Here is a 72,089-nt window from a genome sequence, read left to right on the forward strand (position 1 = left end):
TCAACCTTGCATTCAAAGCCCTTCCTATAGTGGAATCTCTATCTACAGGTCTCCTTTTATTTCATTATAATCACCTGTACAGTTTTCATTACAATGGCATTAGGTTGCTTGCACTTTCTGCTAGGTTACATTCCATTTTCTATTTCTATGTCTTTGCACAACAAGTCTCCAATTTTTGGAATGCATTCTTTCTTCAAAGCAAATGTCTTAAAAACAAAATGCATGAGCCACCTCCTATCAGAGGCTTTTAAAGATTACAAGCAATATCTTTGAATTGATTTTTATATTATTTTGTGAAAACATTTTTTCTTTACTTACCTAAATATCTTAAAGTCCTCTCCTCCATTAGAAAGTTCAAAAAATAGGTATGGAAGGGAGGTATGATAGTAGCCTTCAAGTATTCAAATGAATTTCACCATAGAAGGCAGAATTGGGGGTAACACATAGAATTTGCAAAAAGGCAGATGAAAACCCAATTTAAAGAATTAAAATTCAATTACAATTTAAAGAATTAAATTACAAATAGAGTTATCTAACAATGAAATATTTTATAATAGATTTCTCCTCACTATGTCTTCCATCAAATTTTAGATGACCACTTCTTGAGAATGGTGTAGTGATAATTCTTAATCATAGAAAATGGACTGTTTTGTCTATTTCAACTTTTGAGATTGTATAATTTTATGAACACTTCTTGACATCTTCTCATTTTGTGTAATTCTAGCTAATATCCAACCATAAATCTTTCAAAAACAATCTTCTCCAAGGTCCTAACAGTTTTTACCCATTATATAAAGCTGTGATAACATGACTGATGCATATACTTTGCTGATTTTATATTTCTTTGATCCTTCTGTGTCTCACTTATTGTCAAGGCATCTTAGTGAAACTTGCAAACTACTGACATGTACCATGTGTGTCTACTTTGTCTTATGGGAATTCATTGTAGCCTATTTGTTTCAATTCACTTTAATTCAATTAATCTTTCTTCTATGCTATATGAAAGGAATTGTTCTTGATTCTGGAGATAAATACAGAAAAACATAATTGCTCTTCCCTTCAAGGAGCTGAAATTCTATTGAGGAGTGACAAAATGTAAATAGGTGAAGATACTTCAAACAAGTCCCAAAGAAAACTTCCTAGAAAAAGAAAGAAACTTTAAATTGTTAGAGAATTTATCTACTTTATTATCTACTTTAAAGTTTATCTACTTTAATTACCTAATCACACACCACCTATTTTATAGCTGTCTTGACTTATCTTTCTTGAGAATATAGGCTTTATGGGGTGGAGAAATTAATGAGGTAAATAGAATATTAGAAAAATTAGGTGTGATAGATCTTTGGAGAAAACTGAATGGTGATAGAAAAGAGTATACTTTCTTCTCAGCATTTCATGGAACCTATACAAAAACTGACCATATATTAGGATATAAAGATCTCAAAATTAAATGCAGGAAGGCAGAAATAGTAAATACTTTCTTTTCAGATCACGATGCAATAAAAACTACATTAAACAAAAAAGTTAGGGGTAAATAGACCAAAAAGTAATTGAAAACTAAATAATCTCATCTTAAAGAATGATTGAGTGAAACAGAAAATTATAGAAACAATTAACAATTTCCCTCAAGATAATAACAACAATGAGACATCATAACAAAATCTGTGGGATGCAGCTAAAGTGGTAATAAGAGGACCTTTTATATCTTTAGAGGCTTACTTGAATAAAATAAAGAGAAGATCAATGAATTGGGCTGGCAACTTAAAAATCTAGAAAAAGACCAAATTAAAAACCCCCATTCAAATACTAAACTTCTAAAATTAAAAGCAAAAATCAATAATATTGAAAGTAAAAAAAAAACAACTATTGAATTAATAAATAAAACAAAGAGTTGGTTTTATGAAAAAAGAACAATAAATAGATAAACTTTTGGTAAATCTGATCAGAAAAAGGAAAGAGTAAAAACAAATTGTTAGTCTTAAAAATTAAAAGTTAATTAAAAGTTGGTTCTATGAAAAAAAACATCAAAATAGACAAACCCTTAGTAAATCTGATTAAAAAAAGGAAAGAAAAAACCACATTGTTAGTCTTAAAAATGAAAAGGGAGAATTTTCCATCAATTAAGAGGAAATTAGAGATTAGAAATTAGAAATTAGAACAATAATAAAGAGTTACTTTGCCCAACTTTATGCCAATAAATTTGATAACCTAAGGGAATTGGATGACTACCTCCAAAAATATAGGCTTCCCAGATTAACAGAGGAGGAAGTAAATTGCTTAAATAGTCCCATTTCAGAAAAAGAAATACAACAAGCTATTAATCAACTCATTAAGAAAAAAATCTCCATGGCTAGATGGATTTACATTTGAATTCTACCAAAAATTTTAAGAACAATTAGCCCCAATACTATGTAACCTAATTGAAAAAATAGGGAATGAAGGAGTCCTACCAAATTCCTTTTATGACACAGACATGGTACTGATAACTAAACCAGGTAGGTTGAAAACAAGAGAAAGAAAATTAGCTGTACCTGATCTAAATCTGTATTAAAAAGCAGCAATCACCAAAACCATTTGGTACTGGCTAAGAAATAGACTAGTTGATCAGTGGAATAGGTTAGGTTCATAGGAAAATATAGAGAATAAAAATAGCAATCTAGTGTTTGACAAATCCAAAGATCCCAACTTTTGGGATAAGAATTCATTATTTGACAAAAACTGCTGGGAAAACTGGAAATTAGTATAGCAGAAACTAGGCATGGACCCACATTTAACACCATATACTAAGAAAAGATCAAAATGGTTCCATGATTTAGGCATAAAAAACGAGACCATAAATAAATTAGAGGAACATAGGATAGTTTATCTTTCAGATTTGTGGAGGAGGAAGGAATTTGTGACCAAAGGAGAACTAGAGATAATTATTGATCACAAAATAGAAATTTTTGATTACATCACATTAAAAGGCTTTTGTACAAATAAAACTAATGCAAACAAGATTAGAAGGGAAATTATAAATTGGGAAAACATTTTTACAGTTAAAAGTTCTGATAAAGGTCTCATCCCAAAAGTGTACAGAGAATTGACTCTAATTTATAAGAAATCAAGCCATCCTACAATTGAAAAATGGTCAAAGGACATGGACAGACAATTTTCAGATGATGAAATTGAAACTATTTCCACTCATATGAAAGTGTTCCAAATTACTATTGATCAAAGAAATGCAAATTAAGACAACTATGAGATACCACTACACATCTGTCAGATTGGCTAAGATGACAGGAAAAAATAATAATGAATGTTGGAGGGGCTGTGGGAAAACTGGGACACTGATGCATTTTTGGTGGAGTTGTGAAAGAATCCAACCATTCTGGAGAGCAATCTGGAATTATGCCCAAAAAGTTATCAAACTGTGCATACCCTTTGACCCAGCATTGCTGTTATTGGGATTATATCCCAAAGAAATATTGAGGAGGGGAAAGGGACCTGTATATGCCAAAATGTTTGTGGCAGCTCTTTTTGTAGTGGCTAGAAACTGGAAGATGAATGGATTTCCATCAATTGGAAAATGGTTGGGTAAATTATGATATATGAATGTTATGGAATATTATTGTTCTGTAAGAAATGACTGGCAGGATGAATACAGAGAGGCTTGGAGAGACTTACATGAACTGATGTTGAGTGAAATGAATTGAGTGAGTGAGAACCAGGCTATCATTGTACACTTCAACAATAATACTGTATGAAGATGTATTCTGATGGAAGTGGATATCTTCAACATAGAGGAGCTCTAGTTAACTTCCAGTTAATCAATGATGAACAGAATCAGCTACACGCAGAGAAGGAATACTGGGAAATGAGTGTAAACTGTTTGCACTTTTGTCTTTCTTCCCTGGTTATTTTTACCTTCTGAATCCAATTCTTCCTGTGCAACAAGAAATTCGGTTCTGCACACATATAGCGTATCTAGGATATACTATAACACATTTAACATGTATGGGATTACCTGTGATCTAGGGAACGGGATGCAGGGAAGGAGGGAAAAATTCAGAACAGAAGTGAGTACAAGGGATAATGTAAAAAAGTACCTATGCTTATGTACTGTAAAAAATATAATTATAATAATTTTAAAAAGAGAGAATATAGGCTTTATACTAGTTTCCCATAAGTACTCAGGACTGTTTAAAATCTCTGGTCAAAATCTCTGGTCTGTGCTCAGATTGGTCAGGTTTTTCTTTCACTATTTGTGTTCATTAAAGACACTAAAAGGAAAGATAACTGTTTTTAAAGGAATGAAGTATTATATTCATTTTTGAAGCATAAGAATTTCCCAATTTATTTTATTTATTTATTTTTATTTTTTGCCTCTAGATGAGGAATCCATGAACTATTATTCCATTTTGTATCACTTTTGCCTTTGCTCATTATTTTTTAAGGTCATAGTAATTTTTAAGACATATTTGAGTTCATAAGCAATCTAGTTCAACTTTTCATTTTACAAATGTTCAGAGTTTAAATGACCTTTCTCAAGGTCAAGCATCATTAGGAGATCCAGGACTTTATTTCAAATTTGTTCTTTATTACAAATATAATGCTTCCTAGTGATCAACATTGCTTCTAATATTGTGACTTAGTTCTTTTAGCATAATAATAATGTTGATCATTGACTAAGCGTTTCATATTTAGCATATTGAAATGTTTTAAGATCTATAATTTAATTTTGATTATATATATCAGCTTTTCTCTTACATGCATAACTATTCTATAGATGATAGTATGAGTTGATGGAGATGAAAAATTTATCACTCTTTGGACAACTTGACTATGAGTTATTCTGAACTAAACTAAATTAGGCTTCTGATTTTAGACACTTGGCTAAGTATTAGTCTGGTAATTAAATCCTCATCAAATTTGCTATTGTTTATGATTTTCTGTGTAGCTGTGATGAATTTAGGGTTATAAGCACAACATGGATAATTCATCAGATAGGACTTTAATTGATGAGCATTTGGCAATAGTTAAACTCTAACTATTTATAGAAGATATAAAAAATTATTTCATAGCACCCTTTGCTCTCTTCATTATGATCCATTGCAAAAATAGAAAAGATTACATAAGAATGAGGACCATTCCTATTCCCCTCCCTCAATGGATTACCATAATCAAAGAAATTAACAATTTGACCCTGAATTTTGTTTTGTTTTGTTTTGCTTTTTCACTTGGCTATAGTGGTTTTAGTCCACATTCTATATTAGAGAATGCCATTATTACACCTGGTTAGCACATTATTTAAATAGCATGATTCTGATGTGCCAATATGGACTCCTATTTTGTTCAATATATTTCTTCTTCCATTAATTGTCCTTTCAAATGAAGGAAAAAACATTAGAGAGGAATGAAAAGGAAGAGACTAAAGAAAAAAGAAGAAAAGAGAAGGGAAGGGAAGAGGGGAAGGAAAGAAAGAAGGGAAAACAGAAGGAAGAAAAGAAAGAGAAAAGGAAAGAAAGATGAAAGTGATGAAGGAAGGAAGGACTGAAACAAACTAAGAACTGTTTATTAAACTAGCATTATGTGCCAAACATCGTTCTAAATATTAGGAATATAAATATGTACAAAAAGGCAAACCAACAACAACAACAACAAAAGCACAGCAACAACAAAAAGACAGTCATTTCCCTCAAATAGCTTGTAATCTAATACTTAAAAATATTTTATAAAAACACAAAATGAAGCTGAAAAGTATTGTGTGTGTGTGTGTGTGTGTGTGTGTGTGTGTGTGTGTGTGTGTGTGTTTGTGTATGTATTTGGTTTGAAGATATCATTTTGGAATCTAGAAGAAGTCAAGAACCACACGAGGAGAATAAAGGCAAGGTGGTCTTACTTCTTTCACAAAATGGAGACTGTAGGGAAAAAAAAATTATCGGTAGAAGACACAACAGACTTTGAAATGTAATATTCCTTGGTGAATGGTTCATAGGATTTTTCTGATGCAAGGAAAAAGTTGGATGTATTTGCCTTTGGGAAAAAAAATATACATATATATATTTTTTCTTTTTTTTCAACATAGTTCAATTTATCCAATTTATCCCTTGTTGATTAAAAAAATCATCTATGTCATAGTCATAACAGCTATGTAGGGCTACTGGACAGAAACATGAGTGTGAATTTTTATAATATGATCAGTAAATTTCTGATATGGAGATTTAGTAAACACAGCTTATTCCCAAAGATCTGAGGTTTACTAGAGGCATGTTTTGAAGATGATATCAAAAATAGATTTAGCATGGTTGCACAAAGATCATAATAGCCTTTTGCTGAGATGAAGAAGTCATCAATTCCAGCCATCACAATGATCTTCTTGGGAATAATAATTGAGACAATGCCAGTACTGCCAAGGGCAGGGATAAAGACACCACAATTGATCCACAATGCCCAGTGATATTGCAGAGGACTATGTGAGGCTTGCTAATCTCCTTCCCCCACAAGCTGCATCTCACAGGCATGATAGATAGTATGGCCAGAATGATGGTACCATGAAAGCTGTAGTCACTTCCTTGGAGCACTTTATGCACAGGGCAACGTGGCCAATGTAGTCACCAATAGCCACAATACCCTTGAATTTGGTATGTTCATTATCCAGCTCTAATTTGGTTCTGCACAAGAATGATCTTCAGAATCTCATTTTTCAATGAAGATCCCAAGACAAAATCTATGATCTCAGAATTCTTGACAGGAAGGGGAAAAAGTCTTTCAAAGACTTTACCTGCATGTACTTGAAGAGCTGGCCCAGCTTAGTGACGGGAGCTACTTCTTGTCTTCAGCTTTTTCTCCCAGAGACACCCTGGACAAGATCCTGACCTTGACCAAAGTCCACATAGCTGAAGCCATCATGGAAGCCATTCTGGCCTCTGACTAATGTAGCCTTGCTCCTCCTTCAATATTATCACCTGCCATTTGGTTTCATTAGAAATAGAAGTAAATAAAGTTCTTTTAATGACTCCAAATTTCTGTCTAAATCCAAGGCTTATTTTTAATATTTTAATATTTTCTATACTTATTGTATGCCTATAAATCATGGGCCACTAATGATCTCTGAAAAACTGAAAGTGTTGATCACCCAGAAGGAAATTGAAAAGCACACAATTAGACTGCATGAATCTTTAATCACATAACAATAATTGATCATGCAATTCCTGTCAAATAATTCTCATGAAAATTGTTACAACAAAATCATAAAAAGTTGATATATAATGTAGAATGTCAATCCTTTTAAATTTTGTCTTAGTTTATTTTTGCCTATTGCATATACTGTATGTAATCATTTACTTTAAAAGTACAGTTAAAGATAAACTATCAGAAAAAATGAGGTCTCAAAAGACATTTTATTATCTCCCATATTAAACTGCTTGAGGTTGCTAATAAAATACAGATTTAGTTACCATGTGCAGTATAGTATGATAACTGTGCTCCTCTTGCCAGGTAGTTTTACAGTACTATATAACAGGGAATGCAGGCTTTTTAGGTATTCCCAAGCATGATTCCAGTACCAATAATTTCACTCTCAATGAAAGTCTTTATTAAAGGCAATGAAAAAATGGCATCAAATAGCATATAGATTGCCCAGTTTGCAAATATGTGTTAATAACAGTCACATATCTATGAGAAATCTGGCTATCCTTCCAATAGCCAGACTACTTGACATAGCAAGTTATTTATTACATTAGGTTTTTTTTTTCTGTTATCTTTCATGGCTGAGGGCAGATAATAAGTATATTCTTACATTTATATTAAGAAGATCATTCAAGTGAATAAAAGCTGATGACATAAAATTAATCCGATTTTACAGTTCTTAATATCACAAACATGGAAGTTCTCATTTTAACTGAGCAAAAACACACACAGAGACACAAAAAGATTCAAAACCAGGGACATAAACATTTTAAAAAATATTAGAGGCTGATTTAACTAATTGGTAATGAAGGAAGAAGGGAGTTCACAAAATCACATGTATCTTCTCCATCTTGGTTCCGCCCTTTAAAAATATTAGAAGCAAAATCAAAAATTGTTGACATTTTAATAAACAATGAACATAAAAACATTGTTAAATGTGAAAGTAGGAACTTGATTTGTATAGTTTATTTTTTCAAGCATATGTTAAATTAAAGAGAATAGCAACACAAGTCTCTTGCTTAACTATTGCTCTTTCTGTATACTTATATTTTCTTATACACTTAAGTGTACTTTTTTATTTTACTAATACTTTTTTATTCTTTTTCCTCTTTTTTTTTTGGTATTGCTATCACTGTCCACCCCTCCCTTTCCACTTCATTTTATTACAAGCCAATAAGTCAGTGCTTATTAAAAAAAACTAATAACAACACATTCACTATCTTTGCCAGTTTATTTATGTTTTTTGCCCTTCTATCACTCCCTGCAAAGAGGAAAATAAATGAGGGAATGTAAAGATTTAAGTTTTGGGATAAGAATAGATTATTTGGTAAAAAATTGTTGTGAAGACATGAAACTATGTTGGCAGAAAATAAATTCAAAGAAATAATTTACACTATGAATTAAATAAATTCAAAATGGACATCTGACTTAATGATAAAGATTTTTTTAAAGTAATTATACCATTTTACTCAGCAATACCATTATTAGATCTGTTTCCCAAGGTAATTAAGGAAAAAGGGGAAAATTATATGTATGAAAATATTTATATCAGATCTCTTTGTGATGGTAAAGAACTGGAAATTGAGGGAATGTGCATCAATTGTGGAATGGCTAAGCAAGTTGTGATATATGATTTTGATTGAATATTACTATGTTATAAAACATATATATGTAAGCACATTTAAATGTTCTGGTTGGTTTTAGGGGAAAAAAACAGATAGACTTGCATGAAAAAATGAATAGTGACATGAGTAGAAGCAAGTAAATATTGTTTACAATAACAATGATATTTGAATGATAACTGTGAGCAACTAAGTTTTAAACATTATACTCAAATCAATAACAAAAGAACTATAAAATAAGATTCTATCCTCCTTCAGAGAAAGAACTAATAAAGACAATTATGCATAATATAATTTTATTTATGTATGTGTGTATATTAATAATAATATAATTTAGAAGGTAACACAGAAAATCAGGGTAGCTTTGAAAACTATATCTGTTGTGCAGTTGTCTTTTAAATAAACTGTTTGAAATGAAGTTTCATAATTTCTATGAAATCCACTCTTTGTTTTTGTGTACGTAAAATTATTTTTATTTTTTATCTTTTTTGTATTTAAGTTTAAAATGAATTAAAAAATTAAGATGAGTTAAAATGAAAAAAATTAACAAATAAAAAATTTAAAAATGAATTAAAATGAATAAAAAAGACAGACACAAAAGGACAATAAAAATAGGAATAATTCAAAAGAATAATAAAAATTAATAGCTTGATAAATCAATCAAAAAGTAATTCATTTAAAAAAAAACTCTAAAAACTAGGATTAACCCAATGGAAATGGAGATACAAAAAGTTCACTGAAGGAAATAATTCCTTAAAAATAGAATTAGTCAAGTGAAAGCTAATAATTCCATAAGACATAAAAAACAATGAAAAAAAAATCAGAAATTAGAATTTGTGAAAATTAATAAGACTTATTGGACAATCTGAAAGACTTAATTAAAAAAAATCTGGATATCATATTTCAGGAAATTATCATAGAAAATTGCCTTAATACCCTAGAGCAAGAAGATAAAATAGGAAATGAAAGAATCTACCAATCACCTCTTTAAGGAGATCCAAAAATGAATATTCCCAAGAATATTATAGCCAGAGTTCCCAATCAAGAACATACTACAATGAAATAGAAGACTTTCTGACATTTTTGTTGAAAATGTCATCAGAAATTTTGACTTTCATATACTTTCAAAAGAAGCAAAAACAAATATATAAATATAAAAACAAACAACCAATCTTGCTGTTTGACAAAAACTGCTAGTAAAATGATTTGTGAAAACTAAGAAGAGAGCAACATCTCACATTGAATACCAAAATAAGTTCAAAATAGACACACAATTTAGACATAAAGGCGAATAAATAGATACATTCTAGGAGTTTGAGTTTATCTGATATATCTATGGAAAATGGAAAATTCATGAACAAACAAAAGATAGAAAGTATTATAATATATAAAATGGATGAATTTAAATATATTATTTTTTTCTAAAAAAAATTACACAAACAAAATCAATGTAGCAAAATCAGAAGAAAAGCTGAGAGCTGGGGATTTTTTTTTTTTTTTGTCTCTGATAGCCTAATTTTTGAATATATAGAGAATCATGTCAAATTTATAAAAATACAAATCATTCAGTAATTGATCAATGATGAAAAGATAAAAACAAGCATTTTCAGATTAAATCATAATTATAATCTCTCACATACATACAGAAAGAAAGAGAGAGAGAGAGAGACTTTTATCAGAGAAATTGGTTGCAAAGATATTTTCCCCTAGATAGCTATTTCCCATTGAATTTAATTTAATTGAATTTTTGATCAAAAATCATGAATGACTTTCTTTATTTTGGTTTTCCTGTTTAATATTTCTTACTTTCTGATAGATTATTATAAATTGTTTTTACACAATGAGATGCATAGTGGCAGTTAAACAAAAATTAATGTTGTCAAATATAAAATTATTTTCTTAAAACATTTCTAATATCTTCTTTTTGCAATATATTATAAAGTCCAGAATTATATTTGAAAACAATTAATTTATTCTTCTTGACCTCCTACTTAGGATCTCTCTCTCTCTCTCTCTCTCTCTCTGTATATATATATATATATATATATATATATATACACACACACACATGCATACATATATATGTATGCATGTGTGTATATGTACAGACATACATACACATATGTACACATGTACACATGTATGTGTATGTATATATACATACACATACACATATGTACATATATGTGTATATATATATATATACATGCACACATACATATATATTTATATATATTTGTAATATGTTGAGCAAGGATGAGAACTCAGATCCTCTAATTCCTTGTGGCTACTAATAGACTGGAATACAGATCATAAGAACGGTGAGCAAACCTCTCTCTAGATTATAGGGTTTAGGAAGAATAAAAATTCTCCACATTAGCTCTAAAAATTATAGCACAAAAACCATGAAGTTGGAATCATGCTTCCTTCACCCAAGCAGCAGAACCCAACTTCTACATAAAATTCAAGGTCACAAAATAAACTGGAAAAATAAGAGGGGAAAAAAAAGAACTTACCATAAAAATGTTCAATGATGACAGTTAATGTTGCAATTCTCTGATATTTTCTGCAACATTTATCATTTTCCTTTTTTGTCATATTAGTCAATCTGATAGGTATGAAGTGGTACCTCAGAGTTGTTTTGATTTGCATTTATCTTATCAACAATACTTTAGAGCATTTTTATATGACTATAGACGGTTTTAATTTCTTCATCTGAAAATTATCTATTCATATCCTTTGACCACATATAAATTATTAAATGATTTGTATTTTTATAAATTTGGCACAGTTGTATGCATATTTTAGAAATGAAGCCTTTATCAGTAATACTGGGTATAAAAAGTTTTTCTCAACTTTCTGGTTCCCTTAAAATTTTGGTTGTGTTGGTTTTGTATGTACAAAACTTTTTTAATTTAATGTAATCAATGTTGTCCATTTTGCATTTCATAAGGTTCTCTAGTTTTACTTTGGGCATAAAATCTTTGCTTCTCCCTAAATCTGATAGATAAATTATCCCTTGCTCTTCTAATTTGCTTATAATAGCACCCTTTTGACCTAAATCATGTACCCATTCTGACCCTATTTTAATATGATGTATAAGATGTAGGTCTATGCTGTGTCTCTGACATGTTATTTTCCATTTTTAAAACAGTTTTTGTGAAATAGTTTTTATCCCAGAAGCTGGAGTTTTGAAGTTTATCAAACCCTAGAATACTATAATCACTGATTATTGCATCCTGTATATCTAGCATATCCCACTGACCTACCAATCTATTTCTTAACCAGTACCTTATGATTTTTGATAATTCTTGCTTTATAATATAGTTTTAGTCTGGTACTGATAGGCTATTATCCTTTGTATTTTTTATTAATTCCTTTGATATTCTTGACTTTTAGTTTTTGTTCAGATGAATTTTGTTATTATTTTTGAGCTGTATGAAATTATTTTTGGCAGTTTGATTAGTATGACACAAATTAGTAGACCAATTTAGGCAGAATAATCACTTTATTATATTAGTTCTGCCCAGCCATGAACCCATGAACAATTGATATTTTTTCTAATTGTGTAGATCTAATTTTATGTATATATATATGTATATACATATATATATATATATATACACATATATGTGTGTGTGTGTATGTGTATGCACATATATACACATGCATATATATACACACACGCATGCATATATATATATATATATATATATATATATATATATATATATATATATATATATATATATATATATATATATATATATATACATATATATGAAATACTTAGAGGATCTGAGTTCTCATCTTTGCTCAACATATTACAATGTTTGTAATACAATACAATTTTGTTTTGTAATTGTGTAAACAAAGTTCTTGGGTTTGTCTTGGCAGGTAGATCCCCCAGTATTCTATTTTATGTTCAGATATTTTAAATAAAATTTATCTTTCTATCCCTTACTGCGGGGCTTTTTAGTAATAAATAAGTGCTGATTGTTTCTCTGGGTTCATTTTATATCCTGAAACTTTGCTAAAGCTGTTTATTGTTTCAAGTAGGTTTGTAGATGATCCTTTAAGATTCTCTAAGTATGACATCATATCATCTGCCAAGAGTGGTTTTATCTCCTCATTGCTTATTCTAATTCCTTTAACTTCTTTTTCTTTTATTATTGCTAAAACCAACAATACTGAAGAATAGTGGCAATGATGGGAATTCTTGTTTCAGCATGATCTTTTGGGAATGTATCTAGTTTCTTTCCATTACAAATTATGTTCGCTGATAGCTATAGACTGGTGTTGCTTATCATTTTAAGCCAAACTCCTTTTGTTCCTATACTCTCTAATGTTTTTAATAGGAATAGTTGCTATATTTTCCTAAAGCTTTTTCTGCATCTATTGGGATTATCATATTATTTCTGTTAATTTTGTTATTGATATGGTAGTTTATGTAATAATTTTCCTGATATTGAATCAGGTCTGCATTCTGTATCTCACTTGTTTAGAATGTTTTGTCATACTGATGAATTGGAATCTCTTTGCCAATTTTTTTTTAATTTTTGCACCAATATTCATTATGGTCTATAATTTTCTCTTTTTTAAACTTTTTCTTGTTTAAGTATGAATATTGTATTTGTATTATACAAGGAATTTGGCATGTTGCCTTCTTTATTTTTTCCAATCGGTTTATATTGTATTGGAAATAATTGTTCTTGAACATTTGGTAGAATTTACTGGTAACTCCATCTGGCTTTGGAATTTTTTTCTTAAATAATTCATTAATTGTTTGTTTTATTTCTTTTTTTCTATAATGGGCTACTTAAGTAATTTATTTACTTTTCTGTTTATCTGTTTTAAATATTCATGCATTTCATTTAGATTGTAAGATTTGTTGGCATAGAGTTTGGAAAATTTTTGATGCTGGTAATTATTTTTCCTTTCCTTTTTCTAATCAAATTAACCAAAGATTCATCTATTTTGTTGTTTTTTCATACAACCAAACCTTAGTTTTATTAATTAGTTCAATAATTTTCTTCAAAGTTTCTAATTTGCTATTTCATTGGGGTTTTTAATTTGTTCTTTTTTAATTTTTTAATTGCATATCCAACTAATTGATCTTCTCTTTCTCTTTAATTCATATATCTCTCTTTTTCAAATGTGTTTCTTGTGAACAACATATTGCAGGATCCTGTTTTTTCTTCAATTTTGTTTTGCTTCTCTTCTTGAAAGCAGTAATATTAATAGTAATATTGTATAATATTAGTGATGAGATATAAATCCTTGCTTCACTTCTGATCTTACCAAAAAAGCTTCTAGCTTATCCCCATTACATATAATGCTAGAGAGGAGTTTTAAATAGATACTGCTTATCATTTTATGAAGAATTCCTTATTTATTCCTCTCAACTCTATTGTTTTTAATAGAAATGGTATTGTATTTAGTCAAAAGTTTTTCTACATCTATTAAGATAATCATATTATTTCTGTCCCTCTAGGGTCCAGAATTCCCCAAACAAGGAAACTCCAAGCTTTCTTTCCCTACTCCCAAACAAGGGGCAGCTAATTGGAATGAAGAATGAAGAGGTAACTCCATTATTATAACGTAAATGGTTTAATAATCATATGGGTTGGGGACACCAGGAATTTCAGGAAATTCCATCTCCATCATGAACTCTACAATAGCAGCCAGACTATTCAGTGGATTCCCCTAAGATTATAAAAATAGTACCATGATAATAATAAGAAGACAAAAGAAAGAAGAGCTACAGAGTATCATGCTTATATTAATGAGATTTGGTTAATACTTTGATTTATTGTTTGGAAATAGGACTAGTTCTAAAATCTGGGTACAAAGCTAGTGTTGATGAATGAACTTAGGGAGTTCATTGATTACCATTTCAAAATGGTGACATTAAAGTATTTTATTTCTTCTTTTGTTAACCTCAACAATTTATATTTTTGTAAATATTCATTCTTTTAACTTAGATTGTCAGATTCATTTGGCATATGATTGGGCAAAACAGCTCCTGAATATTATTTTATTTTCCTTCTCATTGGTAGTAATTTTACCCTTTTCATTTCCAATACTGGTAAGTTGATTTATTTTTCTTTTAAAAAAAAATCAAGTTAATCAAAGATTTATCTATTTTTAAAATAAAACTAGTTCTTAGTTTCATTTATTATTTCAATAATGATCTTACTTTTGATTTTATGAATTCCTAAGTTGATTTTTAGAATTTCTAATTTGATATTTGATTGAAGATATAGAATTTGTTCTTTTTTCTAGCCTTTTTAGATGCCTGTCTAATTCATAGATTGACTATTTTTTTCTATTTTATTTATGTAAGCATTTATGGATGTAAAAAATTTTCCCAAGAACAACTTTGGATGTGTCCCATAAGTTTAAGTATTTTCCCTCATTATTGCCATTCTCTTTGATGAAATTAATGACAATTTCTATGATTTGTTATTTGGCCCACTCATTATTTAGGATTACATACTTTAGTTACCAATTAATTTTAGTCTATCTTTCCTTTATTAGATATAATTTGTATTACATCATGGTCTGAAAAGAATCCATTTAATATTTCTATTTTAATTATGGGGCTTTTGTGACCTAATACATAGACATTTTAAAATATAAGTGCTCTGCACTGATGAAAAAAAGATATATTCCTTTCTATTCCAAATCAATTTTCTCCAGATGGCTATCAGATCTAACTTTTCTAAAATTCTGTTCACCTTCATAACTTCTTTCTTGTTTAATTTGTGGTTAAATTTATCTACTTCTGAGAGAGATCGAGGTCCTCTTCTCATCTATTTCTTCCTATAACTTATTTCACTTCTCTAAGAAACTGCATGCTGTACAACTTGGTGCATATATGTTTAGTATTCATATTGCTTCATTGTTTATGACATTATTTAGGAAAATGTAGCTTACTTCCTTATCTTTTAAAATTAGATCTGCTTTATCTCATATCAGTATTGCTACCCATTCTTTTTTTGTAAAATTTCAGCTGAAACATAATATTTTCTGTTGCAGCCTTTTATCTTTACTCTCTGTGTATCACTTTATTTTAAGTGTGTTTATTGTAAACAACATATTTTGGATTCTGGCTTTTAATCCACTGTGCTTTTTGCCTCTTTCTTATTGAAGAGTTCATTCTATTCACATTCATAGTTATAATTACTACTTCTATATTTCTCTTTACATTTATATTACATTCTATTTCTCATCATTTATACTTTTCTCTCTCTTTATATTCTGTCCTTTACTATTTTGCTTTTGACTAGTATATCTCTCAATGAGCCTTCCTTTCCAATCAGCCTCCTCATTTTCTTTTCCCTCCCCCTTATTCTTCCCTCCTTTATTCATTCCCCTTTATTCCTTACCTCCATATAGGGAAAGATAAATGCCTATAATTTATTAAGCATGTATGCTATCCTGTCTTTGTGCTAAATCCACTAAAAGTAAAGTTCAAATAATGGACATTTTCCCTTCTTTCCCTTTACTGTAATAGCTGCTTTGTGTTTCTTTATTTGTTACAATTTTCCCTAGTTTCCAATCTCTTACCTTTTATCCTACAACAATTCTTTTTGTATCTCTTAATTTTGTTAAGGAACATTACACCAAAGTGAAGTGTCTCTCAATGTAAAGCAGAAGCAGTGTCTCTCTATGTAAATGCATTTTTTCTAACTGCCCTAACAAAAATAGAGCTCTTAAGAATGACAAGGTTCAGGGCTGGAGTTAAGATGGCAGACAAGATACATGCTTCATTTTGAGTCCCCTTCTATCCTCACTACCGATTATCAAATTTAGCCTCTTAAATAGTGTTTGACTGGTAGAATCCATGAATATTGGGAGTATAACAAATTACCAGCAGAAGATAATCTGGAAGATCGCCAGAAAAGGTCTGTGTTGATCTGGTGGGAGGAGGCCAGAACAGGCAGGGAGGCACAACACAGAAGCTTGTGCAATCTGAGTGGACTGGGGGATGGGGTATAGTCACCACAGGTGGAGAATTTGCAGGGAAGACTCTACCACAGATTGGCTGCTCTGCTTTGGTTGCAAAGCAGTACACCAGCAGAGAAGTTACACAAATGCCAAAGGTAGAGTGTACCCCAAAATGCCACAGATTCACATGACCTGATGACATCCACTCAGGCCTGGGAGTGACTCAACACAAATGTAGCACAGCTGCACAGTTGCATTCTGCAGCATTGGACTCTGCCCAGGGCAGTCACACTTACAGAGTGCAGCTGCTCTTCATAGTCCATTCCAGGACAGCTACTGTACATCTGTTCCTGTTCTGAAGAGGAAGCTGGCAATAATCTTGTCCTGAAGGCAGATCCCAAGGGCTTTTCCAAAAATGAGTAAAAAATCAAAGCAATCTCTAACTATACATAACCTCTATACAGAAAGAGAGCAGATTTCCAACCCTGAGGAGACTAATAGCAGACAGTCTCCAAACAAAACCCCAAAGGTGGATAAAACCCGGTGCCCATCACACAAGGCTCTCTTAGAATAAATTATAAAAGACCTTACTAGAGAGCTGGAAGAAAAATGGGGAAAGGAAAGAGAAGCTCTGAGAGTATGGAAAAGACATGAAACTCATTAAAAGAAAGATTTGATAAAGTGGAAAAAGAAAACAACTTTCTGAAATGTGAATTGTAAAAGGTAAAGAACTTCAAAGGAAGCAGGATTTGTGAATTGGAAAAACAAAATAATTCGTTAAAAATAGTGAAATGCAAAAAATGCCATAGAACAAAAAAAAAATCTCATTTAAAAATTCAATTGGACATATACAAAAAGAAGTTTAAAAAAAGCTAATGAAGAAAATAACTCATTAAAAATCAGAATTGAAATTACAGAAATGAATGATTCATTGAGACATCACGAATCAGTCAAACAAAACCAAAAAAAAAAAAAAAAAAAGAAAATTTAGAAAAAAAGTGTTAAATATTTACTTGGAAAAACAGCAGACCTGGAAAATAGATCTAGGAGAGATAATCTGAGGATTTTTGGACTTCCTGAAAATTATGATGAAAAAAAGAGCCTAAATACTATTTTACAGGAAATCATCACAGAGAACTGTCCAGATGTAATAGAATCAGAAGTTAAAATAGGTATTGAAAGAATTCATCAAACACCTTCTGAAAGAGACCCAAAAATAAAAACTCTAAGGAATATTGTGGTTAAATTTCAGAACTATCAGACTAAGAAAAAATATTTCAAGCAGCCAAAAAACAAAACAAAACAAAACAACAAAAATAATTAAAATACCAAGGAGTCACAATAAGAATCACTCAGGATATAGCAGTTTCCAAATTAAAGGACCAAAAGGCCTGGAATCTGATAATCCAAAAGGCAAAAAAAAAAAAAAAAAAGAAAAACTTGAATGGAGCCAAGAATAAACTACCTAACTAAGCTGAGGATTTTCTTCCAAGGAAGAAGATGGACATTGGATGAAACAGGTGAATTTTATTTATTCCTAATGAAAAAAAAAATATTTTTTTTATTTAGAATTTTTTCCCACAGTATACATGTAATTTTTTAAAATAATATTATCCTTTGTATTCATTTTTCCAAGTTATCCCCCCCTCCCTCTACTCCCTCCCCCCGATGACAGGCAATCCCATACATTTTACATGTGTTACAATATAACCTACATACAATATATATGTGTAAATACCATTTTCTTGTTGCACATTGAGTATTAGATTCCGAAGGTATAAGTAACCTGGGTAGATAGGCAGTAGTGCTAACAATTTACATTCACTTCCCAGTGTTCCTTCTCTGGGTGTAGTTATTTCTGTCCATCATTGATCAAATGGAAGTGAGTTGGATCTTCTTTATGATATCCACTTCCATCAGAATACATCTTCATACAGCATTGAAGTGTACAGCAATCTTCTGGTTCTATTCATTTCACTCAGCATCAGTTGATGTAAGTCTCTCCAAGCCTCTCTGTATTCCTCCTGCTGGTCATTTCTTACAGAGCAATAATATTCTATAAACTACATATACCATAATTTACTCAACCATTCTCCAATTGATGGACATCCATTCATCTTCCAGTTTCTAGCTACAACAAAAACAGCTGCCACAAACATTTTGGCACATACAGGTCCCTTTCCACTCTTTAGTATTTCTTTGGGATATAAGACCAAAAACATCAATGCTGGGTCAAAGGGTATTTCTCTGATCAGTAGTGATTTGGAACACTCTTTCATATGAGTGGATATAGATTCAATTTCATCATCTGAGAATTGTCTGTTCATATCCTTTGACCATTTATTAATTGGAGAATGCTTTGATTTCTTATAAATTAGGGTCAGTTCTCTATATATTTTGGAAATGAGACCTTTGTCAGAACCTTTAAATTTAAAAATATTTTCCCAATTTGTTACTTCTCTTCTAATCTTGTTTGCATTAGTATTGTTTGTACAGAAACTTTTTAGTTTGATGTAATCAAAATCTTCTATTCTAATGATCTCGAGTTCTCCTCTGGTCATAAATTCCTTCCTCCTCCACAGGTCTGAGAGGTAGACTATTTTCTGTTTCTCTAATCTATTTATTATCTCATTCTTTATACCTAAGTCATGGACCCATTTTGATCTTATCTTGGTATATGGTGTTAAGTGTGGATCCATATCTAATTTCTTCCATACTAATTTCCAGTTTTCCCAACATTTTTTTTACAAATAATGAATTTTTATCCCTAATGTTGGTATCTTTGGGTTTGTCAAAGATTAGATTGCTATAGATGTACCCTTTTTTGTCCTTTGTATCTAATCTGTTCCACTGATCTACCGGTCTGTTTCTTAGTCAATACCAAATGGTTTTGGTGAATGCTGCTATATAATATAGCTTTAGATCAGGTACACTTAGACCATCTTCCTCTGACTTTTATTTCATTAGTTCCCTTCCAATTCTCGACCTTTTATTCTTCCATATGAATTTTGTTGTTATTTTTTCTAGGTCATTGAAATAGTTTCTTGGGAATCTGATTGGTATAGCACTAAATAAATAGATTAGTTTGGGGAGTATTGTCATCTTTATTATATTTGCTCAGCCTATCCAAGAGCACTGAATGTCTTTCCAATTATTTAAATCTGACTTTATTTTTGTGGCAAGTGTTTTGTAATTTTTCTCATATAATTCCTGACTATTCTTTGGTAGATGGATTCCCAAATACTATATACTCTCAACATTTGATTGGAATGTAATTTCTCTTTATATCTCTTGGTGTTGCATTTTGTTGGTGATATATAAAAATGCTGAGGATTTATGTAGATTTATTTTGTATCCTGCCACTTTGCTAAAATTCAGAATTATTTTTTTTTTATTTTTTTTCATTTAATTTTTTTAAATTTTATTTTATAATTATATATTTTTTGACAGTACATATGTATGGGTAATTTTTTTACAACATTATCCCTTGTACTTACTTCTGTTCAGATTTTTTCCCTTCCTCCCCCAACCCCCTGCCCCAGATGTCAGGCAGTTTTATACATGTTAAATATATTACAATATATTCTAGATACAATATATGTGTGTAGAACCGAATTTCTTGTTGCACAGGAAGAATTGGATTCAGAAGGTAAAAATAAGAGTTTACACTCATTTCCCAGTGTTCCTTTTCTGGATGTAGGTGATTCTGTCCATCATTAATCAATTGGAATTAGATTAGCTCTTCTCTATGTTGAAGATATCCACTTCCATCAGAATACATCCTCATACAGTATCGTTGTTGAAGTGTATAATGATCTTCTGATTCTGCTTGTTTCACTTAGCATTAGTTGATGTAAGTCTCTCCAAGCCTCTCTGTATTTCTCCTGTTGGTCATTTCTTACAGAACAATAATATTCCATAATATTTATATACCACAATGTAGTCATCCATTCTCCAATTGATGGGCATCCATTCAATTTCCAGTTTCTGCCCACTACAAAGAGGGCTGGTACAAACATTCTTGCACATACAGGTCCCTTTCCCTTCTTTAAAATCTCTTTGGGATATAAGCCCAGTAGTAACACTGCTGGATCAAAGGGTATACACAGTTTAATAACCCTTTGAGTATAGTTCCAAATTGCTCTCCAGAATGGCTGGATTCCACCAACAATTCCACCAACAATGTATCAATGTCCCAATTTTCCCATATCCCCTCCAACATTCTGAATTAGCTTTCCCTGTCATTCTAGCTAATCTGACAAGTGTGTAGTGGTATCTCAGAGTTGTCTTAATTTGCATTTTTCTGATTAATAATTACTTAGAGCATCTTTTCATTCGATTACAAGTAGTTTCAATTTCTTAGTCTGAAAATAGTCTGTTCATATACCTTGACCATTAATCAATTGGAGAATGGCTTGATTTCAGAGACTTCTGGCCAAGATGGTGAAGAGGAGGAACATATCTACTTAAGCTCCACATTTTCTCTCAGAATTTATTTTACGACAAACCTTGAAATTAATGCTTGACTGGAAAACAAACAAACAAACAAACAAATAAACAAAAAAAAAACAACAAACCCACAAACAATTACCAACAGAAGACATCCTTGAAATTTGCCAGAAAAGGTCTGCTTTTCCTCCGGGGTGGGGATGAACAGATAGGGTGTAGGCTGAGTGCAAGCAGCAAGAGCAAGCCAAACAGCTCACACTTCAAAGATGGAAGGGGAGAGGGGTGCTATTTCTGCTGTTTCTGAGGAATGACCTTTACCACAGTGTAGGTATTCTGTTTTGGCAGCAAGCTAGGATCAGAAGAGAAGCTGTAAATACAGGAGGTAAAAAATAAAACCCCCAAAAGCTAGAGTCTCTCGGGACCTGGCCACTCTCACCCCCACCCGGAGTGACTCAGGGTGTTCTTAGAGCCTCAGAACCTCAGAGGGCAGACACAGCCCAACCAGTGTTGTCCTCCTAATGCCTCTATGCTGTCTCCTGCACTCTGTAGAGGAAACCTGGTAACCCCATCCAGCCCAATCCCACTCCCCAAAATCAGACCATTTGTTTTTCTTATTAATTTGTTTTCTTTGATTCTTCTCTGACAAAATGAATAAAAAAATTAAAAGGGCTCTAACCATTGATAGCTTCTATATGGATAGAGAGAAGACTTCAAACCCTGAGGAGAGTAAAAACAGACTCTCCCCAAAGGGGGATATTATCTGCTCCTCAATACACAAAAATGTCATAGAAGAAATCAAAAAGGCTCTCACAAGAGAGCTAGAAGAGAAATTGGAAAAAGGAAAGGGAAGTTTGGCAAGAGAGTCTGGAGAAGTCATCCCACATATTTAAAGATAGAGTATATAAAGAAATCAAATCCTTGAAGAACAAAATTAGTAAGTTGAAAAAAGAAAACAGCTCTCTTAAAAAATAAAATTGGCCAAATGGAAAAAAAAAATTCATAGAACAAAAAAAACTCACTTAAAAACTCAATTGGACAATTACAAAAGATATAAAATAGTGAGTGAAGAAAATACATCATTGCAAATCAGAATTGAACAAATAGAAGTGAATGACTCAAAGAGACACCAAGAATCAGTCAAGCTATAACCAGAAAGATGAGACAATGTAAAAGAATGTTAAGTACCTTCTTGGGAAGTCAACAGACCTAGAAAATAGATCTAAGAGAGACAATCTGAGAATAATTAGACTCCCTGAAAAATATGAGGAAAAAAAAGAGCCTGCACACTATTTTCCAGGAAATTATCAAAGAGAACTTCCCAGATGTTTTAGAAAAAGAAGATAAAACAGACATTGAAAAAAATTCATCGATCACCCAATGAAACTGACCCTAAAATCAGAATGCCAAGAAATATAATAGCCAAGTTCAAGAAGCATCAGACAAAGGAAAAACTATTGCAAACTGCTAGCATAAAATCAATTAATATAGAGGAGCCACATTAAGGATTACTCAGGATCTAGCAGCGTCCACATTAAAGGATTGAAGGGCCTGGAATATGATCTTCCAAAAGGCTAAGGAACTTGGTATGCAGCCAAGAATAACTTAACCAGCAAAAATGAGCATATTTTTCCAGGGAAGAAGATGGACATTTAATGAAATAAATGAATTACATCTATTCTTGATGAAAAAACCGAATCTAAGCAAAAAGTTTGATCTCTAAATGCAGAGCTCAAGAGATTTCTGCCATAAAGATATATAAAGAATACATGTATCATTTGTCCTAGAAACTAGAGGTGGAAAGGAAATTATATCAGAAAAAAAGAGTAAAGTGGTGGTACTACATCTCACTAAGAGGCAAAGGTAACCTATTATATCTGAGAGAAAGAGTGGAAGGAAATGAACATAGTGCGTATCATATTCTCAATAGAATTGGCTTAAAGAAAAAAATATAGACATATTCAATTTATGGTAAAACTTCTACTTCATTGAAAAGTGCGAGGGGAAAAGTGAAAAAAGGAGTAAGCTAAGGGGAAGGGAATACAGAAATTGTGAGGAAAAGGGGTAAAATAGGGGGAGAAACTCTAAGGTAGGGGAGGGATACTAAAAAGGGAGGGCTGTGAAAAGCAAGTGGTGCTCAAAAGTTTAACACTGGGGAGGGAAGTAAGGGGAAGGAAAGAAGAAAAGCATAAGCATGATGGCAAGAAATACAGAACTAGTCATTTTAAGCATAAATGTGAATGGGGTAAACCCCCCCCCCCCCAATAAAGAGGAAGCAGTTAGCAGACTGGATTAAAAGCCAGAATCTTATAATATATTGTTTACAGGAAACACATTTGAAACAGAGTGATACATACAGAATAAAGGTAAAAGGTTGGAGCAGAATCTACTATGCTTCAGGTGAAGCCAAAAAAGCAGGGGTAGCCATCCTCATCTCAGATCAAGCAAAAGCAAAAATTATCTAATTAAGAGAGATAAGGAAGGGCCCTATATTTTGCTAAAGGGTAGCATAGATAATGAAGCAGTATCAATATTTGTGAAGTCCTCAATTATAATCCTTCTCTGTCAGGAGGTTTCTTTTCTATAAATCCTTTTCTCTGGGAGCGGGTTTCTTGGGAGGCTTCTGGAGCCTTCAGCCAGAGCAAAGGTAGACATGGTAATAAATCAGACTCTGCCTCCAAGAATGTGGGATTGTGGGTTTCCTGGAAGCCAATCCTAGTTGTGAATCTCCATGAGCAGGCTTTTCCTTTAGACATGTGAATCTACTCTTTTCCAAGTACTCTTGTCCAAGTGTCCCCAATCAGCAGCACAGTAGAATCTCAAATTCCCTTCTTCCTGAATCCTGGCTCCTTAAATCCTCCAGCTTCCCTAAAATTTTCCTGTTAAATCTTGTCCTTGACCTAATCCAGACTGCTCTCCAGACTCAATGTTGGCTCCTTTTATCCTCCCAGAGAATGGGCTTGCAGGTATTCCCAGGGGCTTGTGGGAACTCTTACAACCAATGAGCTAGCTCCTTTTAAAGGTGTAAACTCCTTTTCAGAAGTCTAAATGTGTAAACTCCTTTTAAAGGTGTGTACTAAAGGTGTGAACCCTGAGCTAGATAGTTAAGTACTGACTTAGCACCTAGTAAGAACCTAACAAATATTAAACATATATGCACCAAGTGGTATAACATCTAAATTCCTAAAGAGGAAGTTAAGAGAGCTGCAAGAAGAAATAGACAGCAAAACTATAATATTGGGAGATCTCAACCTTGCACCCTCAGAATCAGATAAATCAAACCACAAAATAAATAAGAAAGAAGTCAAAGAGGTAAATAGAATACTAGAAAACTTCGACATGACAGATCTTTGGAGAAAACTAAATGGAGTCAGAAAGGAGTACACTTTCTTCTCAGGAATTCATAGAACATATACAAAAATTGACCATATATTAGGACATAAAAACCTCAAAATCAAATGCAGTAAGACAAAAATAGTAACTTCATCATTTTCAGACCATGATGTAATGAAAATTACATTCAATAAAAAGCCAGGGGAAAATAGACCAAAAAATAATTGGAAACTAAATAATCTCATACTAAAAAATGATTGGGTGAAACAGCAAATCATAGACATAATTAATAACTTCACCCAAGAAAATGACAATAATGAGATATCATTCCAAAATGTGTGGGATATAGCCAAAGCATTAATAAGGGGAAATTTTATATTTCTTGAGGCCTATTTGCATAAAATGAAGAAAGAGAAGCTCAATGAATTGAGCTTATAACTAAAAATGCTAGAAAAAGAACAAATTAAAAAACCCTCAAACACAAAGTTTGAAATTCTAAAAATACAATGAGAGATTAGCAAAATTGAAAGTAAAAAAAAAAATCTATTGAATTAATTAATAAAACTAAGAGTTGGTTCTATGAAAAAACCATCAAAATAGACAAACCCTTAGTAAATCTGATTAAAAAAAGGAAAGAAGAAAAGTACATTGTTAGTCTTAAAAATGAAAATGGAGAACTTGCCACTAATGAAGAGGAAATTAGAACAATAAATAGGAGTTATTTTGCCCAACTTTATGCCAATAAATTTGATAACTTAAAGGAAATGGAAGAATACCTTTAAAAATATAGCTTGCCCAGATTAACAGAGGAAGAAGTAAATAGTATAAATAGTCCCATTTCAGAAAAAAGAAATAGAACAAGCTATTAACCAACTCCCTAAAAAAAAAAAAAAAAAAAAAAAAATCCCCAGGACCAGATGGATTTACATGTGAATTCTACCAAACATTTAAATAACACTAACTCCAATGCTATATAAACTATTTGAAAAAATAGGGATTGAAGGAGTCCTACCAAATTTCTTCAATGACACAGACATGCATGGTACTGATACCTAAACCAGGTAGATTGAAAACCGAGAAAGAAAATTATAGACCAATCTCTGTAGTGAATATTGATGCTAAAATCTTAAATAAAATATTAACAAAAAGACTACAGAGAATGGCTTGATTTCTTATAAATTTGAGTCAATTCTCTATATATTTTGGAAATGAGGCCTTTATCAGAACCTTTGATATAAAACTAATGAAGACAAGATTGGAAGGCAAGCAAAAAACTGGGAAACCCTTTTTATATTCAAAGGTTATTATATTATATATTATATTATTGTCCATGCATGTTCTTTGAAAAAAAAAAAAAAAAAACTTAAAAAAGAAAGAATAGCAAAGTTTGGAGCAGCTAGGTGGCACAGTGGTTAGATAGAGAACCAGCCCTGAAGTTAGGAAGACCTAATTTCAAATCTGAACTCAGATACTTAACACTTCCAAGCTATGTGATACTGGGCAAGTCACTTAATCCCAATTACCTCAGCAACACACACACACACACACACACACACACACACACACACACACACACACACACACACACACAAATTATAATAATTAAAATATTCATCTATCTCTATAAACATTTTTCTTTGTTTAACCTAAGTGAAGATTTTTTTTTCCTCTCTCCTGTTTTTTTTTTTTTTTTTTTTTTTTTTTTTGTTGTTGTTGTTGTTGTTGTTGTTTTCTTTTCTTTTCTTTTTCTTTGCATCTCTTCAGGCTTGTATTTGAAGATCCAAGTTTCTGCTTAGTTCCAGTTTTTACATCAGGGATGATTGATAGACCCATTTTTCATGAAATATCCATCTATCCTCTGAAATATTATGCTCAGTTTTGCTAGATAGTTTGATTTTAAAACATTCTTTGCCCTCCCTTAAATATAGAAGCTGCTAGGTCCTTTGTAATGTTGACTGTAACTCCATGATATTTTAATTGTTTCTTCCTGTCTGAAAGAAAGTCTTTTCTCTTTGACTTGATAATTCTGGAATTTTAGTTATACTATTCCTGGTAGTTTTCATTTTGACATATCTTTCAGGAGGTGGATTCTTTCAATGACTATTTTAACCTCTGGTTCTAGCATATCATTGTAGGTTTTTTTTGTTTGTTTGTTTATAAGAACATTTTGGAAATTTATTGAATGGCCTACTTATCATAAAATACTTATTCTCAAAGTTTAAATTATGTTTTTGATTAAATAACCACGGATTAGTAGCATTCTTTTGCTTACTTTAGAGCTCTCCCTACATATCTGGTGAAATGATGGTGCTAATTGATAGTGTTATGAGATTTCAATAACAGAAATGTACAAAAGTATACTTTTTAATCTGAGGCCATGAACTTTTTTTAAACTCTTTTTTTTTTTAAAGAGAAAACATTTTGATATGATTCATTTATTTTATAATATTTTACTTTGTTTTATTGTTATCAGTATTATTATTATTATTATTATTATTATTATTTACATTTTAAAATAGGATTCTGAGAATAGGTCCCTAAATTGTATTATATTGATTGGCAAAAGGCATCAAGGAGTAAAATAAAACTAGATTCAACATTCCTCATCTTTAATATTCCCTCTATTAAAAGTTCTCTCAGAGCTTTAAGTACAACTGGCAATACAAGTTTAAATCAACAAGAATTTATGAAGTGCTCACTAAATATAAAATACTATCCATGTGCTGGGAATACAAAAACAAAAGTAGAACTGTATTTTAACCAAAGAGGTATATTTACCTCTATATATACTTTTATATATATATATATATATATATATATATATATATATATATATACACACACACTTAGGTATATTTGCCTATATATGTGTGTATTCATATATACTTATATTTAATTATTTAAATAATTATGCAAAATTTCTATCATATTTCATTAACAAAGGAAAAATATAGGAAATGCTTTTTTTTGACAAGTAAAAGTATTTCATAGTGTTTTTGTCTTTATTTTTGGAAAATCTCCCCCCCAAAATTCTGATTATTAGTAATGATTTTAAAGAAAATTTTATTGAATATTTTTTGCATTATGTACTATTCTTCTTACTAAATAATTCTCACTCTTACAGACACCTCTTTTAAAACAAAATAAATAACCCAATATGTCTGATATCAAATGCAACAGTGTATATCCAGTGTATACCATTTTTGTTCTAAGAAGAAGTATGTTCTTCTTTAATTCTTTGACCATACTTAAAACTTTTGCAAAAAAAAAAAAAAAAGGCTTTTTATTAAAAGGACATCAAAATATCTCTCACAGATTTGTCAGCACAAAAGTCATAGAAACAGTTACTTTAGTATGCTGATGCATGAATAGACAAGGCAAAGAAATTGGGACTAGAGTTACTAAAAATGCAGCAACAAATAAATGAATTGATAGATTCCAAAGTAACAAAGAGAGAGGATTCAAAATTGCAATGATCTTTTATAGAATTGAATTCATTCAACATACTAAATGAAGGAAATGCTGAATTATGCAATTTATTAGTATAAAGGAGTAAGAAAAAGAGATAACAAATTCTAAAGCTATTACTCTTACATGCTAGCTATATGATCTTATTAAAGTCCTTTTAGCTCTACAACTCTCAGTCTTCTCATTTTTAAACTGAGAGGGCTATTCTAGATAATTTCTAATATCTTTTTTGGGCAACTAGATTATACAGTAGAATCAGAAAAAACTCATCTTCATGAGTTCAGATTCAGCCTCAAATACTTATTAAATTTTTGATACTGGGAAAGTCACTTAACCTTGCTTATCTCCATTTCCATATCTGTAAAAAGAGCTGGAGAAAAATAGCAAACCACTTCAGTATCTTTGCCAACATATATGACTGAAAATGGCTGAGCAACAATATCCTTTCTCTTTCAAAATGCTGTAATACTATGAAAACCAAGAAAATAAAGTTGTTGATCATAGTTTTCATAAAAGGTATTATTTTTGTAATATATAAGAGTTCAGAATGTTGCCCAGATCTTTTGAATTTCTCTAGTCCCACAATCAACCTAATAATTTCCTTTAAAATGTCTTTTGATTTAGTAAGACTTATGAGAACACAAATGCCAAAAAGACAAAAGACTATTTAAAACATAGCCAAACATTTAAGCATGTGTTACTGAACCGAGAGACAAATTTGGCTGTGATTGCACTCCTGTCTTCCAGACTCACTTCTTAGAATTATATAGTTACATTACCTCATGATTAATTCATGGGATGGGTCCATTTTGACTGCTTTATGCTGTTTGTGTCACCATTTTAAAGAACATATCAATATTTCATATAATGTACTTTTTTCCCGGAAGTTTTACACTACAGTAAATAACTGGGTTATAATCCCCAAAGTCAAAATGTAATAAAGAAACATATTTAAAAATTTGTAAAGATCAATCAGTAATCAATTTATCAATCAACAAGAATTTATTTCAAGCTAACTGTGTTCCAGGCATAGTGCTGAGCTCTGGGAATACAAAAAAAGTCAAAACATGAACCATTAATTATAATTCTAATTGATTAAAATACATATCACTTTATCAAGTACAAAAAACAGTTTATTTTTAATTTAATGTTTTAATTGACATTTTTCAGTCTGTAGTTTGTTACTGGATAAGTACAAGTGAATATTTCAAATTCCTTAGAAAACTCAATTATGACTTAGTCAAAATATTTAATAAGCCTGCCTTCAACTCTCTTGAGATTTTTAGTGTTTTATAAGGCATGGATGGGATTAAGAATGGCTCAAGTGTAAGACAATGTATTAATAAGTGAACTGAATAAATGTATTCAAGGACAATAGAGAATAGGATGGTATATAGGAAATAGCATTTGACTTGGCAACAGGGTACTTCGGTTTCAATTTACATAACCCAGTATCTTAGCGATATGACCTTAGCCAATTCATTTATTGCCTTAGCCATAGCTTTCTTGTGTGAAAATTAGGTTCATTAATATTTAATATATAGAATTGTGAGGAAAGCAATTAAAAAACTTAAATCAATCCATATATATATGTTATTTAGGACATTTATGAATAAATAAAAAATTCCAAAAAAATAGCAAAAATAAGTATTTAAAACATTATAAATATAAAAATGCATGTGTGAATGAGAGATAAAAGAGACTTATCTTCTCAAGTTTTAGAGACATATTTCATTTGCATTGTAGGGGGAAATTACTAATAATCAATAAATCCAAGTTCTAGCCTCTTTTCTGAAATCAAGCTTTGGGAATATAGCCAAATAACTCAATGTTTCTATGGCTCAGTAGTATTAATAACTATGTGAAGGCAACTATATATATGTGTGTGTATATAATATTATATTATATAAGACACACATGCATAGGTGTGTTTACACATTTGTACATTGAGTTATACCTTCCATTTCTACTTCATGTAGATAAGGGCACAATGCTCCTTTGATCTGAAAAAAACATTTCCCTCCTTTTATACCAGAGAAGAAATTTGATTTTTTTTCCTTTATGAGGCATTTACAGTATCTTATTGTAAAATCTATGTCAAGTATATGGTCATAGACTCTGTGTCATCTGCTAGCCTATCTGTGGATTCTGCAAAAGTCCCTCAAAATTCCCATTTAATTTTATATCCCATGATGTATTGAAGCCAAAGTGGGGAAAGTCATGATGTAGAAAGAATAACCATGCATGCATACATTCTATTATACTACTTCCTATGATAGTTTGAGTAACATATTAGAGAATCCATGGAAATTTTGTGATATTTTGATTAGGAATAGAGGACAAAGTTATCAGGATAAAATAAGGAACTATCTGGAGCTCATTCAGAAAGGGGAAATAAAGTGAGCAATTAGATTTAATTATATAATTTTCTTGTTGTTATTGAATTTATGCCTATCCCTCAAATAACTGAAAAACTTGCTTGCCTAGAGCATTATTAATTAACAAAGAATCTTTTCAAGTAGAACATGTATCATGAGAGGATGAAGAAAGCCCACTAAGTATAAACTTAAGTATAACTCAGCACTTCTCAGATTGAGCATTCAAGCTAAAAGACATGGTAAATAAATTGACACATTTGATAAAGAAAATTATCTAAAAAGGGCTTCCTACCACAAAAACCCAAAACCAAACAAAAGAAAAAAAACATGAAGATTATCAGTTCAAAGAAGAGTGAGGGATCAGGAGAAGTATATACTGACTTTAAGAGTAATACTGCTGTTTCTTTCAATACCAAGGAACATCTATTATGTGATTGCACAAAATTACATTTTTCCTAAAGGAATTTAAACAGAAAGGTACCGTTGGCATGCATGTTATTAGAGAGAATTAAGTATTCCTTAAAAGAACAGAAGAAGTATGTCAATGAGGAAACAATGGAGAAAAAAAAGAATTGAAATAGCAGAAGGGAGTAGAACTATAGATCAAAAGACTGGAAAGTAAACAAATGTAGGAAGAACACATATTAAAAAGCTGGAAATTTATAATAGACATGAACTTCTTTCTCAAATAGAACTAACAAGAATTGCTTTTTAGTCATGTTTTGTTCTTCACGATCCCATAGACCATAGTATGCCAAGCCCTTTTATCTTCCAACTACCTCTTGAAGCCTGTCCAAACTTAAGATTTTTTGCTCCAATGACACCATCTAGCTCATCCTCTGCTGTTCCCTCTTCCTTTTGACTGCATTATTTCTTGTAATGTTCTCTTCTCTAAAATATAATGTTCTCTAGGTGCAGGTTTCTTGGGGAGCTTCTGGAGCCAGCCTTCATTTCAGTTCAGTTAAATAATCCCAAATGTGACCAGGAGTTAAAGTCCAGATCCTTTATTTTCTCCTTCAAAGTCTTGTCTCTTTTCCTGGGGCCTGGTTAGCTTTCTTTAAAGACCTATCTATCTCCTTGGTTCCAAGAGCTCTCTTTGAATGTCTCCAGCTAGCAGGAAGGTGGAAGTTGGAATAAATCTTTACTCAGCCTCCAAGAGTGGGCTTCTGGGTTCCTATGGGCTTGTGGGAGCTTCTGCTTATATATACTCTCTTAAAGGTGTGAACACTAATAAGTACTAAGTACATAATCACTTAGCACCTTGTTTCAAGTTCTGGCCCATAACAATTTCCCAACATCAGGGTCTTTTTCACCCAGTCCAGTCTTCTTATTATGTGTCTAAAGTATATAAGCTTCAGCTTAAGTATTTGATTTTCCAATAAATTAAATTAATTTCTTTACACATCAACTGGTTTGATCTTCTTGCTGTACAAAGGACTCTTAAAAAGTCTACCAATAACACTGTTTGAAGACATAATTCTGCAGTGCTCAGCTTGCCTAATCGTCCAACTCTAACAGTCATATATTGCTTCTGGGAAAAAAAAACATACTTTTGAATATATAGGCCTTCATCAGCCTGCTATTATCTCTTCTTTTTATTTAACATGTTGTCAAGATTTCCTATAGCTTTCCTTCTAAGAAGTAAGCATCTTTTAATTTCTTGGCTGTAGTTGTCATATGCAATGATCTTTGAGTGCAAAAATATAAAATCTGGCATTGCTTCTATTTTCCGCTTTATTTGTCAAAAAGTCATAGAACAGTTTTCATGATCTTTCTCTCTGTCTCTCTATCTTCCATCTCTTTCCTGCTCTCTCTGTCTCTTTTTTTTCTCTTTGTGTTTCTCTCTTTCTTTCCCAGTCTCTCTCTTTCTCTCTCTCCTTCTCTCTCTCTCTCTCTCTCTCTCTCTCTCTCTCTCTCTCTCTCTCTCTCTCTCTCTCTCTCTCTCTCTCTCTCTCTCCCTTTCTCTCTCTCTCTCTCTCTCTCTCTCTCTCTCTCTCTCTCTCTCTCTCTCTCTCTCTTTCTCTCTCTCCCCTTTCTCTCTCTCTCTCTCTCTCTCTCTCTCTCTCTCTCTCTCTCTCTCTCTCTCTCTCGTTAAGCTTGAAGCCAGCTTTCCTGTGATCTCCTCTTTCACTCTCATCAAAAGGCTTCTTAATTTTTCTTTATTTTCTGTCATCAGAGTAGGGTTTTATCTAGATATCTGAGATTGTTGATATTTCTCCCAGAAACTTTACTTCTGGCTTTGTTTCATCCAAACTGACATTTCTCATGAGATATAAGTAAACCAAATACAAGAGAAATATACAGCTTTATTTTATTCCTTTTCCAATCTTAAACCAGTCATTCCATCTATAGCTTCTTGGCCAATATACCATTTCTTCAGGTGACTAGTAAACTGATCTTTTACTTCCATACCTTTGAGGACTTGTCACAACAGAAAAATCACCTATTTTCCAGGTAATATATTGGTTTTCTAACAAAGGACTTTCTGAGACTTGACTTACCTGATGACTATTCCCCATTCCTGATGCTTAAAACAAGTGCAAATAATGCCACTAAAAACAACATAGAAAATAAAGTGAAGGATTATAAAATGGTTGGCAAAACTCTAAGATCTCAAGGAGTAGAGATCATATTTTCTTCCTTAATGTTAATTATAGAAAAAAAAAAGAAAATCAAAGGGAAGACTTGAAAAGAGAATGTATAGCTAAGAAAAAACAATACTGTGGCTAAGATGACAGGAACAAATTATGATCAATGTTGTAGGGGATGTGGGAAAACTGGGACAAAATTGGACTGAAAGAATTCTGCCATTCTGGAGAGCAATTTGGAACTATGCCCCAATTGGAACTATATCAAACTGTGCATACCCTTTGATCCAGCAGTGCTACTATTGGGCTTATATCCCAAAATACTAAAGAGGAGAAAGGGACTTGTATGTGCCAAAATGTTTGTGGCAGTTCTTTTCGTAGTGGCTAGAAATTAGAAAATGAATGGATGTCCATCAACTGGAAAATGTTTGAGTAAATTATGGTATATGAAGGTTATAGAATATTATTGTTCTATAAGAAATGACCAGCAGGATGAATACAGAAAGGTTTGGAGAGATTTACATGAACTGATGCTGAGTGAAATGAACAGAACCAGAAGATCACTATGCACTTCAACAATAACACTGTATGAAGATATATTCTGATAGAAGTGGATATCTTCAACATAAAGAAGATCCAACTCACTTCCAGTTGATCAATGATGGACAGAAACAACTACATCCAGAGAAGGAACACTGGGAATTGAATGTAAACTGTTAGCACTTCTGTCTATCTATCCAGGTTACTTATACCTTCGGAATCTAATACTTAACGTGCAAAAGTAAATTGGATTTATACACATATATTGTATCTAGGTTATACTGTAACACATGTAAAATGTATGGGATTGCCTGTCATCTAGGGGAGGGAATAAAGGGAGGGAAGGGAAAATTTGGAAAAATGAATACAAGGGATAATGTTATTTAAAAAAATTACTCATGCATATATACTGTCAAAATTTTTTATAATTATAAAATTAATAAGAAAAAACAATATTGCCTGAAAATAGCAGTTGTATTTCTAGATCATGGCTTAATATACAGGAATGTTATATTCTTGACTTCCTTAGATAAAATATATTAAAAATGGATTAGTAAAAATAAACACATAAGTACAATTCTGAGTAATTTCTGTTTATGATAGTGTACAAATCCTTCTCTTCCTTTTTCTACCTTTTCCTTTCCCTTCTCTTTCCTCTCTAGTTATTTTTCTTTTTCTTTTTCTTTTTTTTTTTTTTTAACAGTTTTTTTCCTATTTATATATGTTTTATTTATTTATTTATTCATTTTTCATGTTAGGAGAAACCCTTATAGTTATTAAGGCAACCATGATCTTTTATTTTTTTTAATAAAGTTTTGCATATTTGGGTTAAAGATGACTTTAAAACCTTGGTTCACCCATCACAAGAAGTATAGGTGAGTGGTGTCAAACTAAAATAGAAATAAATCTCTTTGGGGCATGTATTGACTTAGAAAATCTCAAGTTAATGTCAAATTGTATTGTCTCAATTTATTTTGCTAAACATTTCACAATTAAACTGTAGTCTTTTACTAGTATGAGTCAAGTTTGATATGTCTGGCCTATGCCATCACACATTATTGATAATTTGGGGCTAATCTTAAAAAAATATATGTATTTTGGACTTTGTTCTCAGTTTCTTAGGAAACTAATGCACTAGAGAAGGCATAGCAGATGTCCACTTCCTTAACCTCACCATGTTTAAACTTCTACCATGATGTATAAGAAACAACTACAAAGGCTCAGGAACAAAAAATGAGTAAATAAACAAAATTCAGCATTATAATATAAAATAATTTGTTTAACACTTAAGAATTACTGCAAAGTCCCTAGGAGCCATGGAGAAATTCTATACATTATGCATTCAACTTCTTATCATGGGGATATGAAATAAAATATCATAAGAGTTCAATATTTAGTCACCAATACTTCAGCCCAGGAGCACATGGTTTAGAGAAAATAAACAGAGAAGGATAGGCTAGAAATTCCATTTCATTCACTATAAGAGTCATCTTCTACTTCTTTCCTTTGTGGAAATGATAATTTTCTTTTCTCTGTGCTATGATTGGCTTGAATTAATAACTTTAGCAGTTAAAGCAACTATTTTCCTTTATTTTCTGAAAATGTTTTGTAGTTAGAATCTACTTTATTCTAACATTCACTAATCTCCTGGATCCTAAAACTTATTCACTGGTATGAAGACTGATATATATCACTGACTATATCTCAATCATTATTTATTTCTATCTCTTTATCTTCAAAATCGTTGTCATCCTGTGTTAGTTTGATATTCACTTTCTTCCTTCCCAGAATGGTTTTATTATATCTGTAACTGAGGAAGAAGGATTGCATTTGTTTTATTATGCACATTGGTCAACAAGCATTTATTAAACATTTATTAAATTCCAAGAAGTCTACTCAACACTATTATATAACAACAATATAAGTAGTTTACAAAAATAATAACATATAATATTTTATTATGAATGAATATAGCTGGGAGATAGGAAACAAGGACAGGACACTAATAGTAAATTAGAAAGGAATCAAGGACCGATGTCACTTTATTTATTTATTTTTTTATTTTGACTATTTCTGGTCCTTAACACACATGGTTGGTTGGTTGTTGTCCTTCATTATCGAAGGGACCAAAATGGCATCACTATCTTAGAATCACATTACAATATGTCCAACTGTATCTGATCAGATCGATATAAGCTCGAAGTGCTTTGCCATAAGTCAGACACACATAGTCCATGTGAACATTTGGGGTAGCTTCTCTAATTTTGTGTATCTTATATTTCTTTTAGGCTAATTCAATTCTGCTCTGGTCATAAAACATAGTATCTTCTCTGATGAGGACATACCATGTTGGGTGATTCTGTGTCAATGTCTCCCTTTTCACACAATCAATTCTCAAGTTCTAAAGAGATTCCTTGAAATGCCTATGTATTTCTTTTTTTCTGACCACCTTATGAGTGCTTGCCCTGTATGAGTCTTCCATAAAATATTTTTTTTTTGGAAAGTATATATTTGGCATTCAAATAATGTGTCTAGTCCAATGGAGTTGTGCTCTTTGCAGTAGAGTTGGAATGTTTTAGTTTTAGTTTCAGTAAGGACCTCAGTGGCTGGTATTTTATCCTGCCAGGTGATCCTCAGAATCTTCCTAAGACAATACAAATGGGAGTGATTCAGTTTCCTGGCATGACTATGCTATATTGCCCAGGTTTCACAGGCATATAACAATGAAGTCAGCAAAAGGTTTTGTAGATCTTCAGATTAATAGTTGGTCTAATATGTCTCCTCTCTCACACTTTCCTTTGGAGCCTCTCCCAATCACTGAGCTAGCTCTGGTAAAGCATTCGTCAATTTCTTTCTTTTTTTTTTTTTTTTTTTTGAGGCTGGGGTTAAGTGACTTTCCCAGGGTCACACAGCTAGGAAGTGTTAAGTGTCTGAGACCAGATTTGAACTCGGGTCCTCCTGAATTCAAGGCTGGTGCTCTATCCAACATTCGTCAATTTCATTATCAATGTGGACATCCCTGGAAATTATACTACCAAGGTAAGAGAACTTTTCCATTACATACAAATCTTCTCATAACCAAGACTACCATATCATTAAGAGCTACTGAGATCATCATCACCTTTGTTATATGTGATCCTGGTTGCCAAAACTGTTCTTAAAGACATTTCACTCTCACAAAATTAACATTAATATTCAGCAAAAGACATTAAGAAAGCAAAAATCTTTTTTTTTTCTAAAATGCATTTTCTCTATATAAACTGGAACAATTTTTTAATATCATATATATATATATATATATTTTTTTTTTTTGATAATTACCTTTTTGCAATCAAAAGTCAGGCCCAGGAAAAGGACCAAGGAACTTAGAGTAAAACTTCTAGAGTTCAAATCTCAGATTTATCCCTTATTTTATGCAGTTTGGGGTTGAATACTTAATCTCTCTGGTTCTCATTTTCTTCATCTGTAAAAGGAGGAAACCCAATTATATGGCCTTTGTGACCTCTTCCAGTTCTTGATCTGTGATCACAAAATATTGTATTATTATGCTTCTTTAAGTTTTGTTGCACATATTATCTCTTTGCATCATTGGTTGACATGGCCAAATAATTCATTCAGTCAGTAGCCATCTTCCTAATGAGTCTCTCTTTTCACATGATAATATAAAAAATTGTGAAGTTGAATAATGAAATTGTAGAGTAGATATACTAATGTAGAACCATGAATGTAGAAAAACAATTTTTATGGAAAGGTTTTAAATACCCACGCCCTCCAAGAAAGTTTCTATGGGGGAATGGTGATGGTACTAACTTTAATTAAACAAGGAAGGAAAGGCAAGTACTAGGGATTAGGATTAGAGTCAATTTCTAGAGTTATAGTGAAAATCATCAATCCGATGGTAGGAATCAAGAGAAGAGGCTGTTTTTGATGAACCTTAACCTTGCCATTATCTTTGTTTCATAGTATTAACAAAATCTATCCCCCCTTTAATCATTTATTCAATCAAATTTTAAAGTCTTCACTGAATTTCTTCTAACCCCAATCCATGTACTAACCATTTTCATTTTTGTAAATTTAGCTTCAAATATTTCAGTACTTCACCCTTAGTCCTTTTCTTCTTTCTACTCACTTTATGCATCTCTTTCCATCACTGTTTTTGTAAATAAATAATTTTAATTTTGTTAGTATCAAAGTAGCCCTGAAATATGATATTTATTTCCCAGCAGGCAGGATTAAAGGAAATAGATTTTGGATAGGCATTATTTCATAACAAATATCTAAAACGCTTGGGGAATTTCAGGGAGTCCTTGTTAGAATTTAGCAAGTAGTTTTAATGAAAGTTATTATGATTTATTGAGAACTTCTGGATCCTAACAATAACTATATCTGTATAGTATATATATAAAATAACAATAGTAGAATGTCTATTGTGAAAGCCTGGTAGAAATTGGTGAATGTCATTAAAGTGACTAGCTTGGTCACATTGTCAATAACTTTGCTAAAACATTGCATACTGCAGAAGAATATGTCTGAGTTTGTATTTTGCACAATTTTCACTGAATAATATAAATGTTATTGAAAAGAGAGCATGTAAATATATATCATTATGCACATTTCAAAAGAGATTTGCCATTTGACCTGATTTAGAAATATTGTTTCCTAATTATAGAATACAAAAGCCATATCATCACAATTTGACATTGTAAAATGTACTCAAGGAAAATGAAATCCTATTTAACATTTAAAAGTCTATAATTAAAGTGCTGTCCCTTGAACATCTGTAGTTTGTTCATGTTGCAAATTATTCACCTTCAGATGTCTTTAACAAAGCTAGATTGGAAAAAGGAGAAATAGCCAAGAATGTCTTCTGAATGGATGTCTTATGCAGATACAATACACACATCCATTCATCCATTCTGATTTTGGAAACCCATGATATCTGTAAGCAAAGAAAAAAACAAAATAAAACAAACAAAATTATTGGTCATGTAGAGAAGTAGTGTGGAATATTGGCAGTGGAAGTAACATTGCATTAATGCATTATGCATTAGGAGAGAAATTTCTTCATCTGGGAGTCTTCCATACCAATGAAATGACAAGTCAGTTCCTGTTCCTATCCTCACCCCAAAAGTCTCCAGCTGGAAAGAACACTGAATATGATGTTGAGAGAGATTTGGGCTCAAATTCCCACTACAAATGAAATATCACAAGGCTATAGGAATGACATCAGCACACTGAAAAAAAAACCCAAAAAAACAAAATAAAACAACAACAACAAAAAACACTTGCAGGTAATTTCTGGAAGGATAGATGTGAGTTTCATAAAGTTGTCAGATGATGATGAATTGTGACCTGCAGAGATTAGTATCTATATTGATGAGATAATAAATCTATCAAGAAATTAAAGTATATAAAATATTTTGAATATTAATAACAACTTGCATTTAATGCATGAGGTTTTATATCTTCAAAGAGATAATGGCATGATTTAATTTGATCCATGAACAATCATGCAAAAATAGGAATAATTCAACATTATTATACACATTTCATAAATGAGGAAATTGAGTCAAAGAGAAATTAAGTAATTTGCTGAAGACCACACATACATAGCTGATAAATAGCAAAGGTTCGGCTCCAATGCAAGATTAGGGGTTCTAATTCCAGTACATTCAATCTGCTACATCATGCTTTTTCTACTTAACAAGAAAGGGAAGAGATGAGCTCCCTTATTCAAAATCCTAGAACTGCCCTATAGCTGTCTACTGTTAGCACCATTTATTTTTTTCCTTGGAAAATTCTGACAAACTAGGAATTTTGGCTTTTAAAACCTGAAAGAGTGACAGAGGATTATCTTACTTGAGATATGTAATCAAGGTATATCTTCCACTTAAAATTTTGAATATTCTTAAATAAGTTTTAGTCCAAAAAATCAAAGACTCAAATAATCAAAAACGTGATGTTTTTGTTGTCAGTCATGCCTAACTCTTTGTGAAACCATTTAGGATTTTTTCTGGAAAGATACTGGTATAGTTTACCATTTCCTTCTCCAGCTCATTTTATAGATTAAAAGAAAAAAAAAAAAAAAAAAAAAAAAAAAAAAAAAAAGGCTGAGACAGGGACAGCTAGTTGAGGCACCAGCCCTGAAGTAAGAAGGGCCTGAATTCATATCTGCCCTCAAGCATTTAACACTTAACTAGCTTTGTGACTGTGGCAAGTGACTTAAACCCAATTGCCTCAGGGAAAAAAAAAAAGGAAAACAAAACAAAACAAATAAACAGGATTAAATGATTTACATAGGTTGTATCAGAGGCCAGGTTTAAATTCATGAAGATGATTCTTCTTGATTCCAGGCCTAGAATTTCCTGCACTATGCTAGCTAATGGTTCCTATCAAATGATTGTATCCAGCATCTTCATCAGGCTAGTTAAAATGTAAGAAATGTATGATCAATATAGTTCCTAGGTTTCCTCACTATGTGAAGAAACTTTAAACATTGACATCACTTTTTTGCTATTCAATTCACCTTAAACTCTTTAAGATTAATTTAAAAAACGCTTACAGTGTTCATCAATCTCCTTTCACAATCATATGTAACTCATTTTTTTAACATTATTTTTATAGATGCATTTTCGTTTTGTATCATAACCATTTTTGCTTCTAAGCTTTCTTTCCCCTCTTTAACTCCAGAACTGAATTTTCTCTTGCAGCAGAGACAACCACTTAAGGATAAACAATAAATATAGTGATAATATTGGATTATCTGTGAAAGTTTTTCTCTTAATGATAGGAGGACAGAAACATATTTGATGGTCTGTTCTCTTGGATAATCTCTACTTTTCAGTTGTTCAGAGTTCATACCCTTTTTAGTAATTGTTTAATGTATATTATTTTTGTCATGTAATTAATTTCTCAAGTCTTATGGCACTGATGGGGGTTGAGGCCCTTTAAGATTCCTTTCTGATTTCCAACTTCCCGATGGCTGAAGAAGCTAGGATCTTTTGATTCACAAATCCTGGTCAAAAAGCACCCTTTTTGAATTCCAATAATATCTGGGCTTCCCAGCCCTCCACTATCTGCTCAGATTTCCCCAACCCCAACAAACAGCTTCTTCCTTATCTAAAAACACATTGAATTCTATTTAGTGCTAACCCTGGCCTAAACCAGCCAGGATCCCAGGACTCCACCCACGTTCAAGATTATAAAAAGAGAACTATGGAGCCCAGTCTCTTTTCAGGAGCCCCCCCAAAAATGGTATCCTTCTAGCCATGTAAAGTTTCCTGTCCACCCAGAGACCACCTCTAGCCCTGGTGTCTTTCTATCTTTATCCTTACTTCCAAACCCCAAATAAACCTTTTTTATCAATCTAGGTTTTTGGGCCTGTAAATTCCTTTACATGAGACTCTGTAACATCACTAGACTTCATTTAACTATGTATCCTTGTGCCAAACCAAAAGGAGTTCTCCCTTTCCTAACTCTCATCAGCACTGGATTCATTCATTATGAGAAAGTACTTTGGGAAAGTACAGCAACTATAGAAGGCAGTCAGTGACACCTATCACTCTTTCTATGATAACTTATATCTTCAAATATCATGTAGCTCAAGGACTGTCATAAACTCTTAAAACAATTCCAACTTAAATTTGATTTCATTTTAAAATAAATATATTCACTACATCACAGTTAACATGAAATAGTGCATAGGCAACTGACCTTAGATTCAGGAATAACTGAGTTTAATTTTCACTTCAGATACATATATACTGTGTGATCCAGGGCAAGTTACTTAATATAACTGCGATCAAGACATTCACTTGGACTTAACTACTAAGGCATAGATTGATTGTGATCTGCATTGATACTGGAAGCTCCCAAATTAGATGTTTTTATATTGAGGAAATCAGAAATCTTTCATATATTTGTTTACACAATAAGGAATGAATAAGGCTTGTTCTCCTGCCCATCAAAGTTACTATGGAGTTATTTTGTATCTATCTTGTATTTACTTATTTTTCAACATATTATATCCCTAAAAGTTTCTTGAGGGTAGAGTAATCTCTATTTTTATTATAACATCTCCAGGCAGGAAGGAGAAATGGAAAGGAACAAGTCTTTATATAGTGCCTATCATGTGCCAGACACTATGCTAAATGCTTTACAAATATCATCTCATTTGTTTTGTTTTGTATTAGTATTCCTGGCTTAGTGTATTGGAAAAAAAAATTCTTATATATATATATATATATATATATATGAAGTGTGATTAATTTATACATATATATATATATATATATATATACACAATACATATATATGAAGTGTGATTAAATTAAAACTACTATAGCAAATTCTCTGCTAATATTCTATGAATGCATCATTAGCATTAGAGTATAGTCTTAGAGGTCTATAGACAGACACATGAAGACAGAGAGACAGAGAGAAAGGGGAAGAGAAAGAGAGAGAGGCAGAGACAGAGACAGAAAGAAAGAGAGACAGAAACAGAGACAGACAGATACACACACACACACACACACACACACACACACACACAGATAATCTTTTATTAAACACCATGTCACAAGAATTGAGCTTTATATTTTAGCCAGAAATCCAAGCAAGCAAAACAATTCCTGTACTCAAGAAATTTACATTCTAAAAAAAACAAAACAAAACAAAACAAAACAAAACAAAACAAAAACAACAATAAAGGGCAACTGGAAAGGAATTCAGTTTTGAAGCTTTAGTACCTAGAAAGTGGCATGGAGGAGTTTGAAGAAGACAAGATTAAGTCTTATCTTTTCAGAATCTACTTTAGAGGATTCATTGCAACAATGACATGATGGGTGGGATGTGCGGGGATTAAAACAATAAGTAGTATTGGGAATTGAGTGAATCACACAGAATCCATCTTGTAACTTAATTTTGCATCTAGCTCAGTTCACTTTCTATTCAATTATGAATCTAGTCCAATTTCTGTCTTTTTAAAAAAAACTTTGTTCAAATGTGGGAATTGTCAGAAAACTTTATTGCATACTTTGAATCTAACTCTGTGTAGCTAACAAACTGGACCACTTCTACATACTTCTTAGAGACCTTCCACCAAGGAACTGGCTATGCTGACCATAAATCCAGTCAGATCCTAAGGTTGAAACAAGGACTTTTGTTAAGTTATACAAATAACACATATATGTTATCTGAAAACTGGCTCCCTGTTAATTAGTATTATTATTTCCATGCTCTTTTGATTATTCACAGGAATTTATAGGGAATTTATTTTCTGATTTGGCACTAGCTCACTACATATTTACAAACTTGGAAAGTCCCTAAATTTTCCTCAAATTAGAAATCAAATTATTTAATTGTGTTTCCTCATTATTTCCTTTTAGTTAATTGGTTTTAATTGATTGATTTTTAATGTAAAAAATTCTGCTTCCCCTGTAGATATGGTCCAGTATTGGTGCTGGTTTGTTATACAATTCACATACATTGCTTAATAAATCAATATGCTCAGAAGTTTAAAGCTTTGTTTTCTTAGTGATTTCATCTTTAACTCACCAAAGGTGGATGACTAAATGGGATGAGAAAACCTCATAGTTAAGTTAAAACAATTCACTCCAGTTTAGAATTGTTCTGCTTAGTGAATAGTAAGTTTAAGCACCATATTTATTTGGCTTTAGATCAGATTATGTAGACCATGCTTCATCATTTAGCAATCCATTACAGTCATATTTTTGCCAATCTGTCCTGTTGTTATAAGTATAATCCTTTTTTACCTCCATGCATACAAATTGGATCCCTTGGAAAATCTTGTATATTCTTGCTTAGTTCAGTCAATTTTCAGTCATGTCCTACTCTTCATGACTGCATTTTGAGTTCCCTTGAAAAAGACAAAGGATTTGTTTGCCATTTTTTTCTCTAGTCCATTTTTCAGAGGAGGAGACTGAAGCAAATAGGCTCAAGTGGCATACTCAGGGTCACACTGCAAGTGTCTGAGGCCAGATTTGAATTAAAAAAGATGATTTTTTCCTGACTGGTACTTTATTCATTGATCCACCAAACTGCCATTATTCAAGAGAAGAGGCAGAGATCCAAATTCCAACAATGGATAAGTCTTCAGAAAGTAAGTTGTACATTAAGTAAGATTACAGAGCCAGCTTCCCTTATATTTCTACAAGAATATCTTTCTAATTCTTCTCCCTGCAATCCTTCCAGAAGAAAGCTGGAAATGCCCCTTTCAAAGAAGTAATAAAGAGTGTCTTCTCCAAAGACTGGACTCCATCAGTCACAAAGTCATATTGGCTCATGTCAGACTTCTTCCTTGAAATCCTAAATCATTCGGTAGACAGCACACAGCACAGGATTTTTTCCTGTCCCATCCTGCATGGTTGAGAGTTAAATGAAAATAATTTTACATAGTTACAACTACTTCAATTTGTTTAGAGCTTTAAAATTTACAAAGCATTTAATAAACAACAGTATTTGAAAAAAAAAAGCTGTCAAGTGTTGTGTTATAAGTTAGAGTTATAAGACTGTGTTTTATTTAAATTCAAACTGATGATTTCATTGTTGTGAAGGTTCTTCAGGAGAGATCCTTCAATGTGGGAGATCAGCAACTGTTTTACAGTTTATAACTTGTAATTTAAAAGAGTTCCCCAGGAGGACAATAAGTAGTTAATTGACTTTCCAATATTTGTCAGAGACATGATTTGGACCCAGATGTTTTAGACATTATGCTTCCTCAGTAAAGCTTGAGTAGGAAAACTAAAGTCATCATGTCATGAAAATGTTCACTAATCAATGGAAGACATAAAATTAGATCCAACTACTCAAGCCTCACTTTCTATTAGCCTTTACTCATCCAATTCTAATCATTCCCTCAGCATCCTTTAGTCTCTTGTTGATGTTCATTAAGCATTTCTTAAATGATGTGACTATTTAAAGTCAACAGCCTGGGATTTTTGGAGTGAGGGGAATTGTTGAATTTCATATGTGTGTCTATGCATCTGTACATATACACATATATACACATGTATGTATGTATGTATATATAACTATATGTATTAGAGAAATTACTTGATTATTGTTTCCATTTTACGGATGAGGACAATATATTATCTTATAAAAATAAGAAATGTTTGGGTTAATATTTCTCAGACACAGTTGTCAAATTAGAAGCCTCATTTAAAATATTATAATTATAACTGGTATATATTTCATTTTGGAATGTACCAACACATATTCATTTAGGGCTCTTGTTTTAAGTTCTTACCTGGAGAGTTCTACTTGGGAAAGTTTTTTTTTTTTTTTTTTTTTTTTAATGTATGAATTGTACTAATGAATACAAGGAACATCTTATTCTTCCCCTTTTAAAAAAGAATACCTTTTCTGTGAAAGGACAAATCACATTACAAATGTTCTCATTAATCCTTATTACAAGTCTATTCCATGAAAAATGAAAGAATGACCCCTGGAATAGATAGAGAGTTATTCCCAAATCTCTCTCTCAGACGTAAGATATTTTCAAATTTTATTTTAGATTTAGTCATTATCAAAAGCTATTTTCAGGTTACACTGACTCAAAGGAAATACTAAAGAAGTCCCACAAAATGTTTACTGTAATTTCTCTTCAGAAAAAATGAAATACAATATGAATATAACCTAAATATTCTCAAAAAATTAAAAGAATAATTAATAAGGACTTATTTTGTATTTCTCCTCTAGACCTATGACTTCATTGGAATGTGGGGTTCCTGGTGAGAAAATTCTCTCAGTCAGTAGAGATCTCCAACAATTTAGAAATTTAAAATTTAACAATATTTTCTGGGGTACTGATATATCAAGTAAATTGCCCAGAGAAACCTGGATTATATATGTCAGGACCCTTTTATATAAATGTTCTTGACTCTAAGGTTATCTATCTATCTATCTATCTATCCATATTATTGGTGCTCACAATGGTTATAAATTATTCTGAGTATGAAAATGCACATAGATGTATGAGAAATAAGTTACACTGAATATGGATCCTTTTCTTTTGCATATGCATGAGACAGGGGGGAATCTGTCTCTCACTCTCTAGATATGAATATATACATACACAAACACACAAACACACACACACACACACACACACACACACACACACACACACATATATATATATATATATATATATGGTATGTATGTATGTATGTATGAATATATGTGTCTATGTATGAATCTTTTCTTTCTCCACTCACTTGGTGGTCAGAGAAAGTGAGACGCTAAGATTTTTTTAATATTTTGCAAATATAACATCTTTGGGTCAAGGAGGTAAGTAAGTAAATTTTTACTCCCAATTTACATATGAGGAAATTGGGGCATATGGAAGGTTTTTTTTTTTTTTTTCCTTTTTAATTTTATTAAAGCTTTTTATTTACAAAACATACACATGGGTAATTTTTCAACATTGACCCTTGCAAAAATTTCTGTTCCAAATATTTCCCTCCTTCCCTCCATACCCTTCACTAGATAGCAGGTAGTCCAATACATGTTAAGTATGTTAAAATATATGTTAAATGCAATATACATATGTATATACATATATACACATATTTATACCGTTATCTTGATGCACACACACACACACACACACACACACACACACACACACACACACACACAGACAAAAGCAGATCAAGAAGGAAAAAAATTAAACCCGAAAAAGAAAACAAAATTCAAGCAAATATCAACAGAAAGAATGAAAATGCTATGTTGTGGTCCACACTCACTTCCCACACTTCTCACTTGGCTCTCTTAATCACTAACAATTAGAACTGGTATGAATAATCTCTTTGTTGAAGAGAACTATATCCATCAGAACTAATCATCCTATAGACTTGTTGTTGCTGTGTATAGTAATCTCCTGGTTCTGCTCATTTCACTTAACATCAGATCATGTAAGTCTCTCCAGGTCTCTCTGAAATCATCCTGTTAGTCATTTCTTACAGAAAAATAATATTTCATAACATTCATATTCCATAATTTTAATTTTCTCTATCTTTGCTTTCACTTGATCTGAGACCAGAATTACTAATCCTCCTTTTTTTTTTTCTTTCTTTACCTGAAGCATAATATATTCTGTTCTGTATATACCTCAATGCTTTAAATGTGTTTCTTGTATAAAACATATTGTAGGATTCTGGCTTTTAATCCACTCTGCTATCCATTTCTGTTTTATGAGAGAGTTCATCCTATTAAGATTCACAGTCAACATAACTCATTTTGTATTTCCTGTCATCTTATTTACCCTAAGTTATACTTTTCTCTTTCCTTCCCCCTTTCCCTTCTCCCTACTATTTTGCTTTTGATGACCATCTCTCTCAAATGGTCCCCCCCCCCCTAATTCTTCTTTTTTCCTTTTTATTACTTAGTCTTTCCCTTTCTTTTCTCCATTTTCCTCCTACTTCCCTATTAGGTGAGACAAGATTTTCTTTGAAACCAAATATGTCTCATATTCTCTCTTAGAGACAAATTTGATGAGAATAAGATGCACAAAATACTCATATCCCTCCCTTCTTTCCCTCAATTATAGTATGTTTTCTATGCCTCTTTGTGAGATGTAATTTCCCTTATTTTACCTCCTTTTCCCTCTTTTTTCCAGTATGATCCTATTTCCACATCTAGTTTTTTTTATATTATTATAATAAAATCAAATTGTACCCACATTCTGATCTTTCATTAGAAATAGAAATAATCTAGAAATAGAAATTCACCTATATGATTGAATTCCATCTTCTTCCTTGAAAGATAATCTTCATTTTAGCTCAATAGCTTATGCTTGGCTGTAGCATAAATTCCTTGCCTATTGGAATATCAGATTCCAGGCACTTTGATTGTAGAGGGCTGAAACTGAATCAGACAAGAGAGCATGTAAGGCTACTTATTCAATGTCAGATAATGGCTCTATTAGCATATATTTGGATGATGGCTCTCCTCATCATTGGTGCTTGCTGAATGTTTTGTAGTAAGATAATTGGAGGCAAAGATTGAAGGGCAGAGAGAGAGAGAGAAGAGACAGTCACTTGGCAGCAGGACAAGGAGGAGAATGGCTAGAGACTCTGGACTCCAGAATCTTTGGCAAGCCACATGGCAGCTTACCTGCCTCCTTCATTTCTCCTTCACTTAATATCCCAGTCACTAATACAGGTAGAAAATGTGTGACTTATCAACCAGTAGAAGTAGTAACATCAGGTTTACCGTTACAGATTTCTCATAGGCAATCTGGTGATAGTTACCCAGATTCTGACTCCAAGCAGCAGAATCCAGGAATATTCTAGACTGCAGCAGAATCCAGGAATATTCTAGACTGCAGCAGTTACGGCTGATCAACCTATGTTCACTATCTATATAAATGGCATACTATTAGGAATGGCAGACACGGGTGCAGATCATACAGTCATGAGAGATGCTAACTGGCCCAGGCACTGGCCAAAGATTAAGACCTATATGTCTGGCATAGAAGGATCAATAGCAGCTAAAGTTAATTCTGTCCCTTTAGGATGGACATTTGAAGGTAAAACAGGAGTTTTTACTCATTTTATAGTTGAAAAAATCCCCATCAATTTGTGGGGAAGAGACATTTTACTACAGTTAAAATTACAAATAAGTGCTTCATTTTTTTGCTGTTGAAGGCCTGCCAACTCTCTCACCTGTTCCTATTCAATGGGAGACTGATACACCACTGTGCATAGAACAGTGGCCCTTACCAAGAGAAAAAATTCAGGCCTTATAAAAGATAGTAGAAGAGCAACTTGACAAAGGACACTTACAAACTTCTTCAAGTCCTTGGAATTTCCCTGTATTGTTGAACAAATGAAGTCTAGAAAAAGGAGAATATAATTTTAAAATTTAATATAATTTAAAAAATTATTTTTTATTATAGATTTTATATTCAAAACATATGCATGGGTAATTTTTCAACATTGACTGTTGCAAAATCTTCCATTGCAACTTTTCCCCTGCTTCCCCCCTCCCCCTTCCCCATACATGTTAAATATGTTAAAGTATATGTTAAATACAATATATGTATACATATTTATACACTTGTTGCAAAGGAAAGATGGGATTTAGAAAGAAGGTAAAAATAACCTGAGAAGAAAAAAAATACAAGCAAACACTAACAGAAATAGTGGAAATGTTATATGGTGGTCCATACTTTTCTTGCGTTCTTTCTCTGGATATAGCTGGTTCGAGAGCCACATCCATCAGAATTGATAATCATGTAGTATTATTTTTTAAGTGTATAATTATCTCCTGGTTCTGCTCATTTCACTTAGCATAAGTTCATGTATGTCTCTCCAAGCCTCTCTGTAGTCATCCTGCTGGTCATTTCTTATAGAACAATAATATTCCATAACATTCATATACCACAACTTTTTCAGCCATTCTCTAACTGATGAGCATCCCTTCAATTTTCAGTTTCTAGCCACTACAAAAAGTGCTGCCACAAACATTTTTGCATATAGAGGTCCCTTTTCGTTCTTTTAATATCTCTTTGGGATATAAGTCCAGTAATAGCATCACTGGATCAAAGGGTATGCACAGTTTGATAACTTTTTGGGCATAATTCCAGATTACTCTCCAGAATGGTTGGATCCATTCACAACTTCACCAACAATGCATCAGTGTCCCAGTTTTCTTGCATCCACTCCAACATTCATCATTCTTTTCCTGTCATCTTAGCCAATCTGATAGGTGTATAGTCTCAGGGTTATTTTAATTTGCATTTCTTTGATTAACAATGATTTGGAACACCTTTTCATATGACTAGAAATAATTTTAAATTCTTCATCTGAAAATTGTTTATATCCTTTGACCATTCATCAATTGGAGAATGACTTGATTTCTTATAAATTTGAGTCAATTCTCTATATATTTTAGAGATGAAGTTTTTATCAGAACCTTTAGCTGTACAAATGTTTTCCCAGTTTATTACTTCCCTTCTAATCCTGTGCACATTAGTTTTATTTGTACAAAAGTTTTTAACTTTATGTAATCAGAATTTTCTATTTTGTCTAGAACTATTTATTTTACTTTTGTGCATCACTATGTTTCCAAGGATTTTCCCAGTTTCCTCCAGACTAATGACCATTTGTATACTATTAACAGGATCAATAATGGAACTATTGCCCCCAAGTTTTCTTATTAGAGAATGTGCTATAGTTCTAGAAAGAATCTGAAATATTAAGCAACAATCCTTTGCACAAGAATGGCTGATATTTTATGAAGAAAAACTTTGCATTTTTTAATGTATAAGAACTTCAGGATACAAAAGATGCATGGATCTTAAATTTTATTTTTTCATATTTGCATTTCATTTATAACAAAATTAAATGTGTAGCATTATTTAAAAAAAATAAACATGTTTAGTCCTTAAGGAAGAAAGATAAAATGAATACAGAAATTGGTTATGAACTGCTCAGCCTGATTTGGTATTTTATTGTTTCAATAATACCATTTCCCCTATTATTTGGAATGTGTTCTTTCTTTTAAAAAAAGAAAGGAAAAGTAAAGGACGAAAAGAAGAATAGGAAGAACAAACTGGACTAGATATTACATAAAATAATTTCCACTTCTAGCAGACTATAAGGAAATGGTAGAAAAATGGGGAGGAACCAAAATGGCAGAGAGCAGACCTGACTTTATGTGGCCTCCTCTAACTTTCTCTCAAATCAACAGCAGATTAAGCCTCTAAACTGTTTTTTTTTTTTTTTTTTTTTTTTTTTTTTTTTTTTTTTTTTTTTTTTTGAGTACCAAAGCCCATAAATATCTGGAGTACAGCACATTTCCATAAGAAGATACTTTGGAAGAACTTCAGAACAGGTTTGTTTCAAACAGGCAGGAGGACAGTCTGCTGAGCCTAGAGCACAACAAAGGGAGTCTGGGGCAAAAATCTTGGTTGGGGAATCAAAGCATTGCAACTTCCAAGCATTGGAAAAATTTCTGTGAGGCTCTTAGACTACTATGTCATTTTGCAAGAAGGTGTTTAGCAGATTTGCTATAAAACCCCCAAAAGGGAATACAAAAGGCAAACTGTAAACCACTGAGCCCCAGAAGAACTGGACACCTAGCCAAGATTACCCAGCACAAGGAATCAGTCAGAAACACTCACCCCAGGGCAAACTAAAGCATCTGTTGCTCCTTTGCCTTAAAATCAGATCTCAACCCATTAAAATTAAACAAAAAATAAAAAAGAACTCTGACCATAGACAACTTTTAGGGAGAGAGAGAAGCAATCTCAAATGCTGAGGCCATTCTAATGGCCATTCAACTCCAGATGAAGTCCCAAAAGGAGATACAATCTAGTCCCCATTTCACCAGGCTTTCTTGGAAGATTTCAAAAAGAATCTTAAATGATAGTTAGCTGAAAAATGGGGGAAGGAAATGAGATCTTTGCAAGAGGATATGGAAAAGGAAAAACATAAATTATCTAAAGAAAAGTCCTTAAAAATAGATTTGATGAAATGGGAAAAGCCAGAACAGGTAGCAACTATGATCTCAGAGAAGGCAATAGATCTAATTAAAAGAGATAAGGAAAGAAACTACATCTTGCTAAAGGGTATCATAAATAAATAAAAATTATCAATACTAAACATATATACACAAAGTGGCATAGGATCCAAATTCCTAGAGGAGAAGTTACTATTTCTTTTTTTTTTTTTTTAATATATATATATATATTTTTTTTATAATATTATCCCTTGTATTCATTTTTCCAAATTACCCCCCTCCCTCTATTCCCTCCCCCCGACGACAGGCAATACCATACATTTTACATGTGTTACAATATAGTCTAGGTACAATACATGTGTGCAAATATCATTTTCTTGTTGCACAATAAACATTAGAATCCGAAGGTACATGCAACCTGGGCAGACAGATATTAGTGCTAACAATTTTCATTCCCCTCCCAGTGTTTCTTCTCTGGGTGTAGCTACCTCTGTCCATCATTGATCAACTGGAAGTGAGTTGGATCTTCTTTATGTTGAAGATTTCCACTTCCATCAGAATACATCCTCATACAGTATTGTTGTTGAAGTGTACAGTGATCTTCTGGTTCTGCTCATTTCACTCAGCATCAGTTGATTTAAGTCTCTCCAGGCCTCTCTATATTCCTCCTGCTGGTCATTTCTTACCGAGCAATAATATTCCATAACCTTCATATACCACAATTTACCCAACCATTCTCCAACTGATGGACATCCATTCATTTCCAGTTTCTAGCTACAACAAAAAGAGCTGCCACAAACATTTTGGCACATATATGTCTCTTTCCGCTCTTTAGTATTTCTTTGGGATATAATCCCAGTAGTAGCGCTGCTGGGTCAAAGGGTATGCACAGCTTGATAGAAGTTACTATTTCTGCAAGAAGAAATAGAAACCAAAACTATACTCAACTTTGTTCTTTCAGAATTAGATAAATTGAACCATGAAAAAAAAAAAAAGAAAGAAGTTAAGGATATAAACAGAATTTTAGAAAAAAAAATAGGTTAGATAGATATTTGAAGAAAATTGAATGGAAACTGTAGAGGGCAGCAGATAGTGGGGGAACTCTGGGTGAGGTATAAGACCTTTCTACCCAGAAGGAACTTGCTGACAATGTCTGGTTTGGCTCCCCAAGGAAAGCTTGATCACCTGTGTTCTAGTTAAAGCAAGGGATACTTACAGTAAAGATATGCATTTACATATCAATAGCAGGGTGCTTATAGTTACCACTTCTAAAGTGTGCTGTGGTATTGTAATGGTATTATAGTTAGACTTACTCAGTGTGATGTGATGATATAATGGTTTTCTAGGTGTTATTAGTGTGTTATATTAATGTAATCATACCAAGGTATTTAAGGGTTGAAGGGTCTTATACCTTACCCAGAGTTCCCCACTGATCTGTGGCCCTCTGAAGGAGACAGAAAGGAATTTACTTTGTTCTCAGAGATTTCATGGAACCTATATGAAAATTGACCATGTGTGAGGGCATAAAAATCTCAAAATCAAATACAAAAAGGCAGAAATAATAAATGTATTTTTTCCAAATCATGATGCAATAAAAATTGTTAGGTTCTTACTAAGTGCTAATGAGATAATGAGATATTAGGTTTTTACTAAGTGCTAAGTCGGTACTTAACAATTCTCTAGTTCCGGCCTTCACCAGCTAAGTGCTCAAAAGTAAATTTTGTGTCAACTCCTATTTCCAAATTGCATCTGACTTGGATTTTACATAATTAATGAAACTCCACAAGCCATAACAAATTTTGTCCAGATTCTAGACATGTCCTTGCTATAGATTTCCAATATTCGGGGTTAGGACTTCATAAGACAAACCATCTAGTAACATTTTAACATAAGCTTGATGTAGCCCCATAAAGGGTACAACCTTTTTTCAAATCTTTAATTTTATTCAAATCTAAAGGTGCATATCTTCTCCTTTTTTGACCTACAGAGTCAATCTCTTCAATCACAGGATATGCATGTATAAAATCACTTATATCCTGTCCTTCTCTCTTAGCTTTAACCAATGCTTTTTCTAATCTTGTCATAGGCTTAGGCTGCTTCACAGGCAATTCTGTTTGTGTTTCTGCCTCTTCCCTTCCTCCTTCTTCCTCCACCTCTGAAGGTGGAGTTGATGTGGGCCTGTCAATAATCTTTTCTCTAGGCGGGGTTGAAGCTTCTTCAAGAGAATCATACCCTAATTCCTCATTTAAATCCTCTTGCTCTAGGGCAATATCTTGATCTTTCCTTTTTTCCTCACACTTCCTCCTCTGTTCATTTTTAAAACTTTTCCTTCTCCTACAACTTGCTTGATAGTTTAAGGCTATTTGAACTATGTTGTAGATATAAAATGCCTCTGCAGAAATTGAACGAGGCCCGTTTTTTGCATGAAATTATTTCATTTCAAATCCCACTAGCTTCCATTTATCTACATCTATCTTTTCTTCCTCTAAGAACCAAGGGGATGTGCGTCTTAATGCAGCCAAGAGTTTAGCAATCTGTATCCAGGTTACAAGTAAACTCTGCTCCTCAATTATCTTAATTATACTCTCTATAGTACCACTCCTGAATGGGGGTGGAGCTGAGGCTGCCTCTGGGGCTGGGGCTGAGTCAGCTGAGGTCCAGGGATTGTATTTAGCTAACATCTGCCCCATTTCAGCTATAAGAGATTGCTGGTTTAGCCTTTAACAAGTTAAGTTCCTTATTTATCTATTAGCACGCTCACTTAATCTCTAACAAAGTTTCCTTGTTACTCACGGTTCTGAGTCAGAGAGACTGAGATCTGGATTGGAGGCTTTTCCACTGGAATCAGGACTGTGTCGGTCCCTGTTCAGGCGCCAAATTGCGATGGTCCGGTCTAGCTCCTCTGAAGGGCTCAGAATATAAGCAAAAGTCCTTGCCCCACATTGGGCGCCAATTTGTAACATTCTCTTATGTCCAGAAACTGCTTGCTCTCTGGTCTAGAGGAGAGACTTCTTCCTCCAGAGAGCTGCCTCAAGTCTGGCCTAGAGAAGAGACTCTTCTGTCCTCCAGAGAGCCGCCTCAAGTCTGGTCCAGACATGACTCTCTATCTTTGAGTGCTGCCCTCTTTTATCCTCCCAAAGAATGGGCATGGGATAATGCAAGGGCTTCTGGGAAAAATTACTTCAACCAATGAACTTGCTCCTCCTAAGCATTCAAGCTCCTCCCCAGGAGTTCACAAGTAAAACTCCCAGTAAAGGCCAGAACTAGAGAATTGTTAAGTACCGACTTAGCACTTAGTAAGAACCTAATATCTCATTATCTCATTAGCACTTAGTAAGAACCTAACAAAAAACCACTGGAGATAAAAGGCCAGGGGAAAATATACCAAAAATAAATTGGAAATTAAATAATCTAATCCTAAAAGAATGAATGGGAGAAAGAACAAATCATAGACACAATAAACAACTTCATAACAATAATTAGACAACCTACCAAAATTTCGGGAATGCAGCCAAAGCAGTTATTAGGGATATTTTTTTAATATCTCCAGATGATTATTTACATAAAATAGAGAAAGAGATCAATGAATTGTGTTTACAACTAAAAAACCTAGGAAAAAACAAACAAACAACAAAAAAAAACAAATAAAAAACCTACGATTAAATATGAATTTTGAAATTCTGAAAATAAAAGGTGAGATTAGTCAAATTGAAAGTAATAAAACTATTGAATTAATAAATAAAACTAAGTATTTGTTTTATAAAAAAAATGAAATAGATGACTGTTTAGTTAATTTGATTAGAAAAAGGAAAGAGGTAAATCAAATTATTAGTCTCAAAAATGAAAAGGGAGAAAATTTCACCAATGAAGATGAAATGAGAGCAATAATTCAAAGTGATTTTGCCTAACTATATGCCAACAAATTTGATAATCTAAGTGAAATAGTGGAATGCCTACAAAAATATAGAATGCCAAATCAACAGGAGAGGAAATATATTACTTAAATAGCCCCATTTTAGAAGAAGAAATAGAACAAGCTATTAATCATCTCCCTATTTGAAAAATAGGGGAAGAAGTGATTCTACCAAATGCCTTTTATGACAGAGATATATAATGATACCTAAACCAGGTAGGATGAAAACAGAGAAAGAAAATTATAGACTAATTTCCCTAATAAATATTGATACAAAAATCTTAAATAAAATATTAGAAAAGAATTTACAGAACTTCATTCCTAGGACAATGCAATATGAAAACATAGAATTTATACCAGGAATGCAGAGCTGGTTCAATATTAGGACAACTATTAACATAATTGACTACATCAATAACCAAACTAACCAAAATCATATGATTATCTAGAGATGCAGAAAAAGCATTTGATAAAATCCAACAACATTCCTATTAAAAATACTAGAGAGTATAGGAACAAATGGAATTTTCCTTAAAATGAACAGTAGCATCTATTTTAAAACATTAGCAAGCATCATATGTAATGGGAACAAACTAGAACCATCCCCAATAAGATCAGGAGTGAAACAAAGTTGCCCATTATCACTATTACTATTCAATACTGTATTAGAAATGATAGCTTTGACAATAAGAGGAGAAAAAGAGATTAACAGAATTAGAGTATGCAACGAAGAAAACAAATCATTACTCTTTGCAGATGATATAATGGTATTTTTTATTTACAAAACATATGCATGGGTAATTTTTCAACAGTGACCCTTGCAAAACCTTCTGTTCCAAAATCTCCCCTCCTTCCCCTCACCCCCTGCCCTAGATGGCAGGTATTCCAATATATGTTAAAATACACATTAAATCCAATATATGTATACATAGGTATACAGTGATCTTGCTGCACAAGAAAAATCAGATCAAGAAGGAAAAATAAAACCTGAAAAAGAAAACAAAAGGCAAGCAAAGAACAACATAAAGAGTGAAAATTCTATTTTGTGGTTCACACTCAGTTCCCACAGTCCCCTTTCTAAATGTGGATGGGTGTCTTCATCACTGAACAATTGGAACTGGTTTGAATCATCTCACTGTTGAAGAAAGCCACGTCAATATGATGGTATTCTTAGAGAAACCTAGAGAATCAACTAAAAAACTACTAGAAATAATTTGCAACTTTAGCAAAGTTGCAGGATACAAAATAAATCCACATAAATCATCAATATTTGTATATATTACCAATAAAGTCCAGCAGCAAGAGATACAAAGAGAAATTCCATTAAAATAACTGTTGATAGTATAAAATATTTGGAAATAGGAAAAGTCAGGAACTTTAAGAACTATATAAACAAAAATACAAAAGACTTTCCACACAAATAAAATCAGATCTACTCAGTTGGAAAAATATCAAGTGCTCATGGGTAGGCCAAGCAAATATAATAAAAATGACAAAACCATCTATATTTATCTACTTAATTTAGTACCATACCAATCAAACTCCCAAGAAATTATTTTACAGATCTAGAAAAAATAATAACAAAGTTCATCTGGAAGAACAAAAGGTCAAGACTTTTAAGGGAATTAATGAAAAAAAAAATGAATTGACCTAGTTGTTCCAGACCTAAAACTATATTATATAACAGTGGTCATCAAAATCATTTGGTATTGACTAAGAAATAGAGTAGTCAATCAATGGCTAAGAAATAGAGTAGGAATAGGTTTGGTTCATAGAACAAAATAGTCAATGATTATACCAATCTAGTGTTTGACAAATTCAAAATCTCCAACTTTTGGGATAAAACTCACTATTTGACAAAAACTGATGGAAAAATTGGAAAGTAATCTGGCAAAAACTAGGCATTGGCCCACACATAACATCATATTCCAAGATGAGGTTGAAATGGGTTCATGATTTAGACATAAAGAGTGATATTATAAGCAAATTAGAAGAACATAGGATAGTTTATATCTCAGATCTGTGGAGGGGGAAGGAATTTGTGACCTAAGAATAACTAGAGATCATTATTGATCACAAAATAGATAATTTTGATTATATTAAGTTTAAAAGTTTTTGTATGAGCAAAAGTAATGCATACAAGATTAAAATGGAAACAGTAAACTGGGAAATTTTTTTTATATTTAAAGTTTCTGATAAAGGCCTCATTTCTAAAATATATAGAGAATTGGCTCAAATTTATAAGAATTCAAGTCATTCTCCAAATGATATGTAATCAAAGGATATGAACAGACAATTTTCAGACAAAAAAATTGAATCCATTTCTAGTCATATAAAAAGGTGTTCCAAATCACTATTGATCAGAGAAATGAAAATTAAGGCAATTCTGATATACCACTATATACCTGTACGATTGGCTAATATGACAGGAAAAGATAATAATTGTTTGAGGGGATATGGGAAAACTGGGACACTGATACATTGTTGGTGGAACTGTGAATGGATCCAACCATTCTGGAGCCCAATTTGGAACTATGCCTAAAAAGTTATCAAACTGTACATACCCTTTGATCCAGCAGTGTTTCTACTGGGCCTATATCCCAAAGAGATTTTAAAGGAGGGAAAGGAACCCACACATATAAAAATGTTTGTGGCATCCCTTAATGTAGTGGCAAGAAACTGGAAACTTAGTGTATGCCCATTAGTTGGAGAATGGCTGAATAAGTTATGGTATTTCAATGTTATGGAATACTATTGTTCTGTAAGAAAGGATCAGCAGGATGATTTCAGGGGGGCCTGGAGAGATTTACATGAACTGATGAGATGTAAAATGTGCAGAACAAGGCAATCATTGTACACAGCAACAGGAATATTATACCACAATCAATTCTGATGGATGTGATTCTTTTCAACAATGAGATCACTGAAGCCAGTTCCAATGATCTTGTGATGAAGAGAGTCTTATACTCTCAGAGAGAAGACTGTGGGAACTGAGTATAGATCACAACATAGCATTCTCACTCTTTTTGTTGTTGTTCACTTGCATTTTGCTTTTTTACTCATTTTATTTTCTTTATAAACATATTTACATATATTGGAGCTAACATATTTTATCATGTATAACATATATTTGATTGCTTGCCAACTAGGAAATGGATAGGGAGAAGGAGGGGAAAATTGGGGTCAATGTTGAAAATTAATCTGTGCATATGTTTTGAAAATTAAAAGCTTCCATTAAAAAAAGGAAATGGTAGTATTTAGTATCAAAGTCTCTCATACACAACATTTGTCATGTTATTAGATGGAGGTTGGAGGTAGGTATTGATAGCTATCTGTCATTCTCCTTTTTTTTTTTTTTTTCACTTGCTCTTCTCTCTCTTTCATTCCCACAAATGCTTTTTGCAATCTTCTCTCTGACTCTCTCTCTCTCTCTCTCTCTCTTTCTCTCTCTCTCTCTCTCTCTCTCTCTCTCTCTCTCTCTCTCTCTCTCTCTCTCTCTCTCTTCTCTCTCTCTCTCTCTCTCTCTCTCTCTCTCTCTCTCTCTCTCTCTCTCTCTCTTTTTCTCTCTCTCCCTCTCTCTCCCTCTCTCTCTCTCTTTATATAATTCTTATTATTCCCTTCTTTTTCTTCCCTTTTTCTTGTAACTGTAGTTTGAGGCAATAGATGTGAACCCAGGTAGAACACAGATTCTGAAGCTTCCTGCTTACTAGCAAATTAGGCTTTTGGCAACCATGGTTGTCTCTTGCTGCTTCTGATGCTGTATTCACTTGCTTTACCCTGAGAATGTAGCCCTTAGTTTCACCATGCATGCATTTTAATTGTACAATTGTGTCTATAATGAAACATTCATAAGCACTGCACTGGTAGAGCTCAGATCAGTAGCTTAACAAGTAAAAAAAAATAACAGAAGAAAAAAGAAATTTCATTTTGTAGCACATCAGTATCTAATGGGACTCATTAAGTTTAAAACCAAATCATTAGACATATAATAGAAATATTGCAATTTGAAATGGTCATAAAGATCATTGATCATTTAATGGCTTAAGATACCTTTTTAAATGGAAAATACAATGGCATCTTAAATTCAAGAAAATGCAATAGGGAAAATTAAGGCGATATCAACAGTAATTTTTAGTTTTAGTGTAGCAGTCATCCCTGAATGCTTTTGTCAACATCTGAAATTGAAACAGAAAACATGAATTGCTTGCAATGGGTTTTTCATTTACTAATTCCATAAATTCATAGTAACTTAGGATGAGTGACTTAAGAAAATTTATTTAACCTAATAGACTGAATGTTACAGTTAGAATATAGCATACGGCGAAGTGTTGCTACATGGAAATATTAGAAATGTAAGAAAATATTATAATCATACAAATGTGTTAGATTTCCTCCCTTAACGTAACTTTACCATCCTGAAAAGAATATATCCTCAAAACAATAAGAAAGATAATAACCATGACAAAAATGTTTTATGCAACATGTACATAGCTTATATCATCAAAAATAATGATTTATATGGATGAAAGATAGAATAAAGAAAATAAGCATTTATTAATTGCCTGTATGGGCCATGAATTTACTAATATGAATTGTGTGTGCCTGTGTGTGTCTCTGTGTGCTTATTTGGCTAACTGCTTTACAAATATGATATCATTTGATCACAACATATTGGTTGGGGACCAAAAAGAGTGTGTCAAAATTCCTAGAACTATAAAGAACAACATATTAACAATTCAGTAATTATTGAAGAAAGTAACTTAGAACATATCATTTAAATTGTCTTTGTTGTAAAACAAAATCAATTCCATTAATTCTTCATATACTATAAATATAAAAAATAGAATTAACTATAGTGAAAATTCTAGGTTTTTGATATATACATGCACAATATTTCTTTAAAACATTTCATCAATACTATAATCTGAGGAAAATTGGTATTAAACCTGACATTTTTTCAGAGAGTTGTTTTAAGCACACTATTATTCTGGCAAACATTAAATCTATTAATCTGTTTTAACTGGCAGCAGAAACAGTACTCTGCACTTATATTCTCCTTGGAAATGACCAAAAACAGGAAGAAGAAGTCTTTCAAATATGGGTTGGTAGAAGAAATAGGCATTAAGGGAAACTCTGCAGAGCTGAGGAAAGATATAATAACATCTATTTTAACTGTCCCACAAACTATTTTACATTTTGATGGTTTTAAGTCTGAATCTCCTGGGAAATTATAGCTGTAGTCAATAATCTTAATTTATTATTTGCTTTGAATTTTTGCATTTAATATTTAATTTGTGAGGAAGAAATAAGTAGATGACATATTATATATGTAATATATATATATACATATATATGTGTGTGTATATATATGTGTGTGTGTGTATATACATATATGGATATATGTACATACATATATGTATATATTCTCTTTGAGCAAACTTTGAGTGAAGATATAAAGAACCAAAGAGTAAAAAAAGAGAAAGAGACTGTCAGTTTGTTAGACAGCAGCAACTCCTAATACTCAAAATACTCTTCTAGCACAAATGGATCTAGAGCTAACAGCAACACCTTAGTAAAGAGAGAACAAGTTCCCCAATTCCCTCTTCCAGCCTTAGGAGGATAATAATAATAATAACAATAATAATAATAATTATTATTATTGTTATTATTATTATTATTATTATCATAGAAAATCATAAAAATGCGCAGCACATAACTTAAAGCTGAAAATGTTTATCAACTACCAAATACTTACCAAAACATGACTTTTTGTCTAGAATGACACATATAAAGGTTGCTATTTTTCTTGGACTAACCAATAACAAATCCCCATAATATGAAAAAGCCCTCAAAATATTCTAAAAAAAACCACACAATTTAGAAGGGATCATTGAACTATGCCACCATCATACTATAAATTATTGTCAATAATTGTTTAGATATTCATTGACTTATAAAAACAACTTATAAACAAAGCTTCTTATAGATATTACCAAAACATTATAATCTTCAAAATGAACTAAAAAGTATATATAGAATATAGAAATCTAATAAAGCAAATCAAGGACATGTGGGGAAATCGTTCTTATTGTCCTTTCTTATTGGGAGTTTACCAACAATGGCTTTAATGAGCCGCTGGAGGATAACTTAATATTTTTATTCATGATAAAAGCAGTTATTCTATCTATCCAACAGTCCATATAACTTAAATTATAAAAAAGAAAACAAGTTATCATGTTCTTTGAAAATGGATTTTATCTTCCAAAGGCCTGAGTGTATCCTATATGTACAAGAATATTTATAGCAGATATATGTGCTAGCATAGAATTGGAAATTGAGGGAATGTACATCATTTGGAGAATGGCTGAATGAGTTGTAGTAATTGGTATGGAGGAATAATTTTGTGCTGTAAGAAAGTACAACAGTATGTTTTCAGAAAAACCTGGGAAGTCATATATCAGTTGTAGAGTGAAATGAGCAAAATCAGAAGAATGCAGTAACACAATACTATATGATGATGTGTATGTTTTCTTTTCTTTTTCTTTTTAGGTGAGGCATTGGGGTTAAATGACTTGCCCAAAGTCTCACAGCTAGAAAGTGTTAAGTGTCTGAGACAGAATTTGAACTCAGGTCCTCCTGACTTCAGGACTGGTACTCTATCCATTGAGCCATCCATCTGCCCTATATGTTTTCTTTTGCAGCATACATAAAATGAAAACAGGCTTTGCATCATTTCACATTGTAATCAATAACTTGTAAGGGATAAAGAATTTAAAATTCAGAATTTGTTGAATTTCTACAAAATGTAATTGGAAAATAATGAAATAAATTTAAAAATCTAAAAACAATTTTAAAATAGATTTTGTGGGACAATGATTTACTATTTTATTTTAACAATTAATTTATAGTTCACTGACAATTAATAGAATGCTGGCCTTACTTGCTACTTACATGTGCAGACACCCCAAAATTTTAAAGTCTATACTGCCATGTCATTTTGTACTGTTTTTTTTTTTCTATCATGAATGTCATTTTCTGATTATTAAGGAAAAGTCAGTTAAAGGTGACAAGTTAATATATTTATGTATCTATGTATCTATCGATCAGCTTTAGACATATTGTCCCTTTCTTTCTGGAATGCCCAAAAGGAAGAATTAATATTATGTGAAGTAGTAAAGGAAGAGTGAAAGATGGACACATATAAAACTGATTATATGTTTGGAAGCATTTGCAGAATATGAAAAGTAAAATTGAATAGAAATGATTTTTTTATTCCCTAAAATTGGATCATTTGATTTTGAGTATATGTTAAACAAGATAAAATTTTTTTTAAATTTATTTTTTAATAAAATTTATTTCTTATGCATTTGTTTGTTGTGTTACCTGCATTATAGTTCCAAGATGAAATCCTTTCTTCTTTCATTCCCAGTAAAGGAGGGCTTTGAAATACTCAGGCATAATGCAAGCATAATTAACTTAATTGTAGGTTAACTGAATGACTACTAACAGGATAATCTGACAATATTCCCTCATATTATTTGATTAATAAATATGGTAAAATAACAGAGATAACATGAAAAATATTTTTGAGAATGATATTATATATGTTTTAAAAAAGTAAGAGGCAATAATTGAAAACTTTTCTACAGTGTAAATACTTGAACTAATAATTCTTCCCTTTTGACCTTTTTATCCAATTACATATTTCTGTTTGAGTTAATTCTGTGTGGTCTGAAAAAAGATACGGTAGTTAGATGAAAGATACTGTATAAATTTAATAATCTATCATAAAAAATATAAACGTGCCTAGATTTAATAGGTATAATTATTAATTTGCTACATTAAGAGGTCATTTATCTACAATTTCATACTCATATGAACTTACTCGACTCAAATCATTCTAGGAAAAGTAAAATCAATGATGGTATAATTTTCAGACCATTAGCTCAATGAAAATATTTGGGGCTTTCAAGATAGAGCTCACAGTAGATTGAAATCAAGAAGCAGAGGCCAAATAAAAGGAAATTCCTGCACAGAGTTAGAGAGGACTACTCCCTAGGTTTCTATCATGTGATGGAGTACCTTCCTAACTCCTGCTGTTGATACATTAAGGTTATGGCCAGAAGAAAGAGAAAAGCAATGACTGTAAAACATTCTGGTTCTGTGCTACTTCAAACATAAAAATAGAGGGTGAGGTTGTATTCATGAAATATACAATTAGATAATGGGAGGTGAGGAGGAGAAGCTTTAAAGCAGATATATTTACTTATGGTCAACTTAAATTTATAATAAAATCTGTCATCTTGGTCATTGAAAATCCCCAATTTGTCAAGTTGATATGAACTCTTGTTGGCAGATCTAAAAATCAGAGAGACAACACCATTCATAAAGAGTAGAATAGCATCTCCATAGAAGAAAGTATCATTTGCTTACTTTTCATATCATTGATGGAACTACCTCTAAGAACCCACCAATCAACAGAATCTCAAGCTGCTTTACCATCAAGTAAATCTTCAGAGCTAAACAGATTTGTAAGGTGAGGCAAAAAATACTAACTAATTGCTTGCGATCATGGAGAGAGTTATAGGCAGAACTTTGGTTCCCTGAATCATCTTACTTTCTTCTGAAGAATTATTATTTTTTTAAAAAAATAACTGGTATACAAATTTTTCTAAAGGTGGGGAGAGAGAAAAGAAAAATATAGGAAGTGGCCTCTTAAAAATCAGAATCAGGTTAAAGATGTGAAATCACTTTGTTTAAGGAAGATACAAGCAGGGAATTTCAAACATGTGATTTTAATTTGATGTACAATTGATGATCTTCCCTAAGTCTTTTCAGAACAGAAAGAATTAAGAAAATTATTGTTTTTACAAATGAGTACACTTAAAACAGGTGTTTGATCTGATATTTTCAGAAAAATGTAACTTCCTGTAATTACTCCAAGTTGAAGACTGCAACTACTTCACTATCTCTTATAAATAATGTCTTTAATGTCCTATTGTTTTATGTTTGGTTGTACATGTACATATAGATAGAATAGATAAATATATCTCTTTCTCCATATCTATCCATCCATCCATTCATGCATCCATCCAGCTATCTGTCTATCTATCTTTGCTATTATTTAATGTTGGGTATGTAAGCTAGGGTGATCGTGTTTTTAAATACCTTGCAATCAATAATCTTAGTATCACGCTAATAATTGCTTAATAAACCACATATTCACTTTTAGTTTCCAGTTGTGTTGCCAAGTGAGAAAACTGTGTTTACTAGATTCGTGGAATGTTAAAAAGAAAGTCTTCTTTCAAAAATCTACATGTAGGGATTTGAAATGTTATTAGGAGAAAACAGGTAAGAAGAGGAAAAAAAAATCATTGTTAGGTTTCTATTGAAATCTAAATAAAATATGCAAATGTTTTGTTATCTTCCTAATTGAATTTCTGATGGATCTGTGCTAGTAAAGCTTTAACTTTTTTTTTTTAAATGGGAAAGCTTCCAAATTTTTTTTAGAACAAACAACAACAAAAATATCTTCACTAAATGAAACCAAAATCATCATATAGCCAATTAAATGTCAGCCAAAAAAAGGTCTAAAATACACTAAAATATAACTTAGTGAAGTCTTATTTTACTAGTGTTGCTCTTGATATGTCAAAATATTATTTGTAAGTTGACCAATTATTATTGTTTGTGCTTCATTCTCAAAGAGGGCATCAGGGAGACGATAACATGGCAAGTGAGTTGGAATTTAAGTGAGGGTTTGTTGTACAGTCACCAGCTTCATTTTCTCTACCAAAGACATCTAAATCCAGTAGCAAGATACAGTTCAGGATTACTGAGATGGCCTAGATGCAGTGGGAGATCTTGACCTTTTTAAGCTAAAGTCTTTAACAGGTCTAAATCTCACTTAGATAATTACAATGGACATTTATTATAATATTGGAGAATTATAGAAACTATACTATTTAGTATAATGTCTTATATTTAATAGAAATTTGCAATTTACAAAATTCTCTCATTACAACAATCTTCTGAGGTAGGTAGAATAAGCTTTATAATTTTCATTTTACAGATGAAAAACAGGGATAGGCAAGTGAATTGGTTATCTAAAGAAAAGGTGTAATGAGAAGTAGAGCTGAAAAAGAACTATAAAACTTGTGTTGAGAGTTAAAGCTCAGTGAGAAGAATGCTCAGGTCCATAAGATAATTTTGTTTGAATTATTGTTGCTTAGCTGTAGTGGAATAACAAGGAAAATCAAAGAAAAGTATAGATTTTTACTTCAGTTGAATGTGATGATGATAAGAGAAGAAAGAACAACAACAAAAAAGCAGAGACCAACTTAGCTTTCACTTTACCTCTTTTTTCTCTAGCATGGAGAAAGACCTTTGGATTAAGTTGGACAGAGCAGAAATAACTAATAAGGGAATGAACTCACAAATAAATAGAGGAAAACTTTTTATCTATACTTGAAGAATTCAAGTTACAAAAGTTAGATGAATTAAATCACAAGATAATCAAAGACTTCGTGGTTGTGATAGCCAAGCCACTATCAGTGAATGATTTTTGAAAGATCATGTGGTAAGTAGTAGGAATAGCTAGAAGGAATGGTACACAATAGAAGGGAAGAAGCAGAATATAACAATGAGGTGATATAATTTTTAATACAGTGCCAATCCTGGAGTCACGTAAGACTCTTCCTGAGTTCAAATCTGAACTCTTACACTAGCATTGACAACCTGGACAAATTACTTAAGTTTGTTTGTCTCCATTTTCTCATCTGTAAAATAAGCTGGAAATTCATCTTCCTGACTTCAAATATGACCTCACACACATAGTAGTTATACAATCCTGGGCGAGTCAGTTAATTTTGTTTACTTTATTTTTCTCATCTGTAAAAATGATATATGTTCTTAAATACATATATGTACATATATGCTCATATGTCACACATAGACATATATGACATATAAAGAAAGAAATATATCTATATAGAGAGATATTTATATGACATTGCACACTTTACAGCACTATTTAGGTTAGCAATTGATTTGATGGCTTGTTATTCCATCTGATGGCTTTAAATCTTGCTTGGGATATCAGAAATCTGGATAAAGTTAAGATCTTTTACTTTGCTGTCTTAATTGAGAGTCCTATCCAGTATGCTTTCCCTTGTAAAACATTGTCTTTCCTTTATATGTTCTGTAGATAAAAGAAAATAAAAGACTACGGTTTAGAAAACAATCAATTCAATGATGGAGATATAAGCTTTTTTTGTCATCTTCATAGAAATTATAATTGATATTATGAAGTGAATGGAATAGATTGTCAAGAGAGTATATTAAAGAAAAATAATAGAATCACTACTTTAAGATGTCAGCAAGATGGCAAGGAGCTGGTGAGGAGAATATGCAAGGAGAAATTGGACAGTTGTCAGGAGAAGCATCAAAGGATGGTGATTACAGTTTTGTTATATAGTTCCATTACTGCTGGGAAGCCTTCCTTCCCACTTTTTTTTTCCATTCTTCTGATATTTTTGATCTTTTAATACTCCAGATGAAGCTTTTATTTTTTTTTCTAACTTTATAATATAATCTTTTTGGTGCATTGATTGGAATGAACCTGAATAAGCAAATTCAAATTAATTTATGTAGTATTTTCATTTTTATTATATTGTTTGACATACCCATGATCAATTAATGTCTCTCCATTCATTTTTTTTATTTGTGTAAAGAAGTTTTTATAATTATGTTCATTTGATTCCTGAGTATACCTTGGTAGGTAGACTCCTAATCTTTGTAGTTACTTCTAATATAATTTCTCAATCTCATCCTAATGGATCGTGTTGGAAAAGATTTTAATGTCAGTTAGACTTTAAAGTGTGTTATATGTACTTTTACTTCACCTATTCAGGATTTTTTATGGTACAAAAAGTTGTTTAATATCTACAAAATATCATTTTAATAAAGAATCATAGCAACCTGAGTTATAAAAGGTTTTGTAGCCCACACTAATCTTACAGAAGAGGAAACTGAAGTTCAAAGATATTCATAACTTTGATTGAAGTCACATTCTTCTAATAGATGAGCCACAGTCCTTACAATTCCAAATCCCCAGTCTCTTCTATTATGCTGCCAAAGATCTACTCAACCCACTATTCCATCTTTGACATTGTCCTAAAGAGACAATGCAGGTGGCTATGCTGTCCTTAAATTACCTTTAACTGACTATTATGGTTTTATCATTAATGATTTTTTTCTTAAATGGGTTTACATAGATTGTTATATTAGACAAATTATCTGGATAAAATGACTATATGTGTTTACTATTCACTGTATAAAAAACTGTATCTATAAAAGCAAAGAAACAAACAAAAAAACCCATTTCCTTCACATTCCAAGGATTTTGCTCTTTTACTATTGTGGGAACTGTAAACAAGTTCTTGTTCACCTTATCTATATCAAACCTAGTTCTTAATAACTGTTTTAGAATATGCATTCTTAATTTTTGTTCCACTAGAATGTAAGCTCCTCAAAGAGAACATTCATGTTTTATTCATCTTCATTTCTCCCTTTATACCCACCACAAAATATAGTAAAAATTTGAAGCTCGATGTATGTTTGTTTAATTGAACTCAGCATTATTATACTCCTGTAGCTTAACAGTAAAAATATTCAGTAGAAAAAAAAAAGGATATTTCCTTATTCAACTCTTCTATCATTGATCATTTGTGAATAATCTGCATCTGCTTAGCAATTTATAAAGCATTGTAACGGTGCAGGGCCACACAATGTGGCTCTGAAGGGATAAGCAATAGCATTCATTAGCTAAGGAATATACAAAGCTATAATTGCTGCATATAGAAATTATCAGGAATTACTTTATGGTATTGAAAATTAAAAAAAATCTTTCAGAGAATGTCAGATAGAACAATTTCTATTTCAGAGAGAAATTTCTGTCCACTCAATATCACTGATATTGGATAATCACATTTCCTATCCTGCAGGCAAACCTGTGATCTCACTTTTCTAGTTTCTGATTCTAAATTCAAACAATGTTGTTTTCTTTTTCTTTTTTTTTTTCTTTTGACACTTATTATCTCTATTCCTTCCTCTTTGTTTCCACAGAAAAGAATTTTTTCTTGACCTTATTTCTTACCCACCCCTATTTAGTCCTTTGTTTAAAAAGGGTTTCCCAATTGATTACTTGAGCTAAATAACTTCCCTTATCAAAATCTTTTAGTATCCAGACCACTAAATTAAAATTGAGTATTTTCTTGTTTCTTCTTATTCAGTCATTTTCAGTAGTGTTCCATTCTTTGTGATTCTATTTGGAGTTCTCTCGGTATATTGTTTTATTTGTTCTTTATTCACTTATATGCCTTACAGTACAAATCGCCTAAGTCCCCAATCATTTGAAACATCTATAGAAGAACTGAATGCTTACCTTGTGACTTATATGCTTTAAGTCATGCTACCAGATTCTGCTTGAGGCTATCACCCACTAATCTATTGACACCTATTATACCTTTCCTCACAAGCAGATATTATTTTAGATAACATTTTAGGAAAAAAATACTTCAATAATAGAGTCTTTAAGAAGCTTTAAGATATAGCTTTCAATGATAGCAATATTTTTCCATCTACTTTTTAAAAATATATATCATTTAAAACTTAAAGGAAAAAAATTGTCATGTACCCAGAATAACATTAGGAAGATTTAAAATATATAACAATACATTTTCATTTCATAAAAGCATATTTAATAATAGGAAACATTATATTAATGACTATCCATCTTTGCTTCCTTAGAGATTTTCTTTTGTACTCTACATGTAATTATTTTTGCTTTATTCATTTCCCTCCCTTTCAATACTCCATCTCCCCCAAGGAGGCTACAATTATGAATAGATAAATTTATGTATACACAAATGTGTGCACAAACACACTTATACCTACACATACATATATGTATGCACACATAAACATATATCTAAGAAAAATTAATATGGCTATGTGTAACATAGATTTCTCTTTTGATTGAATCAATTTTTTTGACTTTGTCTATGTGATTGCTACTCTTTTTTCTACTAATAAATTCTACTTCTGATCATCTTTATTATGTTTATGTATATCTCTTATTTCCTATCCCTGCCAACTTTTCTACTTTAATTCTCCTCCTTAACTTGTCTTTCTATTATTTAACCTCCCACCTATGAAAACCTCCCTTATATTCTTCCCCCTCTTTATCCTATACCTATTAATCTAAACATTTTTCTATACTCTGGCTTATACTATGACCTTTTCCTCCCTCTTTATATTTTTCCCAATAGTTTACCCAGTTTATCATACTCCAATTAATCTAATGGAATTAGATTACTCTACATTATCCTTCCCCTCTTTTTTTCCCTTTTGACAATTTACACACCTTTACCAATCTACATACTCTTCTATAATCTACCCTTCTTTCCCCTTATTTCTCTCAATATATAGTTCCTTATTTAATACAATCCTGATATTAGTAGGTTTTCAGGAATATCAGCCTTTTCCCTCCATCTAAATATTTTGTATTGGTTCTTCCTTTGTATGACATTCAGATAGCATAATTACTATTTTTACCATTTCCTGGAAAGTTTTGCTTTTCCGAGTCAGATCATACTGAGGTCTGCCTCACTTTTTCATATGGACTATCCAATTGCTAATGTCAATCATGGACATATAATTTCTATTTTCATATATAAAATATAAGTAGTTTGTCCTTATTGAGTCCCTTGAAATTAATCTTTGATGTTGACTCTTACATGTTAAACTATCCATTGACTCTAAAATTGTTTGAGACAAACTTCTGAAAATCTAAGCGTTTAGTGATTTTTTCTTTCAACACTATACATAATTTTGCTAGATATGATAATTTTGGCCACAAGTCTATTTCTTTTCGTAATTGATATATAATATTCCAGTACCTGAGGTCATTTATAGTAGCCTCTGATAAATCCTTTACAATTTCAGTTATAGGACCAGCATATATTAATTTTTTCTTTGTGATTTGAGTGTTAGAAAATTTAACAATAATTTTTCTATATGTTTTCCTTTTAGGAACTCTGTCAGGTGATGACTGGTAGATTTTTTTTCTATTTATATTTTTCTGGTTTGTTGTATTAATTTGGCAAAATTTCCTTTGGTTATTTCTTGTATCATTGTGCCAAGGTTCTTTTTTAATCAGAGATTTTTGGTCATCCAATTATTTGTTTTCTTTCTTTTCTTGATCTGTCTTTCAGATTTATTGCTTTTCTTTCTTTCTTTCTTTCTTTCTTTCTTTCTTTCTTTCTTTCTTTCTTTCTTTCTTTCTTTCTTTCTTTCTTTCTTTCTCAATTGGGGTCACACAACTAAGAAGTATTAAGTGTCTGAGGTCAAATTTGAACTCAGCTCCTCCTGACTTCAGGGCTGGCACTATATCCAGTGTACCATCTAGCTGCCCCAGATCTATTGTTTTTCTTACAAGATGTTTTACATTCTCTTCTGTTTTTTTTTTTTTCCATTTTTAAAATTTTTTGTTTTGTGATTTATTTCTCTCTTATGCCTTCACTAGCTTTCCCTTGGCCAGTTCTAATTTTCAAAAAATCTTTTTCTTGCTTAAGATAACAGGATTGCCTTTTCTAGTTTGGTGACTTCTTTTAATAATTTGGGGGATTTTTTGGATGGTGATTTTTCTTGTTATTTTTCCCTAACTCTCTTATTTTATTTTTAAAATCTTTTGAGCTTTTCTATACAGTATTTCTGGGTAGGTAGCTATTTGAAATTATTCACTGCAGTAAGAGCTTTTTTTTTTTCCTTCTAAGTTCACCTCTGAAGCTGAACCCCGTTCTTCTTTATTCCTTTTATTAAAGGTTTTAAAGTTTGTTTTAAGGTTGGGTTATTTTTTTTATGTCTGCTATTTTTTATCTTAGTTTATTTATTTGATTGCTTGTATGTGTGCTTATTTGTTAGTTTACTTGTGTTTTTATTTTTTATTAAAGTTTTTTTTTTATTTTCAAAATATATGCATGGATAACATTATCTCTTACAAAACATTTTGTTCCAAGTTCTTCCCTTTTCTCCAACCCTTCTTCTAGATGGCAAATAATCCAATATATGTTAAGCATGTTAAAATATATACTATACTCTTATATTCTTTAGTGTTTGCAATAGGAATGGGTGTTAGATTTTGTCAAATACTTTTTCTGCATCTCTTGAGATAATCATATGATTTTTATTAGTTGGTTATTGATATAGCCAATTATGCTAATACTTTACCTAATATTGAACCAGCCCTGTATTGGTGGTATAAATCCTACTTGGTCATGGTGGATTATCCTGGGGATGACTTTCTATAATCTCTTTGCTAATATTTTATTAAGATTTTTGCATCAATATTCATTAGAAAAATTGGTTTATAATTTCTTTTCTGTGTTTTCATCCTAAGTGGTTTAGGTATCAACACTATATCTGTCTCACAAAATGAATTTAGTAGGCTGACTTCTTTCCCTATTTTTTCAAATAGTTTGCATAGTATTGGAAATAATTATCTTTTAAATATTTGGTAGAAGTCACATGTAAATCCAGCTGGCCTTAGATAATTTTTGTTAGGGAGTTGATTAATAGCTTGTTCTATTATTTGTTTTTTGTATTTTTTTTTTTTTTCTAAAATGTGATTATAAGTAATTTATTTCCTCTTCTGTTAATCTGGGAGATGTATATTTTTGTAGATATTCCACCATTTCACTTAGGTTATTACATTTATGGCCATATAGTTGGGCAAAATAACTCCTAAATATTGCTCTAATTTCCTCTTCATTGGTAGAAAGTCCTCCCTTTTAATTTTTGAGATTAACAATTTGATTTTCTTCTTTCCTTTTTCTAATCAAATTAACTAAAGATTTATATATTTTGTTGGATTTTTCATAACATCAACTCTTAGTTTTATTTATTTATTTATTTATCTTTTTTTTTTGTTTTTCTGAACTTACATATTTAAAAAAAATTCATACCAATATTTCATTTCTTTATGAGCTTTAGCAGAATACACAAAATACAAAAATAACCTTATATTTGTATACCATATAGCATCATAGAATTAAAGATTTAGAGCTAAAAAGGCCCTTAAAGACCACAAAACCCTTCTGATTTTTAGTTCCTTAATTTTCTTCCAAGT

The 72,089-nt window shown here is 31.9% G+C and overlaps 1 pseudogene; it reads right to left on the reverse strand.

Moving 5' to 3' along the window:
• Nucleotides 1–6,139: 6,139 nt before the first annotated feature.
• Nucleotides 6,140–28,800, reverse strand: LOC141562035 (small ribosomal subunit protein uS5 pseudogene; annotated as a pseudogene).
• Nucleotides 28,801–72,089: the final 43,289 nt, after the last annotated feature.

This window comes from Sminthopsis crassicaudata, chromosome 3 (genome assembly GCF_048593235.1).
Source record: "Sminthopsis crassicaudata isolate SCR6 chromosome 3, ASM4859323v1, whole genome shotgun sequence".
Taxonomy (NCBI): domain Eukaryota; kingdom Metazoa; phylum Chordata; class Mammalia; order Dasyuromorphia; family Dasyuridae; genus Sminthopsis; species Sminthopsis crassicaudata.